Source organism: Danio aesculapii, chromosome 2 (assembly GCF_903798145.1).
Source record: "Danio aesculapii chromosome 2, fDanAes4.1, whole genome shotgun sequence".
Lineage (NCBI taxonomy): Eukaryota > Metazoa > Chordata > Actinopteri > Cypriniformes > Danionidae > Danio > Danio aesculapii.
Window position 1 is genome coordinate 51,653,680 of NC_079436.1, and position 64,756 is coordinate 51,718,435.

General features: G+C 35.4%; 1 protein-coding gene across 1 annotated transcript; it reads right to left on the minus strand.

The window, feature by feature from the left end:
• Window positions 1–9,062: 9,062 nt before the first annotated feature.
• tgm1l1 (transglutaminase 1 like 1) lies at window positions 9,063–53,012 on the minus strand. Its single transcript, XM_056445525.1, has 14 exons — window positions 52,903–53,012; window positions 40,339–40,625; window positions 40,054–40,245; window positions 38,728–38,979; window positions 30,684–30,802; window positions 28,099–28,206; window positions 26,903–27,080; window positions 24,028–24,166; window positions 21,717–21,909; window positions 18,852–19,005; window positions 14,106–14,390; window positions 12,170–12,330; window positions 11,729–11,865; window positions 9,063–10,757 (listed from the first exon to the last, which is right to left on the minus strand). The coding sequence occupies exons 2-14, from the start codon at window positions 40,622–40,624 to the stop codon at window positions 10,610–10,612; spliced, it is 2,352 nt and encodes a 783-aa protein (XP_056301500.1). The 5' UTR covers window position 40,625; window positions 52,903–53,012; the 3' UTR covers window positions 9,063–10,609.
• Between the last annotated feature and the right edge of the window lie 11,744 nt (window positions 53,013–64,756).

Below are 64,756 nucleotides of genomic sequence, written 5' to 3' on the forward strand. Positions count from 1 at the left end.
ACGATTCAAAAATACAAATTTTAGAAATTCAAAAATACACAAATCCAATTCAAAAATTTAAAACACACAAATCCAATTAATATTCAAAAATACACAAATCCAATTTATAAATACACAAATCCAATTCATAAATACAACACACGATTCAAAATTACACAAATTTCAGAAATTCAAAAATACACAGATTCAACTAATAAATTCAAAACACGGTTCAAATATACACAAATCCAATTCATAATTTCAAAAATACACAAATCCAATTCAGAAATACGATTCAAAAATACACAAATCTAATTGCTAAATTTAACAAGATTCAAAAATACACAAATTTCAGAAATTTAAAAATACACAAATCCAATTCATAATTTCAAAACACCATCCAAAATTATTCCATTTAGGCCATATCCATACGAACACGGGTATTTTTATAAACTGGAGTTTTTCCAGCTTTCGTTTTATTGTTTGTTTTTGTTCCGAATGAATGTGAATGATTATTTTATATTCAACAGAAGAATGTAATTTATAAGAGTTTAGAACCACTTTAGTGTGAGTAAATAAGCAAATGTTCATTTTTAATCATTCTTGATGCCGAAGTGATCACAATTTTGTAGCGATAAGACAAAAATAATAAATTAGCATATTATAGGCTTGTATATAAAAGAGGGCTAAATGCAAAATTTGGATAAAATGGAGTACACTGAAGAAAAAATGTAAACATTGAAAATGAACTGGCTTTATTTGAGTCAATATTAGTAGAGTTATTTGAGAATATAATACTTAAAGGGATAGTTCTAGGTATGAGAAAGTTAATGGTTTCTTCTATGCACCGCAATGCAGACGTGGACAATTCAGTATCGGTTCAGTAATGATCATAACCGGTTATTGAGTACTGATGTCATTTATCTCTTATGCGCGGTGTCGTAGTAGAATACTGTGGTGAAGGAGGCGAGGGCGAGTAAATAAAACGCTCCTACTACTTAAAAAGCAGATAATTGTGCACAGTTCACTGCTTGTGAGTTTGCTGAACAGTCCTTTACTGACACTGAAGAAGGTACAGCACACGAGCTGCTATTTCACTACTAGGGAGAAAACGAAAGCTGTAAAACTCCATCTCTGCCTTTCTCGCTCTCTCACGTTGGACATTTGACCCGCTGGCATGTTCGTGTGGTAACTTTTCCGCTCCTCTCGGCTGTTAAAGCATAACTTGTGGATCCAGACACGAGCGTGTCTGTAGTGCAGGTTTTCCCCACCGCGTATAGAGTGGAGGAACCAGGGGTCAAAAATAGATGAGGGGCTTAGCCAAAAAAAAAAAAAAAAAAGTCAACCCCAACCTCCCATTAAAAAGTTCTAATTCACCCTGCTAAATAAACCGTTTCTTTAAATTTCTTTACAACCTTTTTCTTTTTTTTTTTCAGTTTCTCAAAATAGGGTGATGTGGGCATTGTGGTACTTTAAATGCATGTAATGCCCGTTTCATTCATACTTGAGTAAAAGTAGAACATTCCAGGAAATCACGAATATGGATGACGGCATCCAGCTATTGCTGTAGTTGAATGAATGAAAATAAGATCTGAATAAACATAAGGTTAACTGCGTTCTTCCAGCCATTTTAGGTATTTTCATAAGAATAAATTGATTTATAATCCGATGCTAACTGACATCGCATGTTACAGTAGCTATAAAATAATAAGCTAGATGCATGAACTCACTGTGATTTAACCATTACAGAAACAGATGTGGCTGGCTATATCTAGAAAGCTAGTACAATTTACATTTTTTCTGAAAAACTCGCATGTATTTACATTGATGCACATTTTATTGATTACAGTTATTTTATTTCACCAAAATTACACACATTTTATACTGTAAAAACAAATATTGAGCTTCATCAGTAGTTTGAACTATTTAGTTTCGCAAAACAGTTACCTCATCAGCTTCAGCTCAAAATAATGAATAAATGCAGACCACACATATACCCTACGTGACTTTTGGATTGTTTATGTGGGAAATACATTTTGTTTTGCTTTACATTTGTTGTAAAACTGCATGTAAAAATGTGCCTACATAGTATAGAGTGCGGGAATTATGACGTCACCTTTTAGGCTAATTGGCTGCTAGCATAAAACTGGTTCCCTCAATAAAATCCCCATAGGATTTTCGAAGATTGCAAATAAGCTCCGTGTTCAAACATTGTTCATTACACTTAAACGTTTTGTCCTGCCGGATAATCCTCACACCAAAATACAACTTTTAGCACTTCTGGATCTTAAATGCAAACGCAAGAACTGAAAAGCTAACATTAAGCTACAAACGAACTACATTGCTTATGGGGCGCTCACCTGTGACGTCAGCACCACCATCTTATTTTTTAGAAATAATGTCCATGACAGAGTTAATCTCTCAGTTTATTATATTATAATCCACGCAATATATTATAAACAAATAAATACGCAAAGAGCCAATCGCAGCCCTTTCTGTTCAACGGGTGTAGACAATGACCAATCATAGGAGTGTAAGAACTCGCTCGACAGTGCTCAAAAATCAAGCGGGATAATATTTAGATTTGTTTATTTGCTATAAATGCTCATGCTGTTCTATGCATGTATTTCAGTTGTTTAAAACGTTCAAAAAGAGTGTTTTCTTTGAGCAGGTCAAATTAAAAGGTACAGTTCATATATGACTGCTTGTATTAAAGGACATTTGTATTATAATACATAAATAGATTGTATTACAATATTTTTTTCTTGTGTTGTGAAGTAAAATATAAAATTGTGTATGGGAAACCAATGCACAGTGATATTGAATTGAACCGAAGGCATGATAATCGTAACCAAACCGTGAGACCAGTGTAGGTTCACACCCCTAGATAGTTCACCCCAAAATGTAAAAATCTGTCCATTTAGGCCATGTCCACACTTACACAGGTATTTTTATAAACATTTTTTCGCAACGTTCTTCAGATTTTTTTATTTTATGTTCAACAGAAGAATGAAACTCAAATGTTTAGAGCCACTTGAGTGTGAGTAAATGGTAAGCAAATGTTTTATTTGATGAACTACCCCTTTAACTGACCTGAATCTATTCATTTAAACCAACAAATGTCATTTTTACATGTTAAATCAGAAATATATGGTGATTACCACTTTTTACATTAGTTTACTGCATGTTATTCACTGTATTACTCCTGCTTTTATTAAACTGGCATGAGAAACTTCATAAATTATGCAACAATACATTTCAAATAGAATAGCATGACTTCACAAATCTGATTATTTTGAATTTCATCATAAAACTGTTGGAGAAAGAGGTTAAAATACTGGACTTTTTGATTCATTCATCTTACAAGACACAATTAAATCTTCTGTTTTGGTTAAACTATACCTTTACAGAAATAACGCAGAACAGAGTCAATTGTTCAACTTATTCTACAGTTTCCACACCCAAAGATTTTGCTCAGATTATTTATTTTAAGACAGCCCCTTCCTGAATCTGTGCCAACCTGATACTGTAGTCGCCTTCTCTTTCCCTTCAGTCTGCTGATTTTCTCACACTTCAGCCTCCCTGCAGATTAAAGCATATGGAGGAGAGCGCTTTCTCTGTTGCTGCACCCAGGTTATGGAATGCTCTTACATACTCTGTTAGGAATGCTCCCACATCAGTCACATTCAAGAAGTTCAATAACCTTTTTTTTCATATACATACATATACATATATATATATATATATATATATATATATATATATATATATATATATATATATATATATATATATATATATATATATAAAAATTGCTTATAGTCTGACTCTGTCATTACTGTCATTATTTAGAATCTGAGCTTTATGCGTCATCTAAATAAAAAGCTTTCCATTGATGTACAGTTTTTAGGTCTGAACATTATATTTGAGACTATTTTAATCTGGAATCTGAAGTAAAAATAAAACCACTGAAATTTTTTTTTGTCTTTTTAGTTGTCTAAAGGAAGTGCTTATCAATGCACATAACTAAATAAAATAATAAGTTTATACATTTACACATTTACAAAATATCTTCATGTACATGCTCTTTACATAATATTCCAATGATTTTGGGCATAAAAGAAAAATCATTTTGAACAATACAATGTATTTTTAGGTATACCCATGCAACATTTTGTGGTCAAGTGGTCTGCCTGTTTTTTTGATATATTGTATTAAAAACTTTACTTACAGACTATATTTTCTGCTTGTTATGCAAATATTGTGTATATGCATACATTGTAATTGTTTTGTTGTTATTGCAATTAAAATAAAAAAAAAACAGAAGTATGGAGGTAATCTAGGGCCATATATACTTGCAAAATAAAAGAAAGTTCTGCAAACAAAAAATAAGGTATTAAGCAAAAAAATAAAAAAAATAAATTCAAATCTAAATAAATAAATAAATAAATAAATAAATAATAATAATAATAATAATAATAATAAATAAAATAAAAAAGCAAAGCGAAAATTTATTTGAGAAATAAATTAACTTTGCCAACAAAAATGAAGAACTGCAAAGGGAAGATTAAGTTGAGAAATAAAAATGAAATTGCAAACAAAAACAAGAACTGCAAAAAAGAAAACAAATGTTTTTTGTTTTTTTTTTATTAAAAAAAAATAATAATAAACTACATATATTTGCAGAACATTTTTATAGCATTGCCTTTACCAAACCTGTCCTGTCAATTGCAATGGCTCATTTGCTTTTAGTCAACCGCGAGTTTGCGCTGCTGTTTTCACGTCGCACTTCACATTTCTGCGCGTTTCACTTTGTGGCCCTGATTTGACAAGTGGGCGGGGTCATGGGAACTTAGGCATTTACGACAGTCCCAGACCTGCCTCCATCATTTGCCTGCCAACCGCCAAAAGAAGCAGAAGAAGAAGCATGGCTGAGCAAAGGCACACGAGATAAGTTCAGGTATGTCTAACTGATAGTTTAATTTTATTTGTCTTCTTTTAAAGTTTTATGGCAGTTGGCAAGCAAATGATGACTTTGCTTAACTGGAGGCAGGTCCGGGCCAGCCGTAAACACCTAAGTTTTGACTCCGCCCCCTTGTCAAATTAGGGCCACAAAGTGAAATGAGCAGAAAGTGCAAAGTGAAAACAGCATCACAAACTTACGGTTGACTAAAAAGCAAATCAAAAGGAGGATTGCAATTGACTGGATGAATTTTGTAAAGGCAATGCTATGAAATTGTTCGCCAATATATAAAGTTTAATTGTTTTTTTGATTGCAAATTTCATTTTTATTTTTCAAAACTTCATTTTTCCTTTGCAGTTCTCTATTTTTGTTAGCAAAAAAAAAAAAAAAAAAATTGGAGATTTGCATTTGTTTATTTTTTTTGCTCAATATTGACTCAGTAAAATCAGTAGGTTTCTCCAAATTTCTTCTCCTTCTGTGACGTCACAAGGACCGCCCACGATTGGAAAAATCTCTGCATTCAAGTAAGAAATGTATACTTGCTATATAGCTACTAGATTTTATCAGACAAAAGCAGTGAAGGACTTTCTGTTTTTCTTCAGTTGTCTATTTCATTTCAACAGCACAGACAGCGTATAGCCTATATGTTATTTGACAACCCTAATATGTCATTGATATGCCATAATAATATATATATATATGATAGGCCATGAAGGACTTCGTTTTTCTTCAGTCATCTAATTTACATAAACAGCACAGACAAGGACTAGCCTATATGTTAATTGACAACCCTAATATGTAATTAATATGCCATAGTAATATATAATAGGCCATAAGCCATAATGTAATTTTAATCAAAGACTACAAAAAACACAAGACATGTCACGTGTATAGTTTTGAATGAGCCCGCCTTCTAGTACAAGAACCAATCAGCGATTGCTACAGACTGACATTACTCCAGGGGATGGGCTGGGATCAGACGTAATTCTGCAGGTTCAGTGTGACAAACGTTTAGAAATGAAAATAAACAGACAGTTGTTGTTTAACGCAATATTTGTTTCATAATTTGAAATGTCATCGTAAGCTTGGCAAGCAGTTTTGGAAAATTTTATGTTTCCCCTTTCCAACAGAATGCCCGAACATACTGCCTGCAAGGCGTTTTAAAGATGGCCGCCGAGAGAAATGACTTGCCTTAAAGGGACTTTGTTTTAATATAGATGTAAAATAAAGGGTCTTCCTTTATTCATACTAACAGTAACTGACGTTCTTAATGTGAGCTTTGTGTATCTTTGAGATGACCTTATTTCTGAATCTGACCATTCATTCGGTAGTAATAAGATGCTAAAGGCTGAAGAAAAGTTTAGTACTTACATCACATGCGCAGAAAGACGTTTGTTTAGAAAATGGTATATCCAAAGTTAAAATGCTATATATGCAGGTCATAAACTTTAAGGACTATTAAAAACTTGCAGCGCGATAGACATCACGCAAACAAAAACATTTTATGACACTCTACTACAGGAAAGGCAGCGGGAACCAATCTCTCAATCAGCTGCAGACCCACAGGCCTCTAGGCCAGGGATGATCAAACACACCTGAACCAATTAATTAGGACCTGAACAGCACTTGATAATTACAGGCAGGTGTGCTTGATATGGGTTGCAACTGAAATCAGCAGGAAGGTAGATCTTCAGGAGCTTGGTTGAGCACCCTGGATCTAGGCAAACCATATATGGTTACGACCGATGTTAGTAGGTGTTCGACATGAAGCACAGCTGCAGCCGGTGATCAACGAGATTTGCCGAGCGCAGGAGGGGGCGGAGTTGAAAACGGAGCAGTCAAGCCAGACAGCTGAACACTTCGGGGCTCAAAGTTGCAGCAATCATCAAGACCGATCACATGGCGGCGTCATCATCATCATTTATTTATTTATTTATAACAACAAAAGATTTACAGTACAAATAAAACAGAATGCAGTCTCTACAAACTATAGTTCATTTTTAAACAATAAGGGAATTATGAATAATTATTAATTATGTATAAGGGGAAACGAGAGGGTAATATTAACATACAAACGAATAGACCTATTAAATACAAAGCAATAAGCACAAATTTTAGGAGTTTAAACATCACTCTTTAGGCTAATACTTCTTGTTTGAATATGCTAAAAGGGCTTTAAATGATATAAAACTTTCCAATATATATTAGTGTAAAACATAAAACAAGGTGTTTTAAGTCTTAAACAATGATTAAGATTATTTTGGATAATGAAAGCATTTTCAAAAAAGCACTTTAATCCAAAAAGATTGAACAAAAGGACATTTCTAAAATAAGTGAGCTACACTTTAAGTAGAAGCTTCCCAGACAGAGCAGGTACATCAATGTCACTTTTAAAACTTGTATATTTTATAATCATATAAATCCTTTTATAATTATTTAATAAAGTAGTTATTTAACTTAATTTGTTAAGAAAGCTTTAGGGTGGCAGGATCAACGATGATAATTATTTTACTAAGTCTGTAAAACCTATTTGAGTTAATATTTAGGTTATTCACTAAAATACATCATTTAAATCGTTCATGGAGCTGAATGCAGTAAATAGTCTGTATAAAAAAAGGTTGAAAATAAACCTGTGCAAACAATCTAGGTTTTATAATCAGATTATTTAACAAAAAATGATTACTGCAGTAAAATATTTGTAGTCTTTTAATATATATACACAAGATAGAGAGGTATGGAAAGTTAATTGTTTGTTTAGAAACTTTTAAATCTGAAATTGTCGAATAATAAACCTGAAACACACAGGGTCGTTGTCATGCGGTGAACTTGCCCAATTGTGTAATATTGGTGTCGTCATCGCAGTTCCAGCAGTTGCTCTTCAGATGCTGCATCAGCTAAACCCTAGTTCACACTACAGGATTTTAAACATCGGCAGATCGCTGTGCTGTTCACACTACATGACTTGATTTTGTTTCTTTTATTCGCTGTGGTGTTCACACTACGCGACACTACGTAAATGATCCACAAGAGGGGGGTGGCACACTACAAGATCTGACAACAACTAGTTCCCCATCAGCTCAGTCCAGCTACCAAACCACAGCCAATGAAATGTTGAGAGAGGAGTCGTCAAAAAAAGCTGGACACTGCTTGTGTGCTAATGACATCACTGACAGCGTTTCAAGCTTTCAAATGAGGAAATTGATTTGAACAATAACTGATAAAGCATGAAAGGCTGGCGTTTCGTGAGATATTTGTAAGTTAATATATATATATATATATATATATATATATATATATATATATATATATATATATATATATATATATATATATATAATGTATATATTTAAATATGTAGGCTAATATTTATATGTAAGTCTGTATTTTTGCAGAAAAAAAAATCACTTCAAAAAATAAATTTTTAAAAACTGTACAGGAACTAATGCACTCCAGGATGTTCATCAACCAATCAGAATCAAGCATTCAACAGCCTTCATACTATTAATAAACAAATAAACTCAACATTTCACAATGGTACCCATAAGTAAAGGATCTCATGCCAATGCAGTTTGCAATGAACACACCTAATTAGCTAAGATGTTTGGTTCTCAAGAAAGATACCAGCTGTTCAAATGCAAACAGAAGCCAGTGTTTTACTTCATCTTTCCAAATCAAACACACACACACACACACACACACACGTCTCATCTTGCTCAAGCAAGAGAAAGAAACACTCATAAAAACAAGTACAGAGACCAAAATAGGTTGATAATAAAATGTCACTTTAAAAACCAAAATAAAATACACACATAAATTATACAAACATAAAATATATGATATCCTTCATAAAATCCTAAATCTACTATTAACTGTCTTCATACTGTATGTTTTCATAGTTTAGTGCACAACAATAATATTCATGTACAGTATACATAGTAGCAAATACAAGTGGAGATACTCAATATTAAATCAGTCACATTATATTAGTTCATAAAACGTTTGTGAACATTACGCAATATAAGGCAGCTAAGATATTAGATGCATTGGCTACGTATATATATATATATATATATATATATATATATATATATATATATATATATATATATTTATATATATATATATATATATATATAAAACATTCATTAAGTTATAATACTTAATACTTATACACTCACCGGCCACTTTATTAGGTACACCTGTCCAACTGTTTGTTAACGCAAACTTCTAATCAGCCAATCACATGGCAGCATCTCAATGCATGTAGGCATGAAGACATGGTCAAGACGATCTGCTGCAGTTCAAACTGAGTATCAGAATGGGGAAAAAAGGGGATTTAAGTGACTTTGAACGTGGCATGGTTGTTGGTGTCCGCCGTGCTGGTCTGAGTATTACAGAAACTGCTGATATACTGGGATTTTCACTCACAGCCATCTCTAGGGTTTACAGAGAATGGTCTGAACAAGAGAAAATATCCAGTGAGCGACAGTTCTGTGGGCGCAAATGCCTTGTTGATGGCAGAGGTCAGAGGAGAATGGCCAGACTGGTTCCAGCTGATAGAAAGACAACAGTAACTCAAATAACCACTCGATACAACTGAGGTCTGCAGAACAACATCTCTTACAACACGTCCAACCTTGAGGCAGATGGGCTACAGCAGCAGAAGACCACACCAGGTGCCACTCCTGTCAGCTAAGAACAGAAAACTGAGGCTACAATTCACACAGGCTCACCAAATTGGACAATAGAAGATTGGAAAAATGTCGCCTGGTCTGATGAGTCTCGATTTCTGCTGCCACATTCGGATGGTAGGGTTTGAAGAATTTGAAGTTAACAACATGAAAGCATAAATCCAACCTGCCTTGTATCAACGGTTCAGGCTGGTGGTGGTGGTGTAATAGTGTGGGGGGTATTTTCTTGGCACATTTTGGGCCCATTAGTACCAATTGATCATCATGTCAACGCCACAGCCTACCTGAGTATTGTTGCTGACCATGTCCATCCCTTTATGACCACAGTGTACTCATCTTCTGATGGCTACTTCCAGCAGGATAACACACCATGTCATAAAAAATCATCTCAGACTGGTTTCTTGAACATGACAATGAGTTCATTGTACTCAAATGGCCTCCACAGTCACCAGATCTCAGTCAAATAGAGCACTTTTGGGATGTAATGAAACAGGAGATTCATCATGGATGTGCAGCCGACAAATCTCCAGCAACTGTGTGATGCTATCATGTCAATATGGACCAAAACCTCTGAGGAATATTTCCAGTATCTTGTTGAATCTGCGCCATGAAGGATTAAGGCAGTTCTGAAGACAAAAAGGGGTCCAACTCGGTACTAGCATGGTGTACCTAATAAAGTGGCCGGTGAATGTAGATAATACCTCTAAATGTATATATATTGTTTTTCCAAAAGCAGTTAATACAAACAGTAAAGCAAAGCTAAATAAATAATCTGTAAATAGGTAATCTGTAAAATTAGGGAAATACAGTAGGAACGATTGGAGAAGTGGGACATTTCCTATAAAAGTATGCAAATGAGAGGGTCACTCCTTTAAAGATGACTAGCTTTTAAAGAAATGACCTGGTGGCTCAGTGTAAACATGGTTAATGCAGTTCTGAATACTGAAGTAATGCTGTGAAGGTAGAAACTGTGAAATCACTGGCTCTCGTGAACGATGATATCGGCTACACCGTGAACCTGCGTCAGCTGTTTACAGTCCAGAGATGCCACCAGCTTCCTCTCGCCAGCTATAGATGGGATGAAGTGTTCCGTCACTGTTACTTTACCATGCTTGCCCACATCACTAAAAAAACAGAGAAAACCGAGGGATAAATGTAACGTTTTGGAGAAAAAAAATGTGTTATGTAAGCATTTTAAAGGTCCCGTAAAGTACTTTGAAATGTGTATTTTTTTATTCGATGTATGACGTCAGTTAGCAGTAACTTTGCTGCCAAGATTTTCAATCAGGTTAAGGTCAGGACTCTTGAATGGACATTTCATAATTTAAGTTTTCAGCTTTAAATGTCCAGTGAAGTGCTTTGAAATATGTATTTTTTGCTTGATGTTTGACATAATCTAAACCAAAATATGAAGAGAGGGTGGGACATAGTGTAGCTCCTCCCCTTGATTAAAAACAGCAACAGTGTTTTGTTTTATCACAGCTTTGCCAGTGAGAGTGGTTGAGCTCAAGCGCATCAAATGACAAGCGTCTTGAAGGGGGCGGGGCATGATGGATACTAGAGAGCATTTCATTGGTCACAATTTGATGAGAAACTGAAGTATGACGTGATCCATTTAGGCGTAAGTGACAAACTACAAGCTTTACATGTTTACATCAGGTTTATATCTCCTAAACGCAAATTGTGTCACTGTTTTGGTGCGCACTAGCTTATAGATATCCTAAAAACTAACAATGCTGATACTAACATCTAAAATATTTCATTTATATTTCATGGGACCTTTAAAACCGTCAAAGGCACAAGAGCAATGACTAAATCAACCAATAAGATTGAGGGTTTTATAGTAATTGATTTTAGCTCTAGACAAAACGTTGGTTTTCAGAATTGGGCTGTGCAGTATTTGCTGTCTGTGTTTTCCATCATTTTTCTATGCTTAGTCAAGCCTTGAAATTATTCACAGCCCAGGCAAATTCTGACTAAGTTTTTGTTTAAATGTAAATAAAAGCTAAATATAACAAGTCAAGTATAAATATAGTGTGTCGAGTATAAACCAGCCTTAACTCATCAGATTAAAGACTTTTGAGTAGACTCTTACCCGACTTTGATGGGATGCAGGTCTCGGAGCCCCAGTCCTTCCACTCGGACCACCACATTACGCAGAGTGCAGGGCAGAGGATTGGTGAAGCTGATCTTGGCAGATGCCTCTTTACCCACATACGCCTCTCCAATGGGCTACAATGACAAGCAAAGCAATCAAATATTTAGCCGAAATCTCACTCTAGAAGCAAACAGAACTTTCACTTATTTAAAAGCAGAGTACATTGTAAAAAATGCTGGGTTCCACACAATCGATTTGTATTGGGAAGGAATTAGCATGAAGGAATTAAGTTAACTTATTAGTTTTTACAAATTTAAGTTGATTGAACATGAAAGATTTAAGTTGTCCCAAAAAACCTAAAGAATTGTGTTGTTTCAGCTCAGTTTTAGTAGTTTGAACAAAGAGCAAATGTCATGTGTGTGGTTCTGGAAATCTCACCTCAATTTGGAGATCAGGTGTGCGGAGCCTAAAGGTGGTCTGGTTGGCCAGAACCTGCTGGGTCTCACTGACTCTTCCAGACAGAGTCAGCATGAGCGCAGCCTGGTCCACCAGCTGATTCTGGTACTGTGTGTAAGGCAGGGTCCAGTCGATGATCTTTTCTGAAGGACAATATAAAAGAGGGAATTTCAGCAATGGCTATAAAATTAACGCATGAATATACTTTTACACACATATATTTAACACACACACACACACACAGTTGAAATTGGGATTATTAAATCCCCGTTGAATTTATTATTTTTCTTTTTCTAATATTTCCCAAATGATGTTTAACAGAGCAAGGAAATTTTCACAGTATGTCTGATAATATTCTTTCTTCTGGTGAAAGTCTTTTTTGTTTTATTTTGACTAGAATAAAAGCAGTTTTTAATTTTTTTAAAAACATTTGAAGGTCAAAATTATTAGCCCCTTTAGCAAACCATTATTATACAATAACTTGCCTCTAACCCTAACCTAACCTGCAGAAAATGAATGGAATGATATATATATATATATATATATATACACACATACAAATATATATATACACATACATATACACACACACACACACAATTAAAGGGTTTGGTGTGATTTTTTTAAAAAAGTTAATACATAATCATGTCACATTTTTCATAATTCTAAGTTTGAAAATTTTGAAGTACATTAATTGTCACTTTTTTGTGGCAGAAACAAAGCTCTTAATTGTGAAGCTGTGGTCACACTTGACTTTTCCTCCCATAGACTTCCATTCATACGCACGCGAATGTGTCAGACCGGAAACGCGGGGTCATGCGTTAAGTTTCACAGGTTGCTGCGGTGCAAAGTTCAAGCTTGGTGAACTCTGACCTGCAAAATCGCATCACTTAACTGCATGAGACCAATCAAGGATCAAAACAGGACCTCTCTGGGCAGAAATTTAAAACATGGAGCAATCGCTCGCTTTTTTAAATGTCTAATAAGCTTGTTTAATCCCACCCCTTTTCGCAGCGCCGCACGACAGAATTTCGTACACACAAAGCCCGGTGTGACCGTAGCTTGAAACTTGAAATTATAGGATAATTGTGATAATTGTATACTCTATACCAGTGGTGCTCAACCCTGTTCCTGGAGTTCAGCTCCAACCCTGATCAAACACACCTGAACCAATTAATTAGGACCTGAACAGCACTTGATAATTACAGGCAGGTGTGCTTGATATGGGTTGCAACTGAAATCTGCAGGAAGGTAGATCTCCAAGAACAGGGTTGGTCACCTCTGCTCTATACAGTATGCATACGGTTTCAATAGTAATCGAATAGAAATTATATCCTAGTGTGCAGTGTTGGGGAAAGTAACTTTTGAAAGTAATGAATTACTCCCCAATACTCCCCAAGTGATAAATTATGATATTGAGTTACTCCTCAAAAACTAACAAGTTGCGTTACTTATTTATTTTATGGAAAGTTATGCGTTACATTACTTTTGAGTTACTTTTTCATACCTGCCTGTGGCTTGACCTCTTTCAGAGCTTGCAGGGTATTTTTTCTTTTTTTAATAGAGGAGCTCTGCACTTACCAACAAACTGTATAACCAAATAATGTTACCATCTGAAAACTTCCATTCTGTCTGTTCCTGCGGGGAGCTCATTCTCTCATTGAGTGCATGATTACACACATGATAACACACATTTTAATTCAGCAAATCGTTTTTTAAAAGCAAATTAATTAATCTAAAGAGTAACTTGCGTTACATTTTTTAAAAAGTAACTCAATTATTATTACTTAATTTTTTAAAATAATGCGTTACTCTACTCGTTACTTAAAAAAGTAATATTATTACGCAACTCGTGTTACTTGTAATGCATCACCCCCAATAATCCTGGTGTGCTATTTTGAACAAACAGTGAACTGACCTTCCTGTGGCATGAGCTCCACGCTTAGCTTGTCCTTCTTCACGGTGTCCTTCAGAACGCCGGTGTAGTACATGACTGCTGCCTGGCTGTGGAGGGTTGTTCTTCGTGGCTGAGAGCTCATATTCTTCACCACAATCTTCAACTGAGCGTCTCCACCCATACGAGGACCTTCTCCCTCCATCCGCACCTCCACCTGCACGTCCTCCGCCATGGCGCTCGAGTACACATCCGGCTTACTGCCGTACCGACAGGCAGTTTCCACCGCGATACGCTCCTCCTCTGAGCCTGAAAATACAGATGGAAAAAACATCAATAAAGAACAATTCTAAATAAACAGAAATAAGCGCACAATGTTATTTTTTAGGTAAACAATTAATCTGTGCAAACTAATCCTCTGCTGACATAATTTTGATGGCTTTTGCTACAATATTTGTAACCATGCACCCCTTACCGCTAGTTTGCCAAAAGTGAAAGATGCACTAAAAGAAAGCGCCGCCCCTCAATATTTCAATTAGAAGTTCAACAACATACTAAAACAAAAAAGTCTTCCATAGTAAACAAAAAACTATTGCTGATAGCTTTCAGTCATGTGAGCTGTGGTGGGACCTGGGAAAAAAAAAAAACAATGGGCCGTAATGTCAGCTACACCAGGACCTCCATAGAAACACAGCACAAACCGGTCATAATATCTGTTTCAAGCTACCAATATTTACACATATCAGCAAAGATATGATCACAAACTGTAAATTGTGGGAATTTGTGATCCATATTCTGCACCCACAGATGTTTTTCAGTCATTTAAAACCATCATATCTCTGTTCGCCGATTCCTGCCTCAAAATGAGCGAGTTTCAGCCGCTTGTACATTAAGGTGGCGCTCAGAAAAAAACAAAACACCAGTGAAGAAACTCGACACAGAGGAATAAACACCTACTGCCAGCTAGCGTTTTGGAAGTGTTATTGCAGAGGAACACAAACAGTGTGCAGACGTATAAATACAAAGCAATGCGCATTGCATGCACCGTGGGTCACGCCGATCACTTGACGCAGAAGTATAAACCAGGCTTAAGATAGGCTATTCCATAAAACACGTTATAGGCTAGGGGTCTTTTTGCTTATGATTGCCCTTATGTCTCCCTTTTAAATGCAAGGCTGTTGCATAAAATAATAATTGAAGGAATTTTAATAAGTGATTCAATATTTCAATTAGTAATTCAATAAGTGATATTTCTTTGCTGCGTCCTCCTTGATGTTTCCATAACACATAAGAATCTTTACGCCGTATTAAAGACACAGCAGTCAGTAACTTTCAGTTGTCGAGAGTTTTTGTCAAGTTGAAATGGTGTGTTTGTGCATGAAACATGCACGTTTGTATATATGTGTTTGACAGACCGGGTGAAAGAGCTTGACAGCTCTGTTGATGACATGAGCAGCTGAGTTTCTTTCTTTTTTCATTTATTTTGGAGAAAATATATAAATATATATATATATATTAATAGAACAGAAAGACTTAAAACTTTACAAATTACATGTCCACTTTTGTAGGCTCAACATAACAGTGTCATATCTAGATAAAATAGCCTAAGCTATATTAAAATCATTTAAAGAATCACAAATATTGGATATAATAAAACCACATTAAATAAACCAATATAAAACATACAAAAGCTATAACAATTTATATACAATACAAATAAATTAAAATGTTTCAAGCCATTTTAAACTTTCGTTTTACAAAGGCCTCTCTGAAAAAAAGATTTTAGATATTTTCTAAAAATAATAAACAACGAAGGAGGTTTGAAATATTATTTATAAAGTATTTGAATACGATCATATTAATCAAATCGTGCAAACAGAGCCTTTTTTGGGTGAGTGAAACCAGAAACCACCTTCTTTTCTGACATCTGGTCCTACAGCAAAACAGATTGGGAAAAACTGGTGAGATAAAATACATTTTATACCAAGTTATTACCGGAGAACTTCTGTGGTTTTATATTATGGATGGTGCGCGCTGGGTCATCCCTCCATTAGTGGCGAGACCACTCGATGTGTAATTCCAACAGTCAGTCAGCAAATAAACAAATATAATGAATGGAAACACACGTATAGACATAATGTACTGCTGTACAGTGACGTGTCGTTTGTTTGTTTCGGTTGTCTTCATTTTAATGGTTTCGTGATGATGCGATGGTGTGCTTCATCGGCCTGATTCTCAGTGAACTGGGAGGGTTGTGTGACGTTTGATTTGGGGGATGTTCTGGGGGCAGGGTTTGCATGACGCACTGTGAGCTAGTAGCATGACAGACATGATTTCGGCCTCACTGCTAGTGCTCCTGGGCTACTGGCACGGCCCGGCCCGATAAAAGCCCTGGCTCGGACTGTCACGACAGTGGAAATGCGGCTATTGAGCCCATGTCTTGGTGGTCAGTGGGAGATACTAATATTTTGCCCACCAAGGCGTGTTCCCCTAATGGTGTCATGTTGTGGAAATATACATTTATATAATCTAGTTTCAAATGAACAATAATCTACATCTAAATGAAAAGTTATATTCTTTGGTTTTTGATTATATCATTTTATTAACAGCCCAGCCATGAGGGACATTTACCTTTCTCTTTCTGACTACAGGCTAACCCAGAGTGATGCAAATGCTACGGGCAGGCTTTTAACAACTCTGCCTTTGTCTTCGGGTGATACTTTCAGGCAAAAGAAACCACTTTTTTTGATTAACTTGTGTGGTCAGTTGCTGGGCCGGTTTCTAACACCTATATGCCAGTTATGCTGACTCCAATACAGAATTTGTATACTTTGTTTAGTCATCTCCCCTCCTCCTAAGAAGGCATTATAGACAGGACAGTTTTGTCTTAATTCAGACTTGTGATAAAACTTGCAGACCTCCAATAGGCTCTACAGACACATGGACTTCTTGAAGACGCTGTATGACTGCAGACTAACCAACACGTCTCAATAATAGATATTCTTCTGCTTGTTCAAGTCTCCTGGACTGGGTTCTCCTCTATTCACTCATTTATTTTTTTTACAACAATGTCATTATCAGCTACATTCTTCAAAATATCTTCCTTTATGTTCATCAGATGAAAGAAACGTCTGTTTCTAAACAGGTGAAGCTATTTTTGGATGAACTATCCAAGCATAGACTAGCATTTGAAACAAAAACTTTAATAACACATTGCAACACTTTAAAGCTAAATGATCTGATCTACCTCAGTTTCACACCTCTACACTCTTACTATTTCAGTCTGCGGTGTCATTTGTTTATTTTTGTGTATCTGAGTAACAGAGACAGTGAAGTCATTGTTTCCTGTGGGTGGATCTCAGTTAAGTTTAACCAGCCGTTTGGAGATAATGACAGGTTTCATTGTGTGATCTTGGCTGCCTCTGTACTGCCATTTGCCAGTAATTGGTGTATTATATTGTTGGGTGCTCTGGTGAGAAAACACCCCCTAAAAATATGAATTTATCTCCAAACTGTCTGGATTAAATCTCACAAAGGAATGACTAGGTTATACTGGAAATTATGACTGAACTCTACTTTATTTTGAGTAGTAGTACATAAGAAATAATACAACATAATAATAATAATAATAATTTAAAGTGTAAAAAATCATTAAATACAATACATTTAATGTGTTAAATATGATTATATGAATGCATTTAGAGTTTTAAAACTAATAGAGGCTGTTTTGTTTTATTGAGAATATTATCGATTAATAATACGACTAAGTATACGAATAAGTCTATTTTTCCTTTTGATTTTAGGATAAAATGTAATACAACAAGCATTTTGCTAATAATAATAATAATAATAATCATCATCATCATCATCAATTATTCATTTTCCTTCGGTTTAGGCTTTATTTCAGAGGTCGCCACAGCAGAATGAACCACCAACTATTCCAGCTATATATGTTTTACGCAGCGGATGCCCTTCCAGCCACAACCCAGCACTGGAAAACACCCATACACACTCAATCACACACACTTATACACTACGGCCAACCCAGTTCATCTAATAGCCAATAGCGCATGTGTTTGGACTTGTGGGGGAGCACCCGGAGGAAACCCACGCCAACACAGGGAGAACAAGCAAACTCCACACAGAAATGCCAACTGGCCCAGCCGGGAATTGAACCAGTGACCTTCTTGCTGTGAGGCTAACCACTGAGCCACCATGCCGCCCATAAAAATAACAATAATGATCTGATACAAATCTTTTCAGGGAATCTGTGAAATGTCCTCAAGTGTTCTCATATTTTAAATACCACCTTTCATCAATATGTACATTCTGATCTTGTAGAAGATGAAATATTTGCTTAACGTCTGTACTTTACAGCCGGCAGTTTTCTTTTGACAGCTGTTAAGTTGTTTCATGAGGTAATTCCATGACTTGCAGGTTGTTACAGGCAGAAAAAGAAAGTTTGTGCGTGTGTGTGTGTCCTTTGTATTAAAAATACAGTAGGTCTATGGGAATCCATATAAAGATAGCTGTACAAGTGTGTGTGTGGGTGTGTGTGTGTATGTGTGTTTGTAGGTACATACAGTATATGTGTATGTGTGCAAAAAATATGTGTGTGTGCTTGTCTGTTTGTTTGTGTGTATATGCATGTGTGTGCATATATATGTGTCTGTGTATATACATGTGTGCATTTATGCATGCGTGTGCGTGGTTGCTTGTGTATGTGTGCTTGAATGTGTATGTGTGCGTGTATGAGTGTGTGTTTCTGACCTTCAGGATATTTGTAGACGTCTGTGATGTCGACTCGTTCATCGGAGCCCACAGCTTTAGTGCTGATGCAGTGACCCACAGCCTTCTTCTCACTGTGGATCTGACTGAAGGTGCCGTCCAGGTTTCTCTGCCAGTAGATCTTATCACTGTTCACCTGCGGCAGAAACACAGCAGACAGCGTTTACAGCTGACAATCATTCACAGAGAGACGTGACTGGCAAGATAAGTGCGGGGTATAAAGAAAATATTTAACATGGATGCCAACAAGTCAGGGCCGATGCGTCTAGGATACACACATTCAACAGAGTGACACATTTATATTAAGATTTAAAACTGCTCACTCAGAGAGAGAAAACTAATTCAACTAATTCATTTCATTTTTAAGACATGTTTTTAAACTTGCCTTTGCTTGTTGATTTAGCTTTTTTATTGTATTGTTTGCATAGAGGGGTGGCTCAGTGGTTAGCACTGTCGCCTCACAACAAGAAGGTCGCTGGTTCGAGTCCCAGCTGGACCATTTGGCATTTCTGTATGGAGTTTGCATGTTCTCACTGTGTTGGCGTGGGTTTCTTCCGGGTGATCCGATTTCCCCCACAATAAAAACACATGCGCTATAGGTGAATTGAATGAGATAAATTGAACGTAGTGTATGAGTGTGTGTGAATGTGAGAGTGAGGCTGGAAGGGCATCCGCTGTGTAAAACATATGCCGGAATAGTTGACAGTTCATTCCGCTGTGGCGACCCCTGATAAATAAGGTATAAAAAAATGAATTAATGTTTGCAAAGTGTTCAGGGCTTTAAGAAGCTGCTTTTAAAGGTGTTTTATTAACCATTTCAATGTGGTGATGTCATTTCCTTCTTGTTCTCAAACTATTTCATAACTGTAACAAGAGGCAATTTAATTATATCTTGACGTAAAATCAGCTATCATAACATTCTGAGGATTCTCAGAATCTATGGACATTAAAAACGTAAAACAGGAAATATGTAAGGACCATTGTTAATGTTTACATCCCTCAAAATGGTCTATAAAACAAAGTTTACAATTATTATTATTATTATTATTATTATTATTATTATTATTATTATTATTAATTCCTGATCATTAGGAACCTAAGATGAAGTAAACAGTTGCACAGTATTGATATGAACTAAATTGTAATCATAAACAATACAGTGTTGTTAGCATAATGTATTCAGTATAGTAATAAAAAATGAATACATTTATGTGATTACAAATATTACATGAGATATTTGAATTGGCAACCAGCCAAGCAGTAAAAGAAGTAGTAAAATGACTAAAACTAAAATAAAAACATATTAAAAAATAAAATGACAACATTTTAAGTAAACTTTAAAAATAAAATATAAAATAAAATCAATTACATAAATACATTTAATTTAGAAGTTATTTTTAAAAGAATATCACAACAAAGGCTTGATAATAAAAAAAAAACCTGCACTAAAACATGCAATCAACTTAATTATAATTGCACATTCGGTCACATTTTATTTTGATGGTCCGTTTGTTGAATTTAAGTTACATTTCAACTAAATGCCAACTAATTATCATTAGATTACAAGTAGACTGTTAGGTTGGGGTTAGAGTTAAGGCTGATTTATACTTCTGCGTCAAGCGACGCGTATGCTCCGGCGCAGCCTGTGCGTGGGTGCATAGCCCTCGCTGTGGCAGTCAGCGACGCTGACGCGCACCTCTCAAAAAATGTAACTACACGTCGCAACGACGCCTAGCGCAAGCTCTGTAATTGGTCGGCTTGGTAGCACTGATGAGTGTGGCGAGTGAGCCCGATGCAGCGAGTGTTTACAAGTGTCGAATCCTGTGAATGAGCTCCAGATGGAAACTTTTGTTTTGAGTTTACCTTATGATTAAAAGTTGTTGCACATCCGCCAGTTGAGCAAGTTTGAGCCACTTGTACATTAAGGTAGCGTTCAGAAAAAACAAAACACCAGCGAAGGAACTTGACACAGAGGAACATATAAACCTACCGCCAGCTAGTGTTTCAGAAGTGTATTGCAACACAAACAGCGCGCAGAAGTATAAACCAGGCTTAAGGTATAACACATGTAACACACACATAAAATTACACAATATACACAACGTTTATAAGTCAAATTTATTACAGTGAGAAATTAATTAAATCACACACCAAAATTAGAGGTGTGTAATATTGAAAAAAGAATAATAATTAAAACAACTGCCTTGACTGGTTTAGATCTGTCATCAATAGATAAATAAATAAAAATGATGCAAAAAAACTCTAAGATGACCAGTGCCTTAATAAATGATTCAAGGAATATGATAAGGGTTTTCAAACATTCATTCATTCATTTTCCTTCAGCTTAGTCCCTTATTTATCAGGGGTCACCACTGCGGAATGAACCGCAAACTATTCTGGCATATAACTATTCTTTACACAGATGCCCTTCCAGCTGCAGCGCAGTACTGGGAAACACCCATACACACTCACATTCACACACACTCATACACTACTGCCAGTTTTGTTTACCCAATTCACTTATAGCGCATGTGTTTGAACTGTGGGGGAAACCGGACACCCAGAGGAAACCGGAGAACATGCAAACTCCACACAGAAATGCCAACTGGCCCAGCTAGGACTCAAGCCAGCGACCTTCTTGCTGTGAGGCGTCAGTGCTAACCACTAAGCCACCGTGCCATCCTGCTTTCAAACATGCTCTATATGTTAACAATCAAATGTATTTGATTGTAATTTAAATTAAATGTAAATGTTACATGTCTAAATGTATTGAATTATCATGTTTTCAGATGGAAAGGATGTCGTTTTATGAATGTCTTTTTGTGTGATGGTCATTTTAACACTCACCTCAGCGAAGACGAACGGCACGTCATATTTGAGATAGACCTGTCCTGAGCGAACAGCAGCCAGAGACGCCGGACCGCAGCGAAACGTCCCGTGACTGGTCTCCTGAGGTGTGGAGTCCACCGCCTGCCAGCCTCCCAAACCCGGAGGCAGATCCGGACGCGCCATCCAGCAGTCATTCCACACATGGAAGTTCCTATGGGGAAAACACAAGAAAACTGAGCACTTGACAGAATACAGAAATCATGCATAATTATATACTAATACAGCAGCAGCATATTTTTAGATACTATAAAGTAGTGTATGTTAAGTGTCGTATTATAGTGATATTGTCTAGTGCGTGATCATGTGTTCAGAAGGTGTGGCTTTAGCTTTTGTAGGTTGATATCAAGCAGTATCCTCGTGAAGCAAATATGTGTTATGTGTTACAACATCATTTTTAAAAGACTAAGCACTTTATTGATATAGTGTACAATCAAGAACATGTGGTCAGAACACAAACGAATCGCAGGTAGTGAAGTATTAAGCGTTTCTCCCAAAGAAAGGCCCATCTAAGCAAAATGCTAGCAGGCGTCTGTAGCTCCGCTCACACTCCGCCTCTTCGCCACAACTGAGGGTAACCAAATAAGGGCAATGACACGCGAACAAAATGGAACCAGTTGGCCACGCCTACTTGTAGCTTCATTTGCAGAATGAAACCTGTGGGTGATGTCACGGATACTACATCCATATCTTTTACAGTCTACGGTTGAAATACAGGTCTTCAGTGCTATCAGGCTAACATTAGCATTTCCCAAGATCTCCTATTGCACCTTTAAATGTCCAGTGAAGTGCTTTGAAATGAGATGCAAGAGAGGGTGGGACATAGCTCCTCTATTTTATTGAAAAACAGCCAGTAGCATTTTGTTTTCATTACAAGAGAAGCGTTTTGAAGGGGGTGGGGCATGTCAGAAACTAGGGAGCATTTGATTGGTCAGAAGATTTGATGAGGAACTGAAGTATGAGGTAAGGTGAATAAAATAGTTGATTCATTTAGGTAGAAACAGCTACACACTTTGGATGTTTATATGAGCTTTGTATCTTGTAAATGCAAATTTTGTCACTGTTTTGTAGCACACTAGCTTATAAATATCCTTATGACCAACATACTGATACTTAAATCTAAAAAAACTTTAATTTAATTTCATGGGACCCAGGGGCGTCGCTAGACCCAATTCACTGGGGCACGTGCCCCGGTAAAAATCTCCAGTGCCCCAGTAAATGCTTTGAGATATGATTTACTTCATATGCAAGTGTATTTATTAAGAATGATAATTTCGAAAAAAAGACGCTATTCTCTGTATGCAACCGAACCAACGCTGGTGAAAGAAAGCAGTGTAATCAAAAAGCAAACTGACGCATCTTCGCGTGTGCGCAGAGAACCCGCGCGCCTCTCGCATGCGCTGCTCTTCTGCCGGTGCGAGTCCCGGTACTTAACATACGCGCCAAAAACGCAGGCTACTTGCTTGTCACGCGCCGCTCATGCATTGTAAAAACGGCGTAACAGCCTTTTTTTTTGTTTTGCAAGTTGACAAAACTAAAGTTTAAACAATATGATGGTGATCTTACTAAGCATTCCTCCTGATAGATTATAATTTAGTATGAAGTAAAAAGGAGGGATGACGAGTGAGGGAGGTAAGACTTAATAAACCTAATTCTCTGCCATGTGTCAAGTCTAAGACAACCGATAATTCTATAAAACATTTTTTTTTTTGTATTTTGAATTGTTTATAGAATTTCATTCAAATGAAATTAATATTCATGCAAAAGATTTCTTAAACGATTTTAGTATCACTCTAGTTGTGTCTTAAAATTGTTTTCCAGTTACATATAAGATTATTAAGAATATTAATTGTTTAACAAGAATACTTTTATTTATAATGAATATTTATTTAAAAATAGACATAGTGTATTATATGTATATTATGGGGGGGGGGTCTAGCAACGCCCCTGATGGGACCTTTAAGCTAATAGAAGTTAACTGATACATTTTTAAAACATTCTCATTTTACAGCATTTTTTTCACACATGCCTAAAATCCTATATAGTACATTAGCTTAGCTTCAATAAAAAAATTTGAAATGTAAACTGATATTTCCCACAAACACAACACTCAAAAATATCTGACCTAGCATTCTACCCATGGAGCCATTAGTTACAGGAATCCAGGACTCTTAAGGGGATAAATACCATTTAATTTTGGAAATACTAGTGGCCTAAGTCTTTTGCGCAGTACTTTATACTTAATATTCCATGAAAAACCTCATATGCTCACCATACGGAGTCAGAGTTGAGATGATGGATCGGCTCCATGTCCTCATCAAAATACACATCTGTGGTCAAGGACACATCCGTATCGTGGGCAGACTGGAAGTTTGTTACAGACCGGGCAGGAATACCGAGACATCTCAATACTGGGATGGACACAGAAAAAACATGAGTTATTCATTTTGTGTAGATAGTCAAAATAATAATACTTCTGTTTGGAATGATGTAATATTTGTGTATCACAAGGACACAATAAATTAAAATGTGACAGTAAAGACATCTTAACCATGTTCAGGTCATAAATGTTTGAACGATTTCTGAAAAATCACGTAACACTAAAGGCTGTAGTATTGATGCTTTTAAATTATAGGATTAAATAGCATTTCAAATGGGATCTATTATGCAAATATCACTTTTATAAGGGGTTTAAACACAGTTGTGTGGCAACAGTGCATGAATATAGCCAACCAATATAGCCATTAAATTAATTACACTTTTTATATTCACACTTGATAAAAACAGAGAAACACTTTGATTGACATTTTCCCTTTGTGTCATCAGAGGGGGAAAGTCCCGCCAATTAAGGTGCGGTCACACTTGACTTTTCCTTCCATAGACTTCTATTCATACGCACGCGAATGCGTCAGACCGGAAACGCAGGGTCAAGCGCCGAGTTTTGCAGGTTGCTGCGGTGCAAAGTTCAAGCTTGGTGAACTCTAACCTGCGAAATCGCATCACTTGACTGCGTGAGATCAATCGAGCATCCAAACAGGAGCTCTCTGGACAGAAATTAAAAACATAGAGCAATCGCTCGCTTTATTAATGTCTAATCACCTTGTTTAATCCCTCCCCTTTTCGCAGCGCCACACGACAGAATTTCGCACACACAAAGCCCGGTGTGACCGTAGCTTAAAGCTTTTATTGTTTTTGTTTGTGTTTTTTATATATAAAATTATTACAGCTTTGGTGAGTATAGGATGCGTATAAAAATATCCGCTCTAATCTTGAGGAAACGTAACTATTTTACCATTTGTCAGATTAGTGGCTAATTCGTATGAATTCGTGTTCAGTCGTATGAAAATGCGTCATCAAAATGAGGTGTGGCACCCCTAAACCCAGCCGTCATTGGGGATTTAAAGCAAATCGTACAAAATTGTATGAATGAGATTGTACAAATTCATACGAATTATCCACTAAATCAAAAAGTTACGAGTTGCCTTAAGATCATGTTGGAAAATTCAGCTTTGCATCACAGGATTATATTACCTTAGCAATGGTGAGTGAGAGAGTCTCACACACAGCCAAACACTATTAATGTCTGTGTGTGGAATGAAGAGTATGCAGACGAGAGTATTTTAAGGCAGTTCCCCACGGGGGTCATACTGCTGCTAACCAGGGTCAGTTATGAAGGACACACCACATCTCTGACTGCAGCAAAGACTCCATAAGCTAATGATACTTGTAAACAATATTATATTTGTTAGTCCTATGACATCATATACCCTCCCAAATTTCACTGATATCACATTGTGCGAAAAAAAAAAAAAATAACAGAAAAAAACTGATGGTTAGTAAATGATCACAATTTTGAGTGATCAGTCTTGCAAGAATTGTTTAACAACTCTGATTTGTAAGAAATCACTCATAACTTGTTTTAGTTTGTTGGTTGTTTTTGTATTGTGCTGTTGAAAGCTGGTGAGTTTGCTAGTAACTTTTTTTAGGAACTGCAAAAAAGGTTCAAACTGCAATATTTAACTTTTATTACTAATAAAATGGCATCGGATGTCCTGACAAATATTTTTGATATACATGTTTTGAAGCCTTGACTGCAGCTCTGCATAAGACGTTTGGCCAGTGGAGAAATGGTCGTGCCCAACTGAGTCTGGTTTCTCTCAAGGTTTTTTAATTCTTCACTTTCGCCAATTGGTGAAGTTTTTTGCTCGCCGCTGTCGCCACTGGCTTGCATGGTTCGAGACCTATGGAGCTGCGCATCAAAGGATTTTCTCTTCAGTGTTTGGACTCTCAGCAGTGAATATTAAACCACACTGAACTAACTGAACTTAAACTCTGAAAATTGAACTGACACTGTTTCAATTCACTATGATCTTCTATGTGAAGCTGCTTTGACACAATCTACATAGTTCAATTCACCTTTATTTGCATAGCTCTTTTACAGAGTTGCATATCTTTGTAACAAAATTGTTTTGTATAGTTCTGTTTCTAGGTGGTTCATTCCACTGTAGTGACCCCTGATAAAAAAGGACTAAGCTGAAATAAAATGAATGAATGAATGAGTTTTGTTTCTATGTGTGTGTGTATCACATATACATAATCAATATATATATATATATTTATTTTGTCAAAACAAACATTTATTTTGGATGCAATTGAACTTTTCCCAGCACTAAAATAAATCATTACTGCAATTACTTGTAACAAAGTTATGTAAAATTTACATGCGCGTTGATCATTTTTATTACATTTATTTAGTAAGTTTTAATACGTTTTTAAAAGAATAGATTCATCCAGAACTTCAGTGTTTTTTTTTTCACAAATACAGTTATGTTTCAAACGTAAATAAAAAAAGTTTAATAAATCATGGAAAAATCTTTTTTTTTTTAACAAACATTTGCATAATCTATAGAGTTTTTTCTACTTTAAAGTGAAACCCATTTGTGGAAGTCTGTGGATGTGAAAAATTCTTTCTGGAACTAAAAATGCCAATAAAAATCCCTTTTTATAAAAGCTTATGCTTGAAGCTGTAATCCTGAATCACTAACCACAAGTTTTACTGCAGTAGACAACAGCAAATGGAGGTGGTTACACACACACACACACACGCACACACACACACACACACACACACACACACACACACACACCTGTGGTTGTGACTCCAGAGAACACCCAGCATTGTCCGTATCTGACCGGCGTTCCTCCTTCTCTGTGGTATTGCTTGAGAATTTCAACACTGCCACTCCATGCGGTGGGAGAGGTTCCTCCAGCGTAATTCCCAGACCAGTTTCCCTCCAGAACACCACGGTCATCCGGAGAGTTGATCTACAACACACAATAACATCAGTTATTTGCTTTTTATGAATCAATAAAGAGACGTTTTACAGAGTCCAAATTACAATATTTATGCATGAGTTAAGTTCTTAATTTGACAGAGTTAAAACTTCGAGACTGGTTCAATGTTTAAGTTCTTTTTTACTGATCTGGCCCAGGCACAGCAAATAAAGATTAAACAATAAATAAATTAATAAATTAAATTAAAAAACAAATTAAATAAAAAACAAATTAAATAAAATTAAAAAATTAAATAAAATGTAAAAATTGTTTAAAAATATTTAAAAATTTAAAATAGATGTATGGTGGATAGATAAATAAATAAATAAATTAATTAATTGATTAATTAATTTTAAATCTTTTTGTTTATTTTTGACTATTTTGGACCATGTAATATTTGTAAACATTATGCAATGCTGTATTTAAATAAATGCAGTGATTCTTAATTTGAATTTCGGCTATAGAAAAGAAACTACTTGCCTAATTTAAATTCTTAAAAAAAGGAAATGGTTGAAAATAAACACTAATAAATACAACAGAACAAATACACAGATGAAAACAGATGTGATTTACATTCTTTACAAGTAGCTTTAACAGTGCTTTTGTCATCATCTCATACAGAAATCTGATATATGCCATAAACATAAATATAAAATGAACATAAATATTAAATTATAGATACTATATTTGAACATATATCTGCCAATTGTTAAAAATATATATTTGATTAATGACAAAAAGCAAATTTCTTCTAAAATGGTTTACTTTCACTTTAGATGTAATTGTCTGTGTTTTAAAGATGAGTATTTTTTTTACATTATTTGCTATTTAGCCTATATCTTGAAGCGCAAAAACTCGCATATATTGTATATATCTCAATGTTATCCAGTTTTAGGCATGGACATATCAGAAAATATTGCCTTGTTTTTAACATGTCAGTATTGATGCACTTAGATATATCAATACCTCTGATGACACAATAAGTTTGTGTGGAAGAGACTGGACTCACCATGGCAGAAATGACCCGGACCACATTAACCGGATCTCCTCTTCCTGATGGAGGAACTTCACTGTTATCCAGCACAAATAGGCAGGCCTCTAGAATCCCTTCATCAAACTGCAAGAGAAAAAGACTTTTTAAAACTGCAATCTCATCGAAAGTGTTATCGAGGTCCAATGCTAATATTCAAGTTCAACCATAATTGTATTTGGTGAGAAAACAAATGCTGGTTGTGATCATGTTGTAAGCATTTGTGTTCACGTCATTCTTTTTATTTATTTTCCAAGTCAGACTTTAATTGTGGTATAATTGATGTCAGACTTCCTAGAAACACCACATAAAAACTAAATGAACTGAGGTTTGGTGGTTTATGCACAGTTTTTCTCCCATGTCTGAGTGAGATTGTGTGCAGGAATAAGTTAAACATGGTTTTGTGATAACTGGTTTTTCTTATAAAACAAAAACAGAATCCTTGTGAGTATCATTAGTTTGAATTAAACAGTTTAACAATTAAGGAACAGAAATAAAATTGTAATTAATTTTTCTTAAGGAAATGTTGGAACTCAGAACTGCAACACATAATTAGCAAAATTAGTAAAACTGAAATTAATCTAAACACAATAAATAATAAAAAAAGGAATATACATAACCAAATTACAACACACACACACACACACACACACAAATATGTATATATACACATATTAGCATTTCTGTATCTGTGTGTGCATGTTTTTTGTGTTCTGTGTACATTAACTCAGATAAAATATAATTATAAATAAAGCATAAGAATAATTAAAGAATAAAATCATTAAAACAATTTTTTTTTTAATCACTAAACCGAAAAAACAATATTGATATATTATAACTAGTGCTGGGCAAAGATTAATCGTGATTAATCACATCAAAACTAGAAGCTTGTGTATATTGTGTATATTTAGTATGTACTGTATATATAAATACATTTATGCATATATTTGAGATATAACAATATAATTGTTTAGATATAAAATGTTCATTCATTTTCCTTTAGCTTATGCCGCATTCAGACAGCATGATTTTAGTCCTGATTTTGACTCGGCGACAGGTTTTGATAAATTGCACACAAATGCCTGAAATCACAGGCAAATCGTTCACGTGAGTGACAATCACACAGTGTGAACTATCAAAGACGTGATCTGAGAGAATCGCAGATGAGTCGCCGATGCCCGGGAGATATTTGGCATGCTGAATATCTGGAGCTGTCTGCGTTTCAAATCATGTCGTGTGAAATGAGTTCTGATTGAAAACAACATCATCTATCACCTACAGTCAATGAGGGAGCAGCATTCACTACTGTGGGTACCTGCAGGCCAGTGGGAGGTCAGGGGTAGTGTTGCCAGATGTAGCTGACTGATTCCACTAGCTGACACTAGCTGACTCTCGTTGGGAGATCACAACTGTTGTAAGCGTTTGTATGTGAAGAACTGGGTTATGGCATCTCTTTGGGAGATCATAACAAGTTTATAAGTGAAGACCAGGGCTGGCGGGCACGCTGTTGCAAAACCGCCCAAACTTTCACTACTCGCCAATGTAATTTTTTACCCGCAAAAACAAATTCGAAACTGCCTAATCTGGCAACACTCGTTGGGGAGAAGTTAAAAGCACTCATTTTCAGTTTATTTGGACCCAAGAAATGGAGGGGTATGGGGACCGGAGCACTCGGAGGAAACCCACACCAACACAGGGAGAACAAGCAAACTCCCGGACTCAAACCAGCGACCTTCTTGCTGTGAGGCGACAGTGCTAACCACTGCGCCACCATGCCGCCTGATATATAATATCTATGATATATATTATATTAAAATGTAATTATTTTAAATGCAATTAATCGCGACGAATATTTGCCCAGCTCTATTCGTAACTAACAATGTTGAGAACAAAAGAAGATATTTTAAAGAATGTTAGAAACTGATAGCTGCTGACTTCCAAAGTATGTTTTTATCTTATCTTATTGAATATTCTTTATGAGTTTCTTTCTTATGTTAAACGCAAAAAGGCTTGGAACCACTTGAGGATGAGTCCGTTTTCAGTTTTGGGTGAACTATCCCTTTTAAAAGAGCCTATACTTAGGCTTTGATACTAATTGTGCCATTTTGGTGACTGTCGCTTTAAATTAAAAAAAATTTCAAAAGAGGGCGGAGCTACAAATGCCTATGTGTCAGCATAGTGGCAGATTCAAATACAAGACTAACATTCTATGCTAATTAGGGAGAGATGGTTACTAGTGGGCGGGGCTTTCCTCCTCTGATGATACATACAAAGGGAGAATGTCAATAAGAGTTTCTGCAGACTGGTTATATTCACAGACTGTTGCCACATAAAAGTGTTTAAACCCCTTATAAGTGATGTTTGCATAATAGGTCCCCTTTAAGAAAATAATACAAAACACAGTGATATGGGAGCTGTTACTGGAAATATCTATAGTTCGGTTATGCTTCATAATGCTTTCTTCCTTGTATAGAAAAACAAGCTTTAATAACAACAACCACCATTTTCTTTCCTCAGTGTAAATGTTGTAATGTTCATGGACTCTGTATTTGTGATCTCCGCACCTGACCGAAGTTCCAGGTCCGAGCTCCGATCTGCTTCTCCGTGCCGTAGTAGATCCTGCCGGTGTCATTGAGGACGTACTCGTTCAGCTCTTTCTCTCCCTCCATGAACACAGCATCATCTGCAGGACACACACACACACACACACATTGAGAGATGAGGGAGGACATACACCCTACAGCTGCTGATAACACACTCATTTACATGCAGACTGAAGAGTGAAATCATCCACACGAGTAAGTTTAGGGCGTCAGGAATGTGTTGGGAGGGCGAGACGCTCTGAAAACAACAATAAACTGTACACTGTAAAAAATAACTGTTAATTAACAGTCTCGTATTTTATGATTTACAAATCTTTTCAGTTTATTTACGGTTGTGAATTGCATTATGGGATGTTGATCTCTGCTTTGTCCACTTTTGATGTACTACAGTCTAACAAAGTGACTTTTATTGACATTTTTGTAGTTTAAAATAATATAATGTTTAAGTAATAAAAAAGGTAGTATGTAAAATAACTGAAAATGTACTGACAGCTTATTACAAGGATTTTGTACCCTAATATAAAACACAAACGCAGACAATACATCACTTTAAACTATTAAAAATGTTCATAAGTCACTTTTTCAAACTTTTCAAGGTTTAAAGTTGTTGGAAGAAAGATCAAGATCCCATAATGCAATTCAAAAGCATAAATAAACTATGATGGATAAAAAAATAAAAACATGAATCACAAAAAAACTGAAAAATGCTAATTTATGATTTTTTTTTACAGTTTAGAAAGTAACGTGACTGGAGATTACAGAGGACTGGAAAGATTGGGAGTGAATGGAAAAGCTGCAGGAGACAGAACAAGACAAAGAGAGCAGGATTAAACTAGATTTTATGATGGGGTGTTTATATAATAAATAAGAAATGTAGGAATAAAAGACACAAATAAATAGAAATTAAATTAAAGAACATTTTTATGGCATTAATAACAAAGATTATTGAAATAATTAATAATATTTTGTTAAATAAAATTCAAAAACAGATATAAAAATATCAATAAAATACTAAATGTTTTAATCAATAGTTAAGAAACAAATATTTAGAAACTAACTGAAAAAGTACAAAAAAAAGTGAAATAATGATAAAATATAAATCTAAAAATAATTAATAAAAGCAAATACTGTCTTAATTTTATCCAACAAAAATGTTTCATTCTTAAAATATATTTAACTTTTTTTATTAGTTAAAAACATAGTTTAAAAAGAAAAAAATCTTAAATTTACAATTCATCATTAAAAAAACTAATATTTAGAAACTAATTGAAAAAGTTCAACAAATTATTTAAAATTCAAAAAAAAAACAAACCTAAAAATACAGATGAAATAATGACGTAAAATAAACAAATTTAAAATTAAACATGCTAGTCTTAATTTTATCTAACCAAAATGTTTCACTATTACAAATGTTTTAATTTTGCAATGTTTTTTGTTTTTTTTTTTCATTCCCCAAACAACGTTTCAGTGAGAAGTTTTTAAAAGAACAAACATTTCTTAATTTTAAAATGAATAAATCTAACAATTAGAAACAAACTAAAGAAGTACAAATAATATTTAAAAATGTAATAAAATTTAAACCTAAAAATGATGATGAAATAATGATGTAAAATAAACTAATTAAAAATTAAACATGCTATTCATTAAAATATGATCTAATGCTGTGTTCACACCAGACGTGGTTGAAATGTCAAACGTTAGTGATTTACATGTTAAGTCAATGCAAAATAAGCTTGGGTGGTAATATGGTAATATGGTATACCGCGGGATCTAAAAATAGCAACAGTATCAGTTTCAATACAGTTATACCATCATAAAAAACAATGCACTTATATAGGAGCCAAGTATTAAATATTATTTATTTAATGCCTAAAAATGTATATGCGTGATTGTCATCGCGGGACAGTGTGGAGGAGAGAGAGAGAGGTAAGGTAAGATGGCGAGTCGCGCACCAAGTGACCTGTTCTCGAAAAAGAACACAACCTCTGCAGTTTGGCAGTATTTCTGGTTTCAACCGAACAAGAAGGGAGATGTGGTAAATACGAACTAGAGGTCTGCATTTCTGCTGCTGTACCGCGGGACACGACCAGATTTCTTGCGGTGCGGGAATAATTTTCCAAATAAAGCGCGGGAGCAGTTGGTGACTCCGGTGTAGTTTGAACGGGAGCAGGCGGTCTAACAATACTGCTCCCGAGTGAGCGAGCGTGGATGCTGTTTATGTGTGTGTGCTTGTGTGTTTGTGTGTGTGTGCGAATGAGAGAGAGCGTGATGCTGTGTGTCGCTTGTTTGGTGCTGTCTATGTGTGTGAATGAGAGAGAGAGAGCGTGATGCTGTGCGTCGCTGGCTTGGTGCTGTCTATGTGTGTGTGTGTGTGTGTATGAGAGAGAGGGTGGTGCTATGTGCTGTGTGACTACGTATGTGTGTTTATACTCTTCTGTTCACAAACACATCATACCCCCCCCCCTCTTTAAAATTTATGTCCCGCGTAGATCTCTAATATGAACAAGACAATTTGCAAGTAGTGCAACAAACAGGTGACCGCGAACCTAAGGACGCACATACGGTATTCAGTTTCTGAATGGTTTAGGCACAAGCCAACAGTTTGGTGACGCTGTCTGAGCCTTACATCATCATTTTTTTTATTATGCACGGTAATACCGTATACAGAGGTAAAATAGGGAGGAGGTTTGATGGTATCAAAATTTGGATATCGCCCAAGCCTAATGCAAAAACGCCAATAGACATCCTGCAGCGCGATTCGCTCTAGTTGGAAAACCTGAATTTTAGCGGACATTTGCGCCGCATTCACTAATCACGAACCTGCTCTTGTAAGGGCGTGATTATGACGTAGGGCCTGTTGTTGGTGTCCCGAGGGGAAATCCTCCTGCCGACACCTGACAAAAGTCTGAAAAAAAGTCTGAAGCACCACTGAAAGCTTCCATCATCCAGGGACAGTATATGGAGGACTTGATAAACTTACAGAGCTGGGTGCACCTCTGAAAGGATCTAGTGGATTCAGACACGGCTCCGAAAGAAAATACACTGTTTTTTAGCATTCCTAAAGCACATAAAGCACAGCTAATCTCTCAATAAAAATCCTTGTTAGCCACTAAGCAACAAAGAGTCACCGGCCAGACAGAAGCCCCGCCCATGATGCAAATCCGCATCTATTGTGAAGTGAATTTGATGTGAGTAAACTCAAAATGTTCACGAAGATATTTACGCAAGAATATCATTAATTTATTCACGCATGCCACGTCTGGTGTGAACACAGCATCAGTTTTATCCAACCCAAATGTTTCACTCAAAAAAAATTTTGTAAAGACCAATTTTTTGTTCCCAAAAGAACCTCAGTAAATATTTTTCTTAATTTTACAAACATTTTAATACAAAAAAAACTGCCTTTTGTGGAACAAAAAGATTACATGTATTTATTCATGACACCATCAACGTCTATAAAGAACTTTTAGATCTTCTTTTAAGATTGTATATCTAAAAATCAGCTACACCCTGTTTTTGAAATACTTTCAGAAATAAACACATTTCTGCAGAGTTAGAGAGTTCAGTGTGTTCTTCGGCACAGGAATGACCCTGAAGCACAGGGCATAATAAATGTAGTGTTATAAAACAAACAGGCTGAAAGAAAGCAGTGAAGTGAAGAATGACAGGAAGGGGCCCGGGGTGAAGGAGGGAGGGAAAGATCTACAAGTGTTTGACATGTGAACCGCCAGATGAGGTGGAGCTGCTGGACAAACCAGTGCGGAGGAGAAAAGATTACAGTGTTTTGGAGAAAAAGGTGATCTGGCAGACCTCTCCATTCCCTTACAAACATCCCCGGCATTCAGAGCCACCCAAAAACAACACTCTGGAAACTAACAAGAGTAAAAGAACCAAACCTATGCCTTAAATGAATGTCGAAAAAAGTTGAAAAAGTCATTTATTTCACTTTAAAAGGGTACACAAGTGACGTGGAAGTCAACATTATTAGCCCTCCTGTGAATTTTATCCTTTTTCAAATATTTCCCAAGTGATCAACAGCAAGGAAATTTTCACAGTATTCCCTATAATATTTTTTGTTGTGGAGAAAGTCTTATTAGTTTTATTTCGGCTAGAATAAAAGCAGCTTTAATTAAAAAAAAAAAAACATTTTAAGAACAATATTACAATTTCATTTTTCTTTTTGATATTTGGTGGTATTTTATCAGTAAATGAGGATTTTATTCACTTCGACTCATTGGATGGAAACTCAACATTATTTGCAAATGATTCATGCAATCTGTTAGTTTTGCGCATAATTCTAATTCACATATTTAGACGTAAACATTGCTAAATACTCACCCTTAAGTGATTAAATAGATTTCCTGTTGACCCCAAATTAAGCCAGAGTTAAACCCCTACTCTTTTTCAAAGGACATTCTGGAATTTTTAACGACCACAGAGAGTCAGGACCTCGGTTTAACATCTCATCCGAAGGAGGGCGCTCACTGAGCAGTATGGAGTCCGCATCAATATAGTGGGGTGTTAGAACCAACACAGACTGCAATTTGAGTGCCCCCAGCTGGTCTCACTAACATCACTTCCGTCAGCAACCTAGCTTTCCCATGTGGTCTACCATCCAGGTACTGATCAGCTGCAGCCCTGCTTAGCTTCAGTGGTTAAACATGGGAGAGTTGCAGAGAGCTAGCTTTCATTTATTGTGATATAACAGTCAAAATAGAAAAAAATACCTGATGTATGGCACAAATTCTAAACCTTTGTCAGTGAGAGGTGGGTCTTTCAAACCACCTGAACCCACCATGGCTACAGGCCTGTGCCAGTTTCCAACATTCTTCAAAATATTTCCTTTTGTGTTTGACAGAGTAAGGAAACTCATTCTTTCATTCATTTATTTTCATTCATTCATTTTCTTTTCGGCTTAGTCCCTGCATTAATCAGGGGTTGCCACAGCGAAATGAACCACCAACTTTTCCAGCATGTGTTTTAAGCAGCCTTCCAGCCACAACCCAGCACTGGGAAATGTAAGGAAACTCATTAGGTTTGAAACAGGTGAATTGTGAGTAACTTCCCTGCAGGCACAGGACGTCAACATGACGTCATATTGACATTGTACCCCAACGTTCTGGGGACGTTGTATTTTGTTCGGAAATGAAAATCGTGTTGATGTTAAAACCCAACGTCAGACGATGTCAATGTCCAACCTAAAATCAACCAAATATGAACGTCCAATAATGTTACAGCTTGATGTTGTGTGGACGTTACCACTATGACATCTATCAGACGCTTGATTTTGGTCACTTTCCAACACAACCTAAAATCAACCAAATATCAATGTAATTTGACGTCATTATTAGACGTCAAAATAACGTCGTTAAATGTCTAACGCTGGCTAGACATTTAATTTTTGTCACCTGACGTCATGACCTAAATCTAACCTAATATTAACATATTATGATGTTGTGTGCCTGCTGGGTTATGGCAGAATATTAATATTATTATAATATATATATTAATATTTTAGTCATTTGACTGTCATTAACATTTAAAAACAATCATAGTATTACATCCAGTCAAATTTGTAGCCAAATTTGTATACTTTAGAAATAAAGCACCTTAGGCATTGGCACAGAGATGATGTAAAACTAATCAAACTCATGTACAGGCAAGATTAGTTTTGAGTTATAGCCAGTAGCTGAAGCAAAGCCAAAGCGTTTGTTAATCCGACCTGTTGCAACACAAATGGATTGCAAGATGACGTTCATTCTGATGCGAGTTCATCCCGAAGGCTGATGAAAAGTCACTGGGCCACAAGAGAAAACTTGCACCCTCCTGTTACACTGCGTTAACAGTTGCCTGTGCAATATTTTAGGCTAAATATATGCCAGTGTTTCCCAGACAGGATTTAGTGACGGAGTGTGTTGGCTTTCCGTCAATGGATGAGTTTAGTGTACAGTCATCATTTATCTACGCAAGCTTGAGCTCATGAAATGTGACAACGCACTTTATGAACAAACTGTGATGATGACAATGATGAAGAGTACTATGGCAAACATAAGCATGAAGCTTTTCTTTTAATGGAAAGTTCTCACTTTTACAGGTGCAGTAAGTTTCCGGAACAAATGACTCATGTGGTCAGTTTTTTTAGTGAATCAAATATACGTATACAACTCAATTGGTGCATTCTGATTCTCAAACCAATTAATCTAATGAGTCTTTTTTTATTATTATTAGTAAATTGAATATATACATTGTGGTCTGATTCCTTATGAACTTCCTTATGATTCCTTATGAACTGGTTCTTTTTAATGAATTAAAACCACAGAACTCAAATAGTGTGATCCAATTCCTGAACAAATAAATTAAATGTCAGTTAATTTTTGTGAATCAGATATGAAAAAACAGCTCAACTAGTGTAGTCAAATTCCTGAACAAATGATTCGTATGAGCCAGTTCATTTATGCGAATCAAAAACATACAGTTCATCTATTATGGTTTTATTCCTGAACAAATGACTCTTATGATCAGGTTCTTTTTAGCGAATCAAAAACACAGAACTCAGCTATAATTCAGTTCCAGAACAAATGATTTAAACATCTGGTTATTTTTAGTGAATCTAACATGTATAGAGTAGCTACTGTGTTCTGATTCCCAACTAAATGACTCGTTTGAGCCTATTATTATTTTAGTCTATTAAAATATCACGCATATACACAGCTCAACAAATATAGTCTGATTCCAGAATGCATGACTCTTTTGAGATGGTTCAGTTTAGTAAATCAAAAACCTACAGCTAAACCAGTGTAGTCAAAAATCCTGAACAAATTACTCTTATGAGCCAGTTCATTTATGTGAATCGAAAACATATAGTCAATATATTGTGGTCTGATTCTTCAACAAATGACTTAAAATCTGGTTGACTCTTACGAGCAAGTTAATTTCAGTGAATGAAAAACATACAGTTCATCTTTTGTGGATTTCTGATCAAATTACTCTTAGAGCACATGACTCTTCCAAAATCATGATCATTCACTGAATCACAAACCTTGTCAAATTCCTGAACAAATGACTATTATGAGCCAGTTCAATTATGTGAATCATTTACAGTTCATTTACTGTGGTCTGATTCCTGAAGTAATACCTCTTATTTTCTAGTTTATTTTGAAGAATCAAAACAAAGAGTTTAAATATTGTAATCCAATTCCTGAACAAATGACTCTTATGATCCGGTTGACTCTTACGAGCAAGTTCATTTTTAGTGAATAAAAAACATACAGTTCATCTTTTGTGGATTCCTGATCAAATTACTCTTAGAGCACATGACTCTTCCAAGATCATGTTCATTTACTGAATCAAAAACCTAGTCTAATTCCTGAACAAATGACTATTATGAGCCAGTTCAATTATGTGAATCATTTACAGTTCATTTACTGTGGTCTGATTCTTGAAGTAATACCTCTTATTTTCTTTAATAAGAGGTATAAAGTTAATAAGGTAATAAGAGTTTAAATAGTGTAATCCAATTCCTGAACAAATGACTCTTATGAACTGGTTATTTTTAGTGAATCAAAACCATTGATTTCAACAAGTGCAATTCAATTACTGAACAAATATCTCTTATTATCTTGTTTGTTTTAATCAAAACCATAAAATTTAACTCGTGTAATTAAACTCCAATCATCATGCTAATTTTAGTGAATCAGAAACATACAGACCAACTACCTTAGTCTGATTCCAAAGTAAATGAATCGTGTGAACATTTGTTTCACTGAATCTAAATTGATTATTTTTGGAATTAAAATTTAAAAGCATTTACAGCTCAACAAAAATATTCTGATCCCCAAAAATATGACTCTTTTGAAATGATTCAATTGAGTGAATCAATAACCTTCAGTTCCCCAGTATAGTAAAATTCCTGAACAAATTATTCTTACAAGTGGTAAACCATCTTGTTGAACAGTAGGTTTTCGTTGCATGTTAATTATGTTGCAATAAACTCTTTTATTCTTACCTTCACACCAAGGATTGAAGAGCATGTAAATGTCTTTTTCAGGATCGTGTGTGGTAGATTCCTTTGTCTTCAGACACTGGGTTACGACAGTCAGCGTGTATTTTCCGATAACAGCAGTGACAGATGAGTTGATGGACAGCTTGGCCCGGTTGAGGTTCTGCTCCACAATCTTGGCCTCCCAGCGTTCATCCTGGAGCTCCTCCACCAGCGGGATGATGATGTGCGTCCCTTTAGACACCAGCGGGAGATCTCCTGAATCACAACATGAGGATCACACAGATGATTTGAGAACAAATGTGAAGAATAAAATGATCAGACAATGGATGGATGGATGGATGGATGGATGACAATATGAATGGTGGATGAATAAATGGATGGATTGATATTATAAATGAATGGATTGATATTATAGATGGATGGATGGATGGATGGATGACTAATGATAAAACATTAGATAGAACAGTAGAAGGACGGAACAACAGAACAATATAGCGATAGATAGATAGATAGATAGATAGATAGATAGATAGATAGATAGATAGATAGATAGATAGATAGATAGATAGATAGATAGATAGATAGATAGATAGATAGATAGATAGATAGATAGATAGATAGACAGACCAGTAGATAAATAGAATGACAGACAGTCAGAATAATAGACAGACAGATGGATATAGAATGATAGACAGACAGACAGACAGATACAGAATGTCAGAACAGTAGATAAATATAATGACAGACAGACAGACGGATATAGAATGACAGACAGACAGACAGACAGACAGACAGACAGACAGATATAGAATAATAGACAGACAGACAGTCAGACAGACAGACATAGAATAATAGACAGACAGACGGATATAGAATGATAGACAGACAGACAGACAGACAGACAGATATAGAATGATAGACAGACAGACATATATAGAATGATAGACAGACAGACATATATAGAATGATAGACAGACAGACAGAGACAGATAGACAGACATATAGAGAATGATAGACAGACAGAGACAGACAGACAGACAGACATATATAGAATGATAGACAGACAGACAGACAGACATATATAGAATGATAGACAGACAGATATAGAATGATAGACAGACATATATAGAATGATAGACAGACAGACAGACAGACATATATAGAATGATAGACAGACAGATATAGAATGATAGACAGACATATATAGAATGATAGACAGACAGACAGAGACAGACAGACAGACAGACAGATATAGAATGATAGAACAGTAGATAAATAGAATGACAGACAGACAGACAGACAGACAGACAGACAGACCTCCACCCTCACCTGTCTTCAGCTCCAGGTGTAGTTTATCAGTGTTTGAGTTGAAAGGTCGTGAGAGTTCCAGCTCAATCTGGAAAGTCTGTCCTCTGCGGATGATCAGCTGATCTCCACAGTACTGATCCGTGTGATGCTCCTTCTTATTCCGGTCAGTTTTCCGGCTGAGCAGATCCACAGAACGCACCGCTAAAGACAAATCTGATGGGGAAAACAGTGTAATTTGGCTTGTTCCTTATATAATTCATTCATTTTTTATATTAAGCAGGTAATTTTTGTGTGTGATCGTCTCACCATCCACATTCGTTTCTACACTGACAGACACTGGAGATGCCGGCTGTTCGTTTTCATTATTTCCAGCAACAACACCATCCGCTTCACTGGTTAAATCATAAGAGTTGCTCTGTTGGCGTAAGCAGCATGGACAAGCCTTTCGTAGCCAGCGCCGGCAGCCGCTCTCCGGTTTCTTCGTTTTACCCTCGCTGGGTTTCTCCGCGACGGCCTCTCCATTCCTTGCTGAAACGCCATGGAATCGGCCGACAGCAGAGTTATCTCGGATTGACTGTCTTTCTCCTGGCATCCTGGAAAACAATCGTAAAAAAACATTTGATGAAAAATTGCTAAAAACTTGTGCAGGAGAAATCAAGAATAGACTAATTAGAAAAAACACCAATGACAAGGCCATCTCATGACAATTTGTAACACTGATTTAGTGGATAATTTGTATGAATTAGTACAATCTCATTTGTACATTTTTAGCATGATTTTATCATTCCCCGATGATGGTTGGGTTTAGGGGTTGGGTTTGGTGCCACGCCTCCTTTTAAAAATCATAAGTTTTCATACGACTGAACTGAATTTGTACGAATTAGCCACTAAACTGACAAAAAGAAATAAGGTTCCAGCTGACCATGAGGAAACATAACGATATTACGCTTTATACGAATTCAGTCCCACCCCTAAACCCAACCATCATTGGGATCAAACTAAAAATCAGACTAAATATAAAAATCAAAGTAAAAAATGTACGAATGAGACCAAAGACAAAACGTTACAAATTGGTGTGAGATAGCGTTGGATTACACACATTCCTGAAATTATGCCATATATGGGAAACCAGGTGAAACATTCATTCATTTTCCTTCGGCTTAGTCCCATATTTATCAGGGGTCACCACAGCATAACTTTTTTTATACAACTGACAATATAAAAAAAATACAATTGTGATGTAACTAAATTTGATAGTGTATATTTATATACATATATATATTATATATATTATATATATATATATATATATATATATATATATATATATATACATATACATACATATATATATATATATATATATATATATATATATATATATATATATATATATATATATATATATATATATATATATATATATATAATATATATTTTGCTACTGGTCAAAAGTTGGGGGTCAGTTTTTTTTACTTTTCATGGGTTTTTTTAAGGAAAATTATTCAGTTCAATAAGGCAACATTTGTTAAATGTAAAAAAAAATGTTAAATTGTTAAATGTTTATAAAAAATTTTAAACAACTGATTGTAGTTTCAAATAAAGTTCTTTCTCTAGTCATTATTGCATTTATTACTATTACCATTAATAATAATAATAATAATAATAATAATAATAATAATAATAACAACAACAACAACAATAAATAATAGAGTGATTTCTGAAGGATCATGTGGCTCTGTAGAGTGGAGTAATGAAGCTGAAAATTCATCTTTAAAAATCACTGGAATAAATTGAATTAAATGATGAACTACTTTTAAACAGTTAGTGCAATAACATTTTACAATGTGTGCTGTATTTATGATGAAATAAAGCAGGAGAAGCTTATTTTAAAATATTTAACAATCAAACTGACCCAAAACTTTTGACCAGTTGTGTTTAGAATATTTTATAAGCGAAAGTGTGCACTTTCATTTTAACAACCCCACAGACATTGTCACCAAATATAAATCAGCGAGGTCAGACTTTCTCATACAGAGCCTCATTTCAGTTGTCAGGTTTTGTAAAAATGTATGTATCAATTGAATTAATCAATCTATTAATGAAACGTTGGCTAGAATTATGGAGAGACAGCATATGAACCGAGACCGCATCAGATCATGAAGCAGATCAATGTTGATCTTTCTGTCGAGCTGTCAGTGCAGAAATGAACAAAACAAAAGGCCTAATACAACATATTATAAGATTAAAATATGGAAAAATACTTTCAGATCCTAACTTCGGTCAATTTTCCTAATGGATAAACAGCTCTCAGTAATATTTGCAGCATGCTTTCACTTTCGTATTAGACATGAAACGCACATTTGCCTGTAGAAATGACATCTCGCCCTACTCATCATTCTCTCTTCACATAGCCATATAAATGGCTTTTACACAATCATAATACACTGTGATATAGCCTGGGTCATTAGTTCGTTGGATTGGTCTCACTACAATTGATCCACTCAATCGAGCAGAGACCATTTAGCAATCGAGCAGAGACTCATTTAGGCGATCTTGGACTGATTGATTTGGCGCAGAGCCGAGCGCGATTGCTGGATTTACATATGCCAATCGAACCACGCTAACGGGGGAAATGAGACAGATTCCAAAACAAACATCTATGTGTGAAAGCACCCTAAGATTGTATTTGCACGCAGTTGACAGACAGTCGCAGCCAGACTTTTGTGACAAGGCAGCACCGGCCCGATTCTGTACACTGGCCTGAGTGTCTCGCAAGCTGGCCCCGGGCCATCGGGAAGTCCTAATTGTCGAGCTCACTTGTGGGCACACCATTTAACAAAATTTCCGACTAAAATCTAACTACTTGAAACTGTAAATTTAGGTTCAATTCTTACATGAATAAATCTGCTACGAATGACAATGGAACATTATTTCAGCTATATTTTCACTATAAAAATATATTTATATAGTATCAAACAAGTTATGAAACATAAATGCAAACACTTTACTTGCATTTATGTAAAAAGCACATTTTAGTAGATGTATGGTATCCCCTTCAAACTTCCAAGCATACCATAGGGGCTATCTCCCATGTTACATAAAGAAGAAGTAAAAGTGACTGTGGAAAAAAACATCTGCTTTTCTTCACAGTGTTGTTAAAGTAAATGCCCATTCAGTTATGAGCTGTAAACTTAAACATGCAGCTTACGCTTCAACCAAACAAATCTGCCTTAGGATGACTTTAAATGTGCACTAAACGCTTTCTGAAAAAAGCTTCTGATTTTTAAAAACAGCATAACAAACATTCCTTAATACTCACAATTCCTCCACCCCACATTAATGTACAAGCTATGCAACACAGGCGACATCTGTGCAAAGTCATTCAGAGTACATTATCTTACTTTACAGACACAATTTTTGAGCCAAAGCTTGAGGAGGTGGTTTAGGAGTAGACCTAAAATGTTACTTATATATTTAGAAGAAAAAAAAGCAACTCAGGGTTCCTACTTTGTAGCTCTCTGACGATATATAAATAATATAAACCTTTTAAACCTTCTTTTTAAATTATGTTCCTCGGATATTTTTTTTTGTACTCTCTCCATCATCTCTATCTCAGTTGTTTCAGTCAACGCTTTTCGGCACAGTCGTCTCCACTTTTAAACACTGTTTTTTTTAAATATCAGTTACTACACCTTTTAAAATGTATGCTTTTATTAGAGATTAAATCAAGGAGGAACAGAAATGCTGTCACTGCATATGCATTCTTGTCCTGGTGACGCTGAATAAACACTGAAAATGGGAGCCATCTGTTTTTCCCTCCAAATGGCCCTGTGCTTTCCTTCCATCTCAGTAACATGGTTTCATCTGTTTTCTCAAAACCTCTCACAATTATCAAATTCCAATCTCTTATTAAGCAGCTGCTTGTATTTCTGAATCTCACTGCCTTCAATATAAACCACACATATATGTCTCTGCAGTGCATTACTGTGAAATTTTCTGTGTTTGTTTGTAATGTGGTGGCAAATACATGTATGCTACCTGACAAAAGTCTTGTCGTCAATCCCAGTTGTAATAGCAACAAATATTAACCTAATTTCTAGTTGATCATTTGGAAAAGTGACAGAAGGTAGATTTTCCTGATGAATCATCTGTTGAACTGCATCCAAATCATCACAAATACTGCAGAAAACCTACTGGAACCCACATGGACCTAAGACTCTAAGAAATCAGTCAAGTTTGGTAAAGGAAAAGTCATGGTTCGGGGTTACATTCAGAATGGGAGATCTGCAGAGTGGATGGCAACATCAACAGCTTGAGGTATCAAGACATTTGTGCTGCCCATTACATTCCAAACCAAAGGAGAGGGCAAATTCTTCAGCAGGATAGCGCTCCTCATACATCAGCCTCCACATCAAAGCTCCTGAAAGCAAAGAGGGTCAAGGTGCTCCAGGATTGGCCAGCCCAGTCACCAGACATGAACATTATTGAGCATGTCTGGGGTAAGATGGAGGAGGATTGAAGATGAATCCAAAGAATCTTGATGAACTCTGGGAGTCCTGCAAGAACGCTTTCTTTGTCATTCCAGATGACTTTATTAATAAGTGATTTGAGTCATTGCAGAGATGTGTGGATGCAGTCCTCCAAGCTCATGGGAGTCAGACACAATATTCATTCTTTTTCCACTGCAGCATGACTTTATATTCTATACTGTACATTATTTCTGTTAAATGACAAGACTTTTGTCTAAGCAAAGTCAGACCTTACTGTCCTAATTAAATCATTAAAAATCAAGGCATGATCATATTTTATTTTGGTAAAATAAGCGTAATCTAGAGGCCTTTACCTTTCATATAAGCCACTTCTGATACCAAATGATCAACTTAAAGTCAAGTTATTATTTATTGTTCTTAAAACTAGACTATAGGCTTTTTCAGGTAGTGTAAACAGCTAAATATCAAAGTTTAATGCGCATTTATGCATTGTGTCATATCTCTCAGCTCTTTTCGTGATTTGTTTGGAGTGAAAGAACACCAATAAACATCAAAAAGTCACCTTTATGCACTGTATAAATATATATAAATATTTATATATGTCAAAAAGTCATGACAGCTAATGTTTATATGGTACTTTAACTTATTTTTAACACGTTAATCAGATTTCAATTAACATTTTTACATTATGAAAAGTTTAACTTTAATATTTGTAGTCAGTTTAATTGATAGATGACTAGAAAAGTTCATTTGATTCAACTCAAAAATTTAAAAGAGCAAGATTTTTTTGTGTGAAGAGGTTGATATTGATTCCTGCCTGTGTTTTTATATATGCTAAAGCTTCAAAATGCAACTCTTAATACTTTGGTCCCTTTTATCGAGTACAATTATAATTGAGCCTTTATTTCATTCACAACACAGTTGCAAACTAGTGCACTACTAGTGCATTTCAGAGTGCATCAGTTGTTAAAAATGAGCTAAAAAACACCTAAAGCTCTTCATCTTCTATTATAACAGTCAAACACACACCATGTTTTGGTTATGTAAGCATGTGCAGCACAAGAATGTCTGCAATGCTGTTCTGAATGACTGTAAGCCATTGAAGCCTGCAGACTGTCCACTATAGATATTCCAGTCACAGGACAGTCTACGGGACAAAACAGCATGCACGACTCATCTGTTCTGATGGCTTTATTCAATTAGGAAATCAGCATTTATTACAAGACTGAACTGTGGTGTCATGAGAACTTTCACAAGTCATGATTGATGACTCTCATCTAGCTTGACTCTTCTTGTAAGGGGCAAATGTTCAGTCAATGACTGTACTCACACAATTCAGCCAAAGAGCCACTAAATTTCCTAAACACAAGACTGAAGAGGTCAAAAGCTTTAATGTCCTGAAGGCAAAAGGCGAGACGAGATTCACAGAGAGCTTTAGTCAAAGGAGAACATCACAAGTGGCATTTTTAATGTGTCAGATTTTGCTCCCAGACAAAATAAACTGAGACTTTTGCTCTTTATTGCATGTGTTTTTCTAACTGATCTTAAGCCTGTAAACCCTGACTTAAGAAACTATACAATTTTTACAAAAAGAGAGGGACTGAAAAAGGGACTCTAAGTGTATTGATTCGGGGGTGGCAACAGAGGTACGACGTATTTATTATAAAGACTGGTCAGCAGGCAGCGGTCAAAACAAAGCACTGTCGCCTCAAACCAAGAGGGTCTCTGGTTCAAGTCCCGGCTGGACCAGTTGGCATTTCTGTGTGGAGTTTGCATGTTTGTGTGGGTTTTCTCTGGGTGCTCCAGTTTCCCCCATAGTCCAAAGACATGCGCTATAGGTGAATTGGATGAACTAAATTGACAGTAGTGAATGAATGTATGTGAATGTGAGAGTGTATGAGTGTTTCCCAGCACTGGGTTGTGGCTGGAAGGGCATGCGCTGCATAAAACATATGCTGGAATAGTTGGGAGTTCATTCCACTGTGGCGACCCCTGATAAATAAGGGACTAAGCTGAAGGAAAATGAATGAATTAATAATCCATAAACACATATCCTATCCGTATGCCCCATATAGTGATGCATAACATCTACAAAACCCGACAGATGGACAAATCTACACTAGAAATTAGCAGAGTTTAATTAAAAAAAATCTACTTGATTTATAACTTGATTTGTTTTAATTTTGGAGCATGGAGATATTTTCAAATGGAGGGTCAGAAATTTACCAAAAAAACACTAAATTCTTTCATTTGTTTCACCCAAATTTGCTGCTGGTTTGAAACTAAATGAAGATTAAAATGGGGTCTCTCTTTAAATCTCATAAGCTAAAAACGTTCAACCTCTAAGCACCAATGGGTGTCGTGTATCAGAGATTTATGGATGTTTAGAATATATCATTCAAGACAGCTATGATTAGAATGCTAGAATGCAAACTAATGCTTGGCATTTACATCTCTAAATACCCACACACATCTGTTCATGCTAAATCAAGCGACCTACGACCCCTGCACACTAAACACCAGCTCTTCCAAGCATACAACTGCCAACATTTGAAAGAAACAATTGCTTTTATTCAAAAGTTATGCATCAAACTGTTCAAAAGTGACAGCTAATAATGTTGCAAAATAAATAAATAAATGCTGTTTAAATAAATAAACACTTTTTATACTTTGTTCAAACTAATCTGCCAGTGGGATAATACAGATTTATTTCAAACCAAAAACAAGATTATTTAGCTTGTTTTAAGGAAAAACTCACTTAAGTTTGATAATTTTTTCTGAAAACAAAACAATATTTTATGCTGGTCTAGAAAATACTTCTTGGTTTAAGATTTTTTTTTAGATATTTAGACTAGAAACAAGACAAAAACTGAGAAAATCCTTTTTGCATGTGCATTAAATGATTTCTGAAACATCATGTGACACTGATTATTGAAACTTTAGCATACTATGCAAATTGCGCTTTATAGTATATTCAATTATTTTAAATACATTCATATTTTGCAAGATTACTCTGCTATTGTACATTTGATCAAATCAAAGCAACTTTTGCTGGCATAAAAAAGACATTAAACTTTTCTGTGGTTAGGTATGTGCCCACTTATTCAGCTGTGTAGGAGATCTTCGGTCTAAAGCCAAAGATAGAGCCAGCAGCTGGCAAATATGTGCACATGAGTGGGGCGGATACTGCTCTACTCCACTGAGCTGCATTTAGATCTTAAAGGGACAGTTCACTACACAAATAAATAAACTAATTCTGCTTTCACATTTGTAAACTCAGCTGTAAATGTGTCAAAATTAACCAACAACCATTTTTCATAGGCCCTTAGCAGAATGTTCAAAAAAATCTGTTAAGTGCTGTTAAATGGGCATTTTTATTTAAATTTGATGATCTAAACTGAAATATGAAGAGTGGGCGGGGCATATAGTAGCCCATCCCCTTTAAAAAATAGCCAATAGCGCTTTGTTTTATCACAGCTCGGCCAATGAGAGTGGTTCAGCTCAAGCACATCAAATGAAAAGCAAATAAGAAGCATCTTGAAGGGGTGGGGCCTGTCAGACACTAGAGAGAATTTGATTGGTCAGAAGATTTGATGAGGAACCTAAATATGAGGTGACATTAAAAAAATTGTTGATCCAAAATAACAACAACAATAATAATATTAATAATAATAATAATAATAATAATAATAATAATAATAATAATAATAATAATAATAGTAGTAATAATAATAATAATAATAATAATAATAATAGTAATAATAATAATAATAATAATAATAATAATAATGAATACATATTAAAAATAAATAAATAAAAATAATCTTAATTTTACTGTTTTGGACTAGCACTAGCTTATACAGATCCTTGAAACTAATATAGTAACATTTAAAATAAAACTTTATGTTATTATCGGTGCGATAGCCCAGTGGTTAGTGCACCAACATATGGTGCAACAGCGCTCCAGGCGTCCTGAGTTCGAATCTTGGCTTGTGGACCTTACCAGATCCTACCCCATCTCTTCCACTTCACTTCCTGTCAATCTACTGTTGTCCTAACCTACCTGTCTAATAAAGGCTAAAATGCCAAAAAATAAATCTTCAAAACTACTTTATTTTAATTTCAAGTGATCTGTAAAGGAATAGTTCACCCAAAAATGAAATTCTGTCATCTTTTACTCACATTTTTAGGGGTCTTTTTGTTGGGGGTTTTTTTCTGTTGAACACAAAACAATATATTTAGAAAATTGTTGGTAGACTTAAACCATTGACTTCCATAGAGACTTCTATGGATGTCAATGGTTTCTGGTTTCCGACATTCTTCAAAATACCTTCTTCTGTGCTTAACAAAACACACAATAGTATGGAATAAGTAAGGGGCAGGTAAATGATGTCAGAGTTTTCAACTTTGAGTGAACTATCTCTTTAATGCAAGGCAAAACATCTTATTACAAATGCAATTTTTTTTTTGCTTCATTAGACTTTAATGCATCGTTAGAAGCCAAGAGCTCGAGCTAGTGGTTGCCATTTTTGGGTGGACAATCCGACTATGGAATTGTTAGTGTTTTGTGCAATTACTATTAGATGTAAGATTGTAATTAAAATCCCTTCACTTGCAAAAACGTTTTTACGCTCGCTGGAGGTAGTTTTAGAAAAAGGTTTAATGTGAATAGTGCAAGATGGAAAGACATTTGCCAAATAAACTCTGACGTTACACTCGTCACCAATCAGCTGCCTCCATTATGCTTGCCTTGTTTACTTTAGGTTGCTAAGTTACCACTACTAGTGCAGTCGGTCCCCTCAAACAGCTTGATGGAAACACACCTAAATCACATTTGGGGTTTTTGTCTATTTTTTGCAACCTTTAAATAGATTTAATGTTGGAATCACGTTACTCTTTTATTATTAGTAAAGCTGCTTTGAATTAGTTTGAAATTAATAAGGTATTATAGAAATAAAATGGAGAATATATCTTCTTATTAATTTGTATACTTATTTAAAATTTGAATTATCAAAGCAGTTTTTTCTTAGCATTATGTTCAACCTATAACGCAGAGACACACACACACACATTTATTTATTTATATACAGTTACGGTCAGACTTTTTCACCCTCCTGTGAATTTTTTTGTCCCAATTGATGTTTAACAGAGCAAGGAATTTTTCACAGTATTTCTGATAATATTATTTCTTCTGGAGAAAGTCTTATTTTTATTTCAGCTAGAATAAAAGCAGTTTTAAATTTTTTTTTAAAACATTTTAAGGACAAAATTATTAGCCCCTTTAAGCTATATATGTATTGTCTACAGAACAAACCATCATTATACAATGACTTGTCTAATTACCCTAACTTGCCTAATTAACCTAATAACCTATTTAAGCCTTTAAATGTAACTTTAAGCTGCTTACTAGTATCTTGAAAAATATGTAGCAAAATATTATTTACTGTCATCATGGCAAAAATAAAAAGGGGCAAATAATTGAGAGCAGGACTACATGTGTGAACACACCCTTAGCGTCTCACTGTTTACACGCCCAGGTTATATATTGCAGAAAAACACATTAATTTCACACCAGAAGATGTATTGTATCGAATATGACGTCTAGATTCAAAAACCTGCTCACGGTGCCCCACCTCACATTTCCCTCTGTGATGTAGAAACATGAATCACAAAAACACTGGCACAGTGTAAATCAACTGAAGGAACACGACTTTACATGCAGATCTTACATAATAGAGGAAAAAAAGATTGTTTTAGATTTAAGGTAATGTTCTAGCTGCCACCTAGCAACCATTCAGGACACCCTGGCAACCATCCAGATTCCAGAACTATTTCTATTGGGATGTAGTGTGAATTACGCAATAGAGTACTTCTGTTTGTGTGTTGATTTTGGAGAGAATTTATTTTAGTAGGTTTTTTGTAAACAAAGTATAAAAACTAAGCTACGTTCCTAATTTCCGAGTCTTCACATTAATACAAAAAACACTGTTTTATTAACACTTTAAGGTTCTATTTTTTCCTATTTCTATTCAGCTAAAGCTTGCTTAAGTATTTTTGTCTATTTAACATAAGACATTCATTCCTTTTCCTTCAGCTTAGTCTCTAAACCAGCGACATTCTAGCTGTGGGGTGGCAGTGCTAACCACTGAGCCACCATGCCACCCTAAATAAGGCATTACAGTATTTATTTTTTTCATTTCAGTTTTAGGTATTATTTAAGAAAGTCAAAAATTGCATAGTTATATAAAAGGTAAATTTTTACAGCAGTCTGTTACAAGTCATGAGAAGAAGAGCACATGATAATCACACTGACCACTTATGTGGGAAAGACTAAATCCTTGTTTGGCTCAAATGGCTAGGAATAAAAAAAACCTGCAGAAAAATTGGATTACCACATACAGCACTAGAAATAGACAAGTAAAAGTTTGAAGAAAAGGCTCTGAAATAATGTTTCTCTCCAAGATTAATGGATATCTACAGATTACACTGTTTTCAGGTCAGACGAAGTATGTCAACCATTTAAAGGGTTCGTAAATCAATCTTTAATCATTTCAAACCTTGTATTTCTTTCATCTGTTGAACATAAAAAGGAGATATTTTGAAAAATGTTGCAAGCATGTAACCATTGACATCCATTGTATTTGTTTTTCCTACTATGGAAGTCGATAGTAACAAGATTTCAGCATTCTTCAAAATATCTTTATTCGACAGAAATAAAGCAACTTGTGAAGGTTTAAATTTTTTCTGCCATTTGACTTTATTTATTTATTTATTTATTTGAAATACCAACAGCCAATTACAATGAAAATATAACAGATAGAAGTATAGTACAAACAATACCAATGTTATTTTATGTAACAAGAAAAATATGACAATTTTAAAGAAGTATTACAATGGTAGAGCATGGAGAAAGACAATGAGGAAAAAAAGAAACAAAAAAAAAAGAAAAAATAAAGAAAAGAGAGAGGGTACATGAAAAAATAATACAAATTAATGCAGAATATTAAATGAAGCACATGTTTTATGAGTTTTAACTGATTTCTTGTCCTTGTGAAGTTTTATAACCACGTGAAAGTAGGGATGAATTTAGCAAATTGGGGGCCCTAGGCAACACCAGCCATAGGGCTCAAGTCCTGATGCACCCTTTTTTACTTTTACTTAATTAATTAATTTATTTTTTTGGTGTTTTTTTACATTACTCAATCTTCTTTTCTATGTTTTTTCTTAATGCAGTCTTTAAAATTTCAATGATTAGTTTTCTTAAAATTAATTAACAATAAAAAAAATTGTAATACATATACATACATATATAAATATATATATATATATATATATATATATATATATATATATATATATATATATATATATATATATATATATATATATATATATATATACACACACACATACATAAATTTATACATTTGACTGCTGAACTGCTCCATGATCATGGTGGTGGATATTTTATTTAATAATACTATTATTACATTACATTATTATAATAATATTCATTCATTCAATAATTTTCTACCGCTTTTCTGGGGTCATAGGAGAAAACCCCAGACTTCCCTCTCCCCAGAAACTTCCTCCAGCTCCTCATAGGGGATCCCGAGGTGTTCCCAGAATAATAATATATTATATTAAATGATATTTAATTATGTAAAAAAATTCTCTCACTATACAAAATATTATAGAAAATTATGTTATTTATAGTATATAGGTATAATTTATGATTTTAGATATTTTGAATCATAGCCCCAGATTGAAAGTGATCACATTTCGTTTTGGGGTGAACTATCCCTTTAAGGACCTTTTCTTTGGTTCCCCACCCTCTCCAATCGCATACAGCTGGAATTAAAAACATCTGGAAAATGTGGAGCTTGAACTGTTTTCAAATGCAGCAGTACAATAGATTAAAAAAAGTTTAACTAAACATGAGTAAATAAATACATGGTGTCGCCTCTTTTAAATGCTGCAGATACTTAATTTTTGGGCAATTTCGCTTTTGATATTCGCTATGGGATGTCATAAATATCCTTATCTATATATACACACAGTATAACTTTAAGGCGTAACGTTATACACTACAACCCACATTTGTAACTCTAAAAGAAGAACTGAAGTAAAAAGAGCTGTGGTTTGTGGTTTTCTCAGCCCTCAAAGTTCACACATCAATACCTCAAACAAGAGTTCAAGACACACACTGTCCTCTTCATAAACATGAATATACGCATAAACCGTTATAGTTTCAATAATTATGACGATAATTCGACCTTGACGACGTCAAAACTTGAAATTGACCGCGACGCGTGACAACTCCTCAAATTAAACAACACGACACTGAAGCAAAAGTAAAGATAAAGTTAGGACTTACTTTTGTAAACGCAGGAATTCAAAAGTTTTCTTCAAATATATATGTATAGGAGTACAGCACGCAAAAAACCCCAACAGCCTCAAGAGTCAAATCAACACTGTTTGAATAACCTCGAAACTGCTTTAATACACACGTGCAACAACGCCCATCCCCTGAAGTGACGTGTTTAGATAGATAGATAGATAGATAGATAGATAGATAGATAGATAGATAGATAGATAGATAGATAGATAGATAGATAGATAGATAGATAGATAGATAGATAGATAGATAGATAGATAGATAGATAGATAGATAGATAGATAGATAGATAGATAGATAGATACTGTGTCACTCATTTAAAAAAAAACTATGATAAATATACTGTGGTAAAATAGGCTACTTGAATTAATGTTGTGATTAGTTGCTATGGTAATAACACGACTATAGACCGTTTCAATGTGGCGATGAACATTGTTAAAACTATTTCGTAACAGTAAGAAGATGCAATTTAGACATATTTTAACGTTAAAACAGCTGTCATAACATTATTCATCAATATGTGGACATTTTTGGATTCTTGGAAGCTATGGAAAAATTTAATACAGCAAATAGGTTAGGACCAATTGTTTACATCCCTCAAAATGGTCTATATAAATTGCATAATACTGTAGTTTATAGTGGATATTATACTACCGGCAAAAACTAAAGTAGTCTTGAATTACAGTCAGTTCTCTAGAGTTAATACTACAGTTATTTTACATCCCTCAAAATGGTCTATATAAATTGCATAATACTGTAGTTTATAGTGGATATTATACTACCGGCAAAAACTAAAGTAGTCTTGTATTACAGTCAGTTCTCTAGAGTTAATACTACAGTTATTTTACATCCCTCAAAATGGTCTATACCAATTGCACAGTTTATAGCACATATACCAGTTACTGTAGTAAAGACTGAAGTATTCAGGATGTATTACAGTCAGTTCCCTAGAGTTAATACTACAGTTATTGTTTACATCTCTGAAAATAGTATAACTTGCACAATGCAGTAGTTTATAGTACATATTATACTACAAAAACCAGTTTACTGTAGTAAAATCTAAATAATTCTTTAGTATGTATTACAGTCTATTACAGTTAATATTACTAGGGTTGTCGCGATACCATTAAAGAGCGCCTATTATACATGAAATAGGGTCATATTTTGGTTGTAAGGGTCTCCAACAACAGTCTAATATGCATGCCAAGGTCAAAAAACACTTTCATGGTCTTATAATATGCATTTATTTTTACCTAATTATCCCAGCGACTCCCATATGAATCGTTTAGTGATTCATTTGTTCCCAAACCCCTCCTTAGTGTGAAGCTAATCTGCGCTGATTGGACCGCCTGCTGCGAAACTGACCACCCTCAGCGAGACAGAGTGAAATGCCCAGCAGCTAATCAACAATATAGAAGTAGTCACATACATGCTTCATAGTGTAAGGCTTTTTTCACAAACACACACACACAACCCTCCTCAGAAGATCTCCGTAAACAAAGCGGCACGTGTCGCGTTTTCAATGTGGCTTTACATGCGATATGAGAATAAAAAGAGTAACCGCATGTACTGTATCAGGTTAACGAGTAACAAAACACAATTAAATACATAATTTGCAAGCTAGAGTAAACGAGGCAACAATTTTAATCGCACGTACTTACACTTGTGAAATGGAGGAAGAAACTGATCCTGAAACTGATGATGCACTGATCCATGTTCTTACATAGTCCCTTGTAGTCTTTTCTGATCCTTCCTTTAACAAACGGCCGATGAAGTCTTCTTTGTAAGCATGTAGTTTCCAGAAGCACTGCACAAGACTGGGCTATAATGTTGAGGTATTTTTTGCAAAAATAAACCTCAACCACTGACTCTTCACAGTTTCATCTTTGGGTAGAGACTGTCAATAATATCCAGCTGAGCACAGCGTGACATTATTAGACTGGCGGAGTCTGTGTGTGTGTATGTCTAGCGTTTTTTTCTGTGTTAGTGGGCGGGGCCACAGGTTTCAAATCTCTCAGGTTTGTGCACGCAACTACTGACGGGGCTTGTGTTTCATAGCCGCGTCATCGCGAAACACCTAATGACTCGTTATCAAGACGACCCGTTTGGAGCACTATGAGTCGACTCTTTTATAGATGAATCAATAGTTTTAAACACTGTACACTTACAGATTTTAGCCTTAGCTGGATATTTCACTTCACTTAGAGCTGTGTTACACACTACATGGAAGGTCGTTTTCAAAAACCCATAATATGGGCCCTTTAATTCATCTTACGATACTATATCAGCTGAAGTATCACGATACCAATTAGTACTGTGATACTGCAATTCATAACTCAAATTACAAATAAAATTGTCAGAAATACTATATTTTATGTTATAATAGGCCTACTTGATTTTAATAAATAATTCCCTTATTATTAAAAAAAAGTATTATTTGCACATCACTTCACCTAAATTTTATTCATTCTTTTTTTTTTATTTTGTAGATAACTGGCCAACAAAAAATACATTAAAATAAAGATACAAATTAAACCGAATGAAATTTGTTACAAAAAAAAAAAAAAAAATTAGGCTTTATGAAGTGGCCATTTAATGGTTTTAACAGTGGTTTTAATGTTTCCTGTTGCTCTTTTGGGTTTTTCATCTATTGTTTTTTTCTCTCAGTCTTATCAGGTAACAACCCAAAGTAATTCAAAATTTCACTGTGCAAGTCGTTCTTTTAAAGATATTGTCGTGGGTGTTGTAGCTACTAAATCATATTAACAGGAACACAAATTAACTGATTCAGATATGCGTTCAAACCATAGACTGTCACTCAAGTGGCCACGCCCTTAATTATGCAAACTTAATATAACCTAATATAAAGGAAGTGGATGAGTTATAAAAAAATTCACCCCCCTCACAGTTGTCATGGAGGGTAATAATAGCTATATGAACCAAAATCGTTCTTTGTACCAGGCTGTAAATACCATTTTTTCTGCTGTAAAGTTGGCCATTCTAACAGTGGGCTCAATTGCAATTTGCTCTATTATGGAGCCAGGACTAGCGGAATTTTGATGAATTGCAGTTTCAGTTACGTTAGTATTGGCTTCCCGAGGGAGAGCGGGAGGTTGCCGCTTGGTTCAAACTGAAGCATTAGAAAATGTTCAATAGGCTACCATAAAAGGCGCGAAATCTACACAGTTTTGCAACCTTAAAGGGCTCCACAGACTATTCAAATAAAACGGTCTATTGTTGCACAAAGGTGTGAGCATTTTAGTGACTTTTCCACATGTAACATTATCTGTTGCAGATAGACCATTAATGACGATACTACGGTTTACAAATTATAGCACCGCCAGTATTTTGGAGCCATAGCATCGCGATACAGTACCAGTAAACCAACCCTATATACAGTACTAATACTATACGCTATAGCATTCATTAACAAGCATTGTGAACAGTATATTATATATAGTATAAAATTTACTATTAAACGATTCAAAAATATAAAACTTACTATAAATTACTGTAATATTTTTTTATGTGGGGTGTCACACACTTTATTTCTGCTTACACAGGCTACAATACATTACACTACTGTCAGAATTTTACAGGCTAGCAAATGCTATAAAATTGAACCACATATTTATCAATGTTTGCATTATTATTAACATTTTTACTATTGATTACACATGATCAATCAAAATAATTAATAAAATTGTTATTATTACTGTGCATTATGCATCTTTTTAAGGGTGTGGTAAATTATGGAAGGCCAAAATGTTTAACCCAAAAAAACATCAAATTTGATAGTCAACCATCATCAAGCAAAACAGCATTTGCAACATATGCAAACATTAGGTGTCATGAATATTCATGAAGGATATCAAATGGTATACTTGCATGTGCTTAAGCAAACAAAAGGTAATCTTCCATAAAACTGCTGCTCGACATGGTCAAATTGTGTATTGACATAATCAAATTTCGTTTAAAGACTTATGACCTTAATCACCTTTCATATAAAATGGATGTTACTGAGGGTTGCAATAATAAAATAAAGAAAAAATAAAATATTAGGCTAATAAATCAATCAATTTCACTTTATAATGATACATTTTTATTGTTGTCGTATTATTTTAAAGGGCACATAGTTTACCTCTTTTTTATGATTTTATATTAATATTATGGTTCTTCTGAGTGTGCCAGTTTAGGTTCAGTTTAAAACACAATTCAGATTTTTTTATTATAATGTGTTAAAAAGTGTCATGTTGGGGGCGTGTCCACAGTTCGCTGATTTAGGAGTGTGTTGCTTCACATGTAGATTAGTTTCCGCTTCCCGCCCAACGTAACAAGGGGCGGAGCCATGAGCTCACCCGCTCTGTGTTTGCAACAGAGTCAGACAGGCAGACTGAGAGAAGGAGCAGGAGTGAGAGGATCAGCAATCAGTCGTACATATACGACTCGGACACAGACCAAGCAGAGAGTACAAAATCATTTGTGTCTTTGTATAGTTTTACCGCCAACTGTGTGCTAGTTTCAAGTACCGAGCTTGTACACCGAGACTAATAACCACGCACACTGAATTAACTTTGACTGAGTCACCGGATGCGTCGCTCGAAACAGCGACACGGCACACCAGACACTCTCTGTGGCGCGGCAGAGACATGAAGTGTCCCAAATCGTCGCGCCGTTGTGTGTACCCTGATAGAAACCTATGTTTAGAATTCTAAAACGCATGCTAGTTAAGATCACAGGGAGCTTCTGTGATCGCGAGAAATGCAAATGACTGAAGTATAAGGTAGACTCAATGAGAAGTACACATGTTTGCAAACCTACCTAAAGATACAGCCAATAATTACGATTAGAGCGATAATGTGGAGAATATTGATCTTGTGTTGAGCCCAATGAGCCCATCTAAAAATAGAGCTAGGGTGTTCCTTTAGTGATATCGCTTCGACTCACGCTGAAAATGGCGGGTGTGAATCAACAAACTGAGGATATGATGACGTGCCTGTCAATCAATATTGGTGGGCAAGGGGACCGCACTCCTATGTCAAGTTGCGGTCGATCTGAAAACCGCTCCAATTGGTCCACCATTTTTTATGTTGTTAAATTGAAAAAAAAAGCACTGGGTGTGCTTATATCACCACAAAATGACGGTCTATACACCATACATGCACATATGTCTGTCCAAACAGCTTGAAAAGTAGATTTTTTACCATAGGTGCCCTTTAAAGTAATGCATTATGCTTTTTTGGTGTGGGAGAAATTATGGAAGGCTGACTGGGACAAAATTCTTTCAACAGTTCAATAAGATTGTTAACTAACACAACAGCCAATTAAATCGTTGTATTTTAAACTAAATTTGCATATGTGGTCTGAGGGGTAAAATATGGAATGCTTTCTGGGACGAAAATCTTTTAACGGTTTAATATGATTGTCAACTAACACAACAGCCAATGAAATCGCTGTATTTTAAACTAAATTTGCCTATGTGGTCTGGGGTATTCAAACGTCAAACATGTTTATTTATGAAGGATATTCAAATGGTCGTCTATAAAAAATACATCCTTACTATTAACAGATTTATAGCCCCAATCACAATTCACATTTAAAACGCAATGCTTTTTAAAAGGACCCAATTCAACACTTATTGTCCCGCTACTGTACGGTCTTGATATTTCATTCTAAAGACTTTGTGCAAAAAGTGTTATACATCATGACAGCAAGTATTTCCTTTCTAACAATAGTTTTGAAGAAGTGAAACTGTGAAAGTACAAGCTATACACCCACCCATTTCCTGAAGATGCACGAGTTTACTGATTATTACACTTGCCTTACTGAAGAACAGACCACGCACTGTAAAACCTATTAGTTGACCTCACTTTAAAAAGTGATTAAACCCATTGCTTTAAAAGCGACTAGTTGAATTAATAAGTAAATAAGCCTTTGCCTTAAATAAATATTCAAAAAAAATTTTAGGAACTAGGCTTTCCTAATTTTAAGAGTTAAGAGTTCAACTGTTATGTCAACTCAGGCTCATTCTAATTATGTACCCCTATATACATTTCTGGAGAGCACCAAAAATGTCTCAGGAGCTAGGTTTTTTTTACAGTTTTCGTTTTCGTGAGTCCACCAGAGGCCACTGTGTATGCTTATTAAGATCTCAAATTTCGCTCACTAGTGCCATTCGCGTCTGCTGGCTGCTGTCAACTGACTGACTGACCGATCGCCTGACCCACCTTCCCTAAACCCAACCAATAGTGTTTTCAAAAGCAGATTGACTCACCCACCCACTTTCCTAAATTTAAGTCTTAAAAACCAATCAGGAAAAAGAAAACCCCTCTCTGTGTCTCAAGTCCGCCGATGTACTCAGCGAGCAACTGGACAAACTGGTGACAGCAGGTTAACACTCATTCTGGTGTAATAACCAAGGAACTTTGCTGTGTAATATTATTGTTCCTACTGCAGCCATGGTACAGCATCAAAAGATCCTTCAAGTTAATTAAATTGATCAAACATAGACATTTAAAACAGATTTTCTTTTCGAGGAAAATGGACCAAAAATATTGATGACATCACCCTGCATTTAAGGGTGTTTCCAATCAAATATTCTCAAGAATAAGAATGTTTAACTGCATCTGAATTAATATAGTACCGTAAAGTAGGTAAAAAAAAAAAAAAAAAAAAAACATACAAAAAAAAGTTACGTTTAAAAAAGGTTGGCAAAAATATTCAAAATATTGCAATCCAGATTCATTCTAAAAACATACCCCTATATACATTTCTGGAGAGCTCCAAATACGCTACAGATGCTACTTTTTTTTGCAGTTTTACTTTTCACGAATCCACCAGAGGCCGCTGTATTTGCTTTTTGACATCTCAAATTTCTGACGACTGACCCAGCTTCCTCCTTGCCTAAACCAAACCAATAGTATTTTCAAAAGCACCGATTGACCAGCGCCCGAGGCAACGCAGTGGTGCAGTAGGTAGTGCTGTCGCCTTACAGCAAGAAGGTGGCTGGTTTGAGCCTCGAGTTTGCATGTTCTCCCTGCATTCGCATGGGTTTCCTCCGGGTGCTCCGGTTTCTCTCAAAAGTCCAAAGACATGCGGTACAGGTGAATTGGGTATGCTAAATTGTCCATAGTGTATGAGTGTGTATGGATTTCCCAGTGATGGGTTGCGGCTGGAAGGGCATCCGCTGCGTAAAACATGTGCTGGATGAGTTGGCGGTTCATTCCGCTGGGGCGACCCCGAATTAATAAAGGGACTAAGCCGGAAAAAAAAAAGGGACTGACTACATGACCAGCGCCCACCCACTTCCCTAAACCCAAACGATAGTTTTAAAAAGCAATCCAGAAGAAAAAAAAAGCCCTTACGACAGTCTGATTTTTAACATGTTTTAAGATTTTATTGTATTCTCACCTTGTTATTTACCTGTTTATTTTATTTTTTGGCTTCTGTTTTTGTCTTACCTGTTTTCTGGAACCGTTCTTCACCGGACTCAAACTCCATCGTCGTGGTCAACTCCACTCTGCATCTCAAGTCCGCCGTTGTACTCAGCGAGCAACTGGACAAACTGGTAACAGTACGGAAAGTAGTCCATAGAGGTAAGCGGTCAGCTGGTAAGAGTGAAAAGGAAAGGTGTCATACTGCCCCGTAGCGCTCGTTTTAAAGACGAAATGCAGCCATACGTAACTCTGGCTACATAATTTGTTATCTCCAGATATGTTTGTAGGGTTACGTTCTCAGAATGAGCTCATGTTCAACATTCAATGGAGCACATCCAGATTAGGGTTGTCCTGATAACATAAATTTAGGCCATGAGACCAGCTGAAGTATCACGATACCAAGTAGTATCGCGATACTGTATTAATTGGTAACTCAATAAAGCAAATTGTCACAAATACTATATTTCATATGTTATAATACTTAAATTTAATTAATAATTCCACTATTATTGAGAAACTATATGTACTTATTTGTACAGATACTGTGTTTTATTTGTATATACTGTGACTGTTCTGTTCCACATGCAACGTTAACTATTAGAACCGTTAATGACGATACTACCGTTTACAAACTACAGAGGCACTGCTAGTCTTTTGGAGCCACAGAATCGCGGTGCTACCAAAGTACCAGTAAACCGTGCAACCCTAATCCAGATTACATTCAAAGTCCACACATTAATACTAATGCACTATTTAAGTGGTTATGAAGCAATTATAAAGTATAAAGTTCAACCAATATATTCTGCTTACCAATTTAACAACAGTTTAGACATTAAGCAGACGTTTTTATCCAAGCAACTTACACACAACTGGGGAGCAGTTTGGGGTTAGGTGCCTTGCTCAAAGGAATCCCTTCAGCTGTGGTTTTGAGCTGGATATTCCCACCAACAATTCCTGCTGGAACCTTTGGATCACACGTCTAACTCTCTAAGCATTAGGCCACAGCTGCTTTAGGTCAAAGGCATGTCTTCTTTTTTAGGCAACTCATAATGAAAGAATGTATTTTAGCTCTTGCATTTTTGCAGGTTTCTTCAACTCTGTTAGCACAAACAGCGGAGTGTAATAATGAGAAAGTCAAAGGAAGTTCATTAGGTCACTGGAAACTTTTGTTAATACTGAAAAACCACTGTACAGGAAGAGGATGCCACAAGAGAGAGAGAGAAAAAAGGTCAACCAGTTCAGTTTCACAAACTACTGAATTATTATAATAGACTATCTGTGCTCTATAATGATTGATTGGTCAATAAAATAATCATATGGTCTAATATGTTTGTATATTTATGCTAAACTTTATCTTTGACAATTGGCAATTGGTAGTTTTCTGAAACAATTTCTCTCTAACCACTTTCTTTCTAATGAATAACATACAGTGCTCAACATATACACCACTCACAAATCTCTCATATCATTTGGTATTTTCTATAGGAACCTTTACAATAATATGTTTGTGCATATATATATATACTCATCGGCCACTTTATTAGGTACACCTTAATAGTACCCTTTTGCTTTCAGAACTGCCTTAATCCTCCGTGGCATAGATTCAACAAGGTGCTGGAAATATTCCTCAGAGATTTTGCTCCATATTGACATGATAGCATCATGCAGTTGCTGCAGATTTGTCAGCTGCACATCCATGATGTAAATCTCCCATTCCACCACATCTCAAAGGTGCTCTATTGGATTGAGTCTGGTGACTGTGGAGGCCATTTGAGTACAGTGAACTCATTGTCAAGTTCAAGAAACCAGTCTGAGATGATTCACGATTTATGACATGGCATATCCTGCTGGAAGTAGCCATCAGAAGATGGGTACACTGTGGTCATAAAGGGATGGACATGGTCAGCAACAATACACAGGTAGGCTGTGGCGTTGACACGATGCTCAATTGGTACTAATGGGCCCAAAGTGTGCCAAGAAAATGTCCCCCACACCATTACACCACCACCACCCTGAACCGTTGATACAAGGCAGGATAGATCCAACATGCCATGTTGTTGAAGCCAAATTCTGACCCTACCATCCGAATGTCACAGCAGAAATGGAGACTCATCAGACCAGGCAACGTTTTTCCAATCTTCTATTGTCCAATAGCCAGTGTGAATTGTAGCCTCAGTTTCCTGTTCTTAGCTGACAGGAGTGGCACCCGGTGTGTCCTTCTGCTGCTGTAGCCCATCCGCCCCAAGGTTGGATGTGTTGTGTGTTCAGAGATGCTCTTCTGCAGACCTCAGTTGTAACGTGTGCTTATTTGAGTTACTGTTGCCTTTCAGCTGGAACCAGTCTGGCCATTTTCCTCTGACCTCTGGCATCAACAAGGCATTTTCGCCCACAGAACTGCCGCTCACTGAATATTTTCTCTTTTTCAGACCATTCTCTGTAAACCCTAGAGACGGTTGTGCGTGAAAATCCCAGTAGATCAGCAGTTTCTGAAATACTCGGACCAGCCCGTTTGGCACCAACAACCATGCCACGATCAAAGTCACTTAAATCCCCTTTCTTCCCCATTGTGATGCTCGCTTTGAACTGCAGCAGATCCTCTTGACCATGTCTATATGCCTAAATAAGATGCTTGAGATGCTGCCATGTGATTGGCTGATTAGAAATTCGTGTAAACGAGCAGTTGGACAGGTGTACCTAATAAAGTGGCTGGCAAGTGTATGTTAGATTAGTCAGTACAGAAGCCATCTCTAGAGCTAATCTAACTAAACAACATATAACAACAGTCCAAAATGAGTACACCCAAATGTACATGTTAAGGAAAAATATTAAATAAACATTAATAAAAAAATAAAACAAATAAAAAAAAGAGCAGTTTAAGAGAAGCAAAAAAAAATAATGTACCATATGTCTGTTTCTAAATACGTTTGAAGATTAAAATATTATTTTAATAAATATATTAATTTAAAAAATCTGCTTTGTTCAAATCAACCAAATTACATTGCCTATATTCACTGAGAAAAAGATGAAAATTTTCATTTTCAAAATGGGGTGTAATCAATTATGCTGAGCACTGCATATATATTTTTTCAATACAATATATCGATGCTAAACTTGACTGAGCTATTTTGTAATTGTGCAACTTTTGACCTAAAAGAAAAAAAAGGTGGACAAAGTACCATGACAAAACTTGACGTCAAGACAAAGGGAGTTGCGCAACTTTTCTACACTAAACTGAATACGCACAGGAAATGAGTGAAACAGATATGGGCAAAGTTTACCACTCCTGTCTGATTCATTTGGTTATATGTCATAATATATACAGCATCATATATCATAACATTAATTCTAAAGAATGTCAGTCATGAATGCACAGAGACTGATTCACTCATATTAGATTGTTCACATTGTTCTCAGACACACCCAATCACAGAGCACCGATCAACTATGATGTCAAAACTGCATCACTGAAGAGAATTTGCAATGAAATTAGTCAAACTGATGGATTTCTCAGTAAAGACAGATTTGAAATATGCAAATTTAGATTTCCTTTGAAAAATATAGTTCTTTAGAAATATTCCATAGTAAAAAGAAATGAGAGCATACACATGCATACAGCGCTTAGCGTAATGGAACACCTCATTTTAAAAATGAACATGTTTCTCCATTTCTCAGTGAACATAAGCAATGTATTCTGGTGTATTTAAACAAAACAGATTTATTAAACAGATATATTTATTAAAATAATATTTTAGTCACCAAACATCTTTAGAGATTGAAAGATAATATGATTAAATTCAAGCAAAATATTGCAAAAAAAAAAAACAACAAAAAAAAAACAACAAAATTTCAACTCAATTTTCCCTTTTTTTTGTTTTGTTTTTCTTGCTTTTTCCTTTTTTAAATTTGTATATAATATTATTCTATAACATATAAATTTGGTTGTATTAGTTTTTGGACTGTTATCATAAGTTATTTTGTTAGATAAGCTCCAGATTAGGCTTCAGTATTGACTAATCTAATGTAGATGCACAAATATAATAATGTACAGCTTCCTATTAAAAATATGAATTTAAAAGAGAGAATTGTGAGGGGTGTACTTATATATGCTGAGCTCTCTCTGTGTGTGTGTGTGTGTATATATATATATATATATATATATATATATATATATATATATATATATATATATATATATATATATATATATATATATAGGAAAAATCTGATATTGCTCTATTTTGTTTTACTGCAATATATATTGCGACATGAATATAATTGAAATAGCTCTATTTGGAAAGATTTCATTAATTTAGATTGACTGGGAGTGGGCTAATCAAATCTTATATAATATAACAAATATAACAATATAATTATTACGAGCATATACAGTTGAAGTC

Excerpts from the sequence above, each read along its gene's own strand:
- tgm1l1 (XM_056445525.1), bottom strand. The coding sequence starts at position 40,624 with ATGCCAGGAGAAAGACAGTCAATCCGAGATAACTCTGCTGTCGGCCGA. Across the intron at positions 38,980-40,053 it reads ACACCTGGAGCTGAAGACAG|GAGATCTCCCGCTGGTGTCT; the intron begins GTGAGGGTGGAG and ends GTTGTGATTCAG. Across the intron at positions 12,331-14,105 it reads GGAGCTCATGCCACAGGAAG|AAAAGATCATCGACTGGACC; the intron begins GTCAGTTCACTG and ends ATTGTCCTTCAG.